General features: G+C 47.0%; 1 protein-coding gene across 1 annotated transcript; it reads left to right on the top strand.

Annotated features, from left to right (window-relative positions):
• Nucleotides 1–19,258: 19,258 nt before the first annotated feature.
• LOC144141311 (carbohydrate sulfotransferase 9-like) lies at nucleotides 19,259–37,346 on the top strand. Its single transcript, XM_077672884.1, has 3 exons — nucleotides 19,259–19,497; nucleotides 28,554–29,200; nucleotides 31,914–37,346. Exons 1-3 carry the CDS (start codon nucleotides 19,312–19,314, stop codon nucleotides 32,164–32,166), a joined length of 1,086 nt encoding a protein of 361 aa, XP_077529010.1. The 5' UTR covers nucleotides 19,259–19,311; the 3' UTR covers nucleotides 32,167–37,346.
• Nucleotides 37,347–66,602: the final 29,256 nt, after the last annotated feature.

Here is a 66,602-nt window from a genome sequence, read left to right as displayed (position 1 = left end):
GACTGCTTGCGGGCAGTGGGAACAGGCCAGAATGAACAGACCCTTGGCCTGGTGCGAACACGCTTTTTACGGTACAGGCATGAGTGAGGCAAGCTCCAAATATGGGGGAAAAGCGCATGACATTTGGGCGTCTGCGGGTACACGGAGGGCTTCCATGAACTGCGTAGGCCTCGGCTAGTGAATGCTACGATTCGGAGCCGTCCTGGGAGGCTTATCTTATCAGAAGCGCGGTACGATGATTAGTGAGTTATTGAGAATGCCCATCCAACAACGCCACCAGTTGTGTTTCACAGAACCGAAACCGAAACCGAAACTTGTTTGGTTGCTCACCTTGGGCATCGTCCAATCACGGTGCCCGCTCCTCCCAACGTCACAGCTTTAGTTGGTGCGGCCACCGCAAACCGCGCATGGTAGTTTTTCTTCTTTCGCGCTTTGTAAAATAATTACCGATTTGTCAACCGGATAAACGATGAAAAGTGTGCTAATTTGAGCCAGTCTACGCAGTAAAGCAAAAACGGGAGCTTGACAAATTCACTTCAGTGTCCCTTTAAACCCTACAATCAATCAATCAGGGGTAAGGCTGGGGGTTCTGACGGCTTGCAGGGGACCGAATAATCCTGCCCCGCGGGCTGCAGGTTGCCGACGGGCAGGTTGCCGAGAAGATAACGAGCACATTCAGCATGTAAATATTTGGGCTGCGCACATTGGGCCGATCACATTGCGCATTTTATGTTATGAGAATATTTCCACTTCTTGCATGCCCGCAGAAGTACGTCAGGCTTGGATGACTAGAAAAAGTGGCAACAAAAAGTATCCTCATCCTTCGCGGCTGCTAGTTCACCTCGTCGAATTTTGATCTCCGAAATGGCGACCGGCCATACAACATTTCGTCCGTTCCGGCGGAATGCAACGATGGCGCCGCATTTTTGTATTACCGTATTTGCACGAATCAACTCGCGCGTGTAAGTTTATTGCAACACGCGTGTAAGTTTATGCAACAATATTCGAAAAAAATAACAATTTAGCGCCGATTCTACCACGCGCATGCAAAAGACATGACATCACGTGCCTGTTTGAATACATTTTATGTGACGCACGCAGCTGTACCACAAAAATTCTTTGTGCTTCATACTGATCATCCAGCACCTGCTGGCATTAAAGCTGGAGCCGTCAACATTCAAAGTAAGGTAAATTTCAAGTGTCTTGACATTAATTTTCGAGGTGATGGGCCGTTGGTTCATTTGTTGCTTATTTATGAATTCCACCTGGAAGTCTTCAAGTTCTCAAAAACGTCCGTGCCCAGGGACGGGGAAGCCTTTACATTAAATATGGTCCTAAGTAGGAACGACACAGAACGCGCCAACCGATGATGAAGTTCCCTTCCTGGACAAGTCATATGTATGAGTGTTTGTGTGAGGTAACCTTTGGGGACCGTCTGTTTCTAGTTTTGAATTTTGATCTCACTATTTTGCTTGAATAAGGTGTTTTCCTAATAAACCTTCAGTTATTAAACAGCGCTTGTGCCTTTCCTACTCTTCATGTCCTGTTTTCAGTCGGTGGCTCTGACCAGCATGAGAGTGCAGCTTGTTTATTTTCTTTGCAATGAATTTCAAAAACATTGTTTCCAGTGTGTCATGTTGGCGGACGTAAGGCGTAGGCGAGCCGCTGGGCAGAGGCGCTAGTATGTTTGTGGCAGCGCGCTAGGAAAGCGCTTTTTATTTCCGATCGACGGCTAGAAAGGAGGGGAGGGAGGGGGGCGTGGTCCTACAGAAAGCCGAGGAGGAAGCTTTGGCTAGCATTTAGAGTATGCGCGAGCTCTTACATGCACCGTTTTGATTCTCTAGCCGCCAACAGGCGCTAGCGGGGCGGTCACCCTGACCTTATCACCTCCACAGAGGACAGGCGACTGGCGCGGTTACTAAGTGTCACAGCCAGCACGGGTAAACAAGTGTCGGGAAAGCTCCTCGTGAGGCTTCGAATATTAATTGTTAATAGCGACTGCTCATGCGACCGAGAGCTTCTTACTAGTCGGGGCCAGTTTCGCTGGTGCCACGATGCCTTCGCTGATTTTGCACAAGCTGTATAGAACATAGCGAACGCGGGTTTTCTTCACGTCGCGTTGGCGATCGCGGAGGAGGCGATGCGGCGGCGGCGGTAGCGACCTGCACTTTCTCGTTTCTGCCGCGCCACAGATTGCCGCGCCGTCCGGGCGCCTGGTTGTAGCTTACGAGGGCTCTCCTACTTAGGTTGGCTTCCGAACAAATGCCGCCAACACCTCCTAAAGTTATTCTCTTTCTCTTTGTGTATGGAGGGGGGTGGGGGCGCACAGTTTATCGTGTACGACTGTGCGCTGGGCTAACTTGCAGACCTTCGGCGCCCGTCGACAGAATCCCGGGCAAAGGCGTCAGTGTGTCTGGACAGGGGGGACAGTATTGCAGATGAGTTTGGGGGGGGGGGGAGGGGGGAGGGAGGGAGGAGGCGAGGATATACGGCGCGCCAGCCGGCCCGTATGCGTGAACAAGCGCTGTTTCGAATATGCGTCGGTGTCGCCGATGGCGAGAAAAGGAAAACAAAAAATTGGCCGCGTATCTGCTCCTTTCGTTGCAAATGTCGTCAAAAGACGATAGTCTTTGCAGACATTCGCCAAGTAAATGCCCCCCGTTTGCTTTCCCGCTCACCTTTCATGCTGTTTCTGTACCGTCGCGCTCATCCCAAGGTAAACACACTAAAGGTTTGCGCAAGGCAATTTGAATTTGCCGCGTTACACTGCTACAGGCCGGGTTCCTCGACGCCAGTGCTGCAGTACGGCGGAGACGCGCGTGAATGGAGGCGGCCGACTACAAGGTTTATAGAACCGCGTGGCCGTGCTCCACGTGCGTTCCAAGCAGAACGTGGAACCTATACTAATGGAACCTTTCGTTGCTGTTGCCGCGTGATTTTTCATATGCCGCCAGGAGGCGGCGGTTTTCTTCAGTAGATGTAGAATATCATTTGTTTATCGAAAAACCAAGCATCCACGAATTTTTTAATAAAGGAACACTGTAAATGTCCCTTGTGTACTAATTTCATGTCTTATATTTGCGTAATGTCTTGTTCTTGTTCAACAAAGTTGACAAGTATGAACATATAAACCAGGCTTAGACGTTTACATTTGGCTGTGAGTATATAAGACAATTGCCCAATATCAGTTTTGCTTAGGCCGGGTGGCTGAATCGAATTGCAGACACACAGACGGACAGACACACGTACAGACAGACCAAAATTTCTCGGTTTAAGTAGCCCAAGAAAGACTATCGTCTTTAAAAAAGCAAAGGGTGGGGAGAAAGCAGGCGCCGGATTGTAGGCGCGGCCGAGGTAAAAAATTGGCCGCGTCTCTGCTCCTTTCGTTGCAAATGCCGTCAAAAGACGATAGCCTTTATCTGCTTTTGCAAAGTAAATGCCTCCCTTCGCTTTCCCGCTCACCTCTCATGTTGTGCCTCTTGCGTTGCAGCCCTCCCAAGGTAAAGACGCCAAAGGTTTGCTTAAATCATTTTAAATTCCCCGCGTTCCACTGCACCAAACCGGGCGTCTCGATGCGAACGCTGCCGTACGGCGAACCGGACGAAGACGCGCGTTAATTGAGGCGCCCTACTTCAGCGTTTATAGAACCGCGTTTCCCTACTCCACGTGCGTTGCAAGCAGAACGTGGAACCTATCTAGTGGAACCTTGCGAAACTGTTACCGGTTGATTTTTTGAAATGGCGCCAGAAGCTATAGTGGCGCGGGCGACAGCAGGCGACGGCGGAGTGATTTCTTTTTCTGCAGTTGATGAAGTATTTCATTTCCGAAAAGTGAAGCATGTGTGATTTTTAAATGCAGAGCATTTCTTTAACTCACGATGTCACCCGGCGTTGTCGGCGTGCCTCGGCGTCCGCAACAGCCTTTCCAGGCGCGCCCTCTCACCCACTCCTGCTCTACCGCATCACGCTACTCTCCTCGCTCTCAACAACAGGTCCGCACCCCTCCCCCTACACTATATAAAAAAATAATACTTACCGGCGCCTGGTTTCGATCCCACGACCCTGCGGGCGGAACGCAAGGTACATGGTGCTCTACCCACTGCGCCACAAAGCAGACACAGAATAGAAGGCTACGAACGCGCCTTATATCCTTGACTCATTCAAACTACGTGAAGAAGCTGCTGATACAACGCATTCACTACCTGCGGGCGGAACGCGAGGTACATGGTGCTCTTCCCACTGCGCCACAAAACCGACACAGAATGAAAGGCTACGAACGCGCCTTATTTCCTTGACTCATTCAAACTACGTCAAGAAGCTGCTGCTACAACGCATTCACTACCACCAACTCCCCAAACACTAAACGTTAACGCCATACACCCACCCCCTATGCGACGCATTTACTCGAGTTCTCCTCGCGGGGAGATGGGCCCTTTTTTATAAAGGAACACTGCAAATATCACTTCTGTATTGATTTGTTGTCTCGTATTTGCGTAATCTCTTGTTCTTCTTCAACAATGTTGACAAGTATGAACATTACACCGGACATAGACGGGTAGATTTAGCTGTGACTATATAAGACTATTGCGCAGACATTGTTTTGCTTTGGCCGGCTGGCTGAATCGAGTCACAGACAGACAGACAGACGGACAGACAGACAGACAGACAGACAGACAGACAGACAGACAGACAGACCAAAATTTCTGGGTTTAAGTAGCCCAAGAAAGACTATCGTCTTTAAAAAAAAAAGAAAACTTCGTAGAGAGAAGAGGGGGTGGGATTCCCCACGACAGATACCAACGGCATAGAAGCGCGGTTACGCGAAGTATGGACCCAAACTTCGGATATAATTGCAGTACGCGCGTTGCTCAGAAATGTACCGTGTTTTTAATCAGTTGAGCCATGTTAAAAATACTGCTTTACTGTTGAATTGGAGGCTGTGAAGGAATTATAGTACAGCGTGACGTCGCTATAACAAAAGCGTGTACGAAGCGTGCAGCTGTGGCAAAACTGCAAAACAAGAAAATGTTAGATGAACTTTCACAGTGCTTGCGATATATTAAACATTTCAAATTCTAATATTTGTACAGTAGAAAGATCTAAACAAAATAAATAACAACTGTGCGGCCGTTGCAAATATTTTAGTTTCTTAATGTTTCTTTTTTATGCTGTCCATTTCTTTGCCGATTTCAACAACTTACTTTTTACCTCTTAAGCAACCATTTCTTTACCCTCTGGTATTCTTTAGAAAAACGTGTAGTGAAAAGTTGTACTTTTTTCTCTTTACCATAACTGAACTTACTTGTGTAGTATCTTTTTTCTTTTTAGTCCATACTGTACGTGTTTGAAATTGAACGGTTTAGTTCATATTTTGCTTTATACTGTCATTTTACTACCAACTATTATTGCATTAACAATGTAATTTGCAAATAGGTTTGGATTTCTTTGCATTTTTAAAAACAAATCCTTTCGTTTTTAAGCGAAGCTTTCTTTGCCTGGCTGATGGAGACCATTTGAGAAAACGCACTGCAGGAAAGCCAACTTTTTGACGATGATGATGGTGGCGGGTGAAGTGAAAAGAGCTTGAACCCCAGCGATCAAAATTTAAACCTCCAACGATCAAAATGCATGCCTCAAAAGCTTCGCGTTTCAACCTTCTTTGTCGTTAGACAAATGGCATTTGAGTTTCACAACAGCGAATGGTGTTTAAGCTGGTGGTTGAGCCGGTGAAAAAACCTCGCCAAGCGAGGACGTCATCGTGCGCGCCGACACCACTAGACCTTGTAGAACGCTCTGCCAGAGCCTGCCAGTCATGGAGAACTTTCACCGGCAAGTTCAAAAATCCGTGTGAGATACAAAAGTCTGCTCTGTAATGAAGGGAGAGATGGTGGAATAGAAGAAGAGCGCCACTCCCGAAGATGAGCAAGCGCGGCGCGAAAGCCGCTACGCCGCTACTGGAGAACGGAGACGACGACTTTGGTACAATCCCAAATATCGCGCCGTTGAAGCAACAGCGAAACGTCCGATCCTGAGTTACGAGCTCACGTGCATTGTACACACATAATGACCGAGTGTTCATTGCTCTTTTGGGGCTAGCCACGACACCACGCAGAGAGCTTGACCGGGTCTCGAAGCATAACCAAGCAAAAACTTTGCCGAGCCACCAACCATAATGACGCATAAACTTAACGGAACCGAAAATAAGCCGGGTGGCGTTTTTTCAAACACTTCGCTGCACAGAGCACCCACGTGACATGTGGGATGTCACTGCACGCGCTATTCTTTAGAGCGCCTGCTAAAAGAAGCGCACCGTTGGGGCTCTGTGGCCTCGATGTAGAGCACTGAGTACTGGCGCTCACGGCTTGGGTTCGAGCCCCAGCACTTCTATCTCTCAGTTTTTTTTTCATTGCCTAAATTTTAATATACATATTTTTAAAACTCAAATCTGCGTGTTGTTCTGGTTAATAATAGTGATTTGGTGTGTTTTAGGTCGCTTTAGGTTTGAGGCGCGGCCAATGACGACGTTTAATTACCGTTCTGCACCGCACGAACAGACGTGTCACGTGGGTGCTCTGTGCAGAGAAGCGTTTGGAAATACGCAGCCGGGTGGGGCTGCCAGTTTCGCTGTTTCTCTACTCTTCGCGCAACTACAGTGCGAAGCTGCTCCATTTTTTGTTAATATTCTGCATTAGGCTGTCAGCCTAACTTGAGCGGGTTTTCACATGTGACCACCGTTATATAAAAATGCCCTTACACGAGGGAATTAATTTAATTGTAAAACAATAAAGAAGTAAATAAAAGTCGCAGGTTTTGTGAGCAATAACTATGTGTTCCTGATTACTTTGTGTGTGCATATACGGTAATCCCTCGTTATAAAGAAGTCAGCGGGATGGCGAAAAATTTCGGTATTAGCGGTATTTTGATATAAGCGACCACTCGAGAAAACTAAACTCGTTGAGCTTTATTTGAGCCACAACTGTGAGGAATCAATGCACAATGTATTCAGTGAAGCACAACTTTATTCAGGTGCAAGAAAAGCAGCGAGCTTTGGCAGTTTCATGTTCGTGCTGGGCGGGAGCAACCCCTTCTCTAATTTGACCAAGCAGCGACTGGCGTACGCACGCCTCGCAGACTGCAGAGCGAATGATGAGGAGAAGTCAGTGGCCACTTCTACAGGGGGGTGGGGACGTCAAAGAACGCTACGAGAGTTTCGCGCTGGAAAGCGCCGCAAATTTCACAGCTGGAATCTGAAGTTGTGTTTGTTGAGCTCAAAAAAACTATTACCCGTTCATTGTGAGTACACAGCACAATCAGGAAAACTGACCCGTTTTGCACTAGGGGCGCTGCATGATTACTGGGCAATTTTTTCCCGAGGTGTGCAGCCGTGAAGTTTGCAAAACTAGTTTTTGGATGCCCCGCTCTCGACAACACTTCTAATACTACGCTTCGAGTGGCAATGTTCGCGCAGCGTCGCGTCCACGCCATGGATCAATGTCTAGGAAGAAAATTCAACCACCCTAGCACGCATTTCGACAATTGGTCTTAAATCGGATGGCGCAAACCGAGTATGACCGGCACGAGAAAATCGCCGGGGAAACACCAGCTTTTAAACTCACAATATTGACCGCCTGACTCACCGCTGTGTCGTCGCTGCTCAGCGACACCTCCGCTGCCACGTCACTCTAAGCGGGTCCAGCTCTTCGTGCGCTTCGAGTAATGCGACCTAAAATGCATGCGTTTGGGTTGGGAACAGAAGAAATTTTGAATAAAGCAATACTTCGAGTAAAGCGATCTCGTTATAACGAGGGATTACAGTATATGTGCGCGCGCGTATGTTTTGTACGCGTGGTTTTACCTCTTTCCTGTGGAATTCCTCTGAACAGTCAGAGTAGTTGTTAAAGATAAAGATGTTAATTACATTCCTAGAGGGCAAAGACAGCCTTAATTTATGTGGCCGGTGTAGCAGCTCACATGGTTTGTGTAGATATTTCGTCGATAAAAGCTGCCTCTTCTGTCCCGTCCTATCTCGCGTGGTGAGCGTTAGGCCTTTATTTTATTTTTCTTATTTTGATTGTGTCGACGTCCTAGTAGGGTTCCCCGATTTTCACAACTATCAATGCATTGATTTTGTTATGAGCGGCATTCGCCTTTTTGGCTGTCTACGGAACGAGTTTTCTGGGCATAGAATGTGTACTTATTTCGGCTAAAATTTAACGTTATCATTAATCGTGTCTCACGTTTTCTTAAGTCTCTATACGGTTAACCTGTCTCTTGTCTCTGTTTGTCTCTGATTGTCTCTGTTTGTCTCCCATTTGTTTGTCTGTTTGTCTCTGTTTGTCTCCCGGTCTCTCAGTTAAACTTAATGGTTAAGTACTAACCTCAGCTTTCGCTACGCTATCTTTATTCTTGCTTTGAGTATTTCACTTCGCCATTTGAATCGCACGCAAAACAGCATTGCGTTTCCACCATCGTTGTCGTTAAAAGGAGAGGTAAATGATTTTTTTAAAGCGAAAGCTCTGTTTCTTCACTTCACTTCACTTCACTTTATTTCCTTAAAGACCCCACAGGGGGGATGTTACATAATGGGACTGATAGCGCCCTGTAAAAAAAACTAACGAATAGGTCGGCCGAAAATCTCTGATAAATTCTCTCGACACGCGGTGCGTGCGTGATACCCGGCTTCCATGGTGTCAAAAAGGTTACTGGAAAAGCCAGAGAAAAGCAGGGTCTTAGATAAGGCAAAAAACGCATCAATGGTGAAGAAGGAGTAGAATTTAGCATACTTTTATCTCATAAAGCACGTACCGATATGCATTTAGATTGTTCGCAGATGCTTTTATTTAACGCGCGAGGAATCGTCGCATGGGTTTTTTATCCTTGAAGGTTCGACCATAGATTGAACAATCTTTCAGCTAAGGCTGGACGTACGTTTGACTTTCGACTGTCTCTCACATTTCTCTGCAAGGGATGGGGAATTTTTTTCGACCACTTGTACCATGATTCCGGACCTTCCTTTCTTATCCATGAGTACTAAATCTTCCTTAGTTTGACCATAGCTTGTTTGAATCACGGAAGTTTTTTTTTCAAGATGTCCCAGCAATTCCCTACGTTGATGCCGAGTAAGTCACCGCCAAAAATATGCATCGCAGCTACATGCTTTTTAGGCGCCGATTCAAACTACAGCCTACTGCTGGAAACAGTTTGGTGAATCTATCGAGGCTAACACTATTTCTACACCGGATTGATTGCTAGGGCTGGAATCAGCACTGAGATTTTGTCAGTTTACCTTCTCAGGGATGCAGGTACTTGAAATCGCTTGAACTGTTTGAAATCGCCTCAATGTCGGCCACCAGGAGAATGAACCGACGCTTTTCCGAAACTCATAGCTTTTGGAAGTGTAAGGCGGGTATACTCATAGGTTCAGCAACGGCTTGCTGTGTGCTGTAGAACGAAACGGGTGGAGATCAACAGTTGCAGAATGTTGCAGCGAGACAGCTTTGTTCTGTAGGTCGCCCTTGTTTAACCGTTTCCTTTGGCTAGTCTATATCGTAAGTTAAGCATCGCAATCCTTTTTTGCTAAAGCCTTATCTTGGTATGTCCTCCTGAAAAATCGAACTTATGGATTGAACAAACAGCAACACCGCTGTTTAAGTAATGACGAACATCCTCAATTGAAGCAGTTTTTCTATTTTCCTTAAACAACCCAAACTCGTTATCACAGAGCCAGCAGCGTGCATACGAGCGCTTATCTGGCGTGCGAAGACAACAGTCGACTATGATGAGCGAAGCTGTTCAAGGTCCTCGGTTTCCTCGGACCAATTGGGGCAACGCGATCGCAGCGACGGGAAGAGTGCGGCATGTCTCAGCGAGGAGATAAGCAGCCTCCAAGCACACGCGCCGCAAGATGAGAGGACGCTTGAACTAGGCGCCTATATAGGCGAGACGTGTCCAAATTTCTGTATCTGGTGTCCGTGTTTGTACTTGTGAACACTGTTGAGCAAAAACGAAACATTATGAACCCATAAGTGATATTTGCATTGTTCTTTTAAATGAACAGACCTGGCTGGTGGGTTTCCGCGATAGCAAATAAAAATACCGCATGTATGAGTAAAAAGCGCTCGCAATAACTCTTCGCAGTGTTTTATGTTGAAAAGTATCAAAATGTTCCAGTATATGGCGCAAGCTGTGAATCACGACAAAAATAATTTGGCATGAACTGGAATCAACCTGCTTGTTTGAGAAGTTCCATGAAGTTTAGCCGTGCTATTAGGGACAGCCAGGCTGCTTCACTGCTAACATCTCGATTCGCGACGATTAGTCAGTAAGGAATGGCTAACTTTTGCTACTCTCCAGGGTTACCAACCAGCCGGGCCACACATCGCTAACGTTCCATTCACGTTCAACGCTTTCACTCTTTCCTTCACATCTGGAACCGCCGCCAAAGCTTGCGTTATCGGCAGCATGTAGCAGCACTGCGTGATTTGTCGTCGCAGGAGATATGACTTCCCTTTCTGCTTTGATTTTATGGCTATTTGAAATGCCTATTTAATGCGTTCATAGCATCAACTGGAGGAAAACCCGCAAATAGCGGCTACGCAGCTGTAATGACGTACATGCAGGGGTCGGACAATGCCAAGGCCGTGAAAGACCGAAACGTTTGAGCAAGTTTGTAAGTTATCTGATGGGCATAGAGCGGTAATTTTTGACTGGGGTACCCTTCAACCCCCTAATCTACGAACTGCATCGGTTGGTTGACTCTGTTCTACAATCATTTAACACTTAAAAAGTTGAAAAAGTGCTGCAGGGCTCTTTAAACCTTGGGGCAGCAACAGGAGAAAGGTTGAAGTCTATATCCAGATTTTAAAAAATTATGATTTATTGGTTTAATGTTGTACAATTCCTTGACAGTACTTTCTTCGGATTGACTAGCATACTTTTAGCATAATCGGATAGTTTATAGACTCCAAATATCCGCTGACATTTTGTTAACTTCTTTTGCATGAGTATCGGAAAATGTACTTGGTGGGCTTTTGGTAACAAATATTTCCGAAAGAGTCGTAAGCCTAGTGAGAAATACTAAACACCGGAGGATTTTCGCACACGTGCTTAATATCACTAACCTCTTTTCTTTAAGCTCATTGGCAAAACATCATGCCTACCTATTGGTTTCAAAATGATATAGTTGGTTTGCTTGTGTTACACTGCAAACCTTAAACCTTTTTGTTGGACCCTTGAACGCAAATAACACAAGCAATTGACATTACTTGTGATTACTGATGGGAATAAGCGTGGTAATATACTAAGCATTTATAAAATATAAACTTACATCAGTACTGCCAGCCATGGTAAAAAGAATACTCGGAGTAACGCTTTGTGATAAGAAACAAGCATGTGCCTTTACAAAGCTAAGTAAGTTTGAATTCATACATATAGCGAAGAACTGGCGTCCAGTGGCCCGTCCAGAGAACAGAATGGCTACCTACTGGCGGGAAAAGTGGGCAAGAACGATAGCTCTGCGGAGGATTGAGACAAGAATATTTGACGATAAACATGGAGCCTGATTGCGCAGCGTACCAGCGGTGGAGAGCTTATAGACGTATCTCCGTCTAGCTGTACATCAATTAGTTTTGCAAACGTTATGGTGACGACGATGATAATATGTATTAATGATAATGATGACAATTATAATCAATTTTCTGGCCACGTATATATTCCTACTTGCATCAAGACGGCAAGGCGGCAATGGCTCATCCCCCCCAAGCTTTGTTAATACTACAAAAGATATTATGGAATTTCACTCGCGGTAGCTACACCTGAGCTGTTATACGCGCCGTAGTGGAGGGCTCTGGAATAATTCCGACTCCCTGGAGAACTTTAACGCACCCGATTCTCGACACAGGGCAGTTTTCGTTTCTCACCGACATCTGAAAAGCCGCCACCAAGGCCGGGATCCAACCCGTCTATTTAGGATAAGCAGCGCAACGCTTTTGTCACTGAGTCACCGCCGGATGTCAGTGTGTATTGGCGGGCACATAGCAAGGTGCATAAAGGTACGTGGATTCTGGGAAGACAGGTGCCTGCATTGTGAACAAGTAGCGAAGCAATTTTTTGTGGATGTACGATTGCCAAGTTTTTTTATTTTCCAAGGTACGTAATAGTTCTTTTGCGGCGACTGCGGTTGAAAATTTTAGTTAATTTTTCTTTTCACAGCTGTTTTCATGGGCGGCCTGATATCAGCCACCTGCTGTGACATTTTTTTCGCTGTGTGCCCTGGATTTTCGCGGAACTGACTGCAACAACTTGTTAGGCGAACAAGCTTTTGGCTTCGAGCAGGTTGAGCTGTCCCACGCGTGCGCGCAAACCGACCTGCGCCATCAAGCACAGAGACGCCGTTGTAAAATGCCGACGTAGCGTTGTGTACAAAATTCCTCTGTCGTGTGGCAGACACTATATCGGCCAGACCGGCAGATGCTTAAACGTTCGCCTCCAAGAACACAAGAACAAGGTCAGGAGCGTTGCCACCGACGGCCAGCTGGATGCCCACTGTAACAAATGTGTCTCGGGATACCCGTGTCATCCTCTGTACGACCAAATAACCGCCTTGTATTTTCACCGCTCGGGCCTGACAAGAGAAATTGTGGGAGCGGCAGAGATAGCAAGGTCGGGGGATCAATCCGTCAGCAGGTCGTCTGTAGCTTTATCGAAACTTGAATTGGATTTCTTGTCACAGGCGGCACGTCACTGTTTTTTTTTTGTTTTTCCCTCCGTTTTTGATGTTTCCATTTCTGTTCCCCACTCTTCATGCTGGCCAGACGTGTTTATAAGCGCTGGTCCTGCAATAAACTTTTTGTTGAAAGTTAGCGCTTGTCCCGTCGAATTCTCCTCCTGTGTTTTTATTTAGCTCTTGTTTTCAGTCTGACGATGAACCAACACGCCCAAACCTTTTCCCTTCTGAACCTTGGTGTTAGTATTCAAGCCTTTTTGCGCCTGTATTCATTGCTTTTAGTGAAAAAGGGGCTTGCGATTCGATGCAGGCGCCGTTTGTCTGTGCTAGTTTGCTGATTGATTTGATTGATTGTAGGGTTGAACGCGCCGACGCAACGCAGGCGATGAGGCGCGCCGTAGTATAGCTCCGTATTAATTTTGACCACCTGGGTATCTTTAACGTGCGCCGAAATCTCGTTCACACGGGCGTTTTTGCTTTTCGCCTTCATCAGAAAAGCGGCCGCCGCGGCCGGGAATCGAACCCGCGACCTCGTGCTCAGCAGCGCAACGCCTTAGCCACTGAGCCACCGCGGCGGGTATTGTGCTAGTGTGCATAAACGCAGGTGCCCTGGTGCACTGGACGGGGCACCTTGAGTAATCTTGGTGACGGTATTGGCGACTCCGTGGACCCCAAGCCCCCATACTCATTCTGTACCCTACCGTGCCTAGGATTTTTATGGTGAAGGTTAGAAACTACAAACGGTGGCCGTCGGAGCCCAGGTCAAGCTCCGGAATATGGGCTCCCTATCTGCTTACCAGGCAGGGAGCTCCGGTACCTCTTCAGCTATCAGGGTAAGGCTAACGAAAAAAGTACCCCCGTCTCCATGCTTTTCTACTATGCCGTATGGTAAATCGTAACCCCCCCACTCGCCAAACATGATCGGCCCCTGAAAAGGGGCAGCACCGAAGGTGTATTTCCGCCACTCCCAGCCCTCAGTTTTTCGAAGCCCGATAACTACCCCCGTTAGTTGGTGTTAAAATCAGTCCGTGTTCCTTACATCAAAATGGAGGGCATCATTTGAGACAAATATAAGGCCAAAAACAAAGAACTTAAGAAATCCTGTTGTAAGTACACAACCAACAGCACGCCAAGATCCTCCTTCAACAAACACGCATAGCAAATCTTGAAATCAGGGTGACACCCCACCGGAGCGTGAACAGTACTCAAGGTGTCATTCCTGAACTAGACCTATGAATGAGACAGATGCTGACCTGCTGGAGGGCCTGAAAAATCAGGGCGTGACAGCTGTGAGGCGCATAACTATAAAGAGGAATGACAAAGTAGTCTCTACCAAGCACATTATCCTTAATTTTGACCCGTCCAGACTTGCATAGTACGTAAATGCAGGTTTTGTACATTGTAATGTCCGGCCCTACATTCCAAACCTGCGCCGCTACTTGAAGTGCCGGCGGTTCAGGCACGTAACCAACTGCTGCCGTGGCCATCTGACCTGCGCAAAGTGCGCCCAGCATGATCACCCATCTCAAAATTGTCCATCATCAACCCTCACCTACGAGAACTGCCAGGGACCCCACGCCGCGTATTCTCAAAAATGTGACAAGTTTAAGCAGGAGAAGGAGGTCATAAATGTGAAGGTCACTGAAAACATCACCTTCCCAGAGGTGCAAAAGAGGTTCGCCTTTTTCCCCCTGGGGAGGTACGCCGACGCAGCTCGCTGGGGGGCGGAGCGGCGTCTGATTTCCACGGGGACCCAGTTCAGCGAGTCTGACCTGGCCCCGCCTCACCCCCCCCTCCCCCGCCTAGGTTGAATGAGGGAGCCCAAGCCATCACCACGCCGCTTGCTGAGGCAGCAGCGGTTGTGGTGGCAACCACGTCGGTTAGGGATGCGCAGCATCCACTACTTCCTCTCCACCGGCCCAATGCACACGCAAGGGCACGGAGGATATGGAGACGGAGGCAGCTGCAGCGACCCCCTATCCCGTCTCACTGAACACCCGAAAGGGTACCAAGTCAAAGGGGTCCCCGATGGGCATCCCCTTGCCTTCAGATGACGACATGGACGTCGAGACCTTCCGGCTTTCATCGCAGCGAAAGGAACGGGCTACGACGTCCAGATCAGTAGAGAAGGTAAAAAAACTCCTTCCAAGTGTCAAATCACCAAAGACATTACATAAATACTCGCACTCCAGTAGCTGTGAACACGTAATAATGGGAAGTGAAAATATTGTTCAATGGAACTGCAGAGGCCTTCTAAATAATCTCGACTACGTGTACGAGATTCTGCATGCTACTCTGCCAAGAGTAGTGTGTGTACAAGAAACACATTTATATCCCGACCATACAAATTTATTAAATACCTATATGGTATTCAGAAAAGATAGGGCCGGCTGCACACACTCTTCCGGCGGTGTGGCCATAATCACCCGGAAATCCTGAGCATGCCACACTTGCACCTTGAACACTGTCCTTCAGGCTGTAGCAATTCGCACAATAATATTTGAAAGGTTGATAACGGTATGCTCCATTTTCATTCGTCCTGATTTGGCTCTTTCGAGCTCTGACTTTCAGGCGGTAGTTTACCAGCTGCCTGAACCATATATTCTCACAGGCATCCTTAAAGCGCACAATTCTTTTTGGGGCTCTTCTCACACGGATGCCCGAGGTCACCTGATAGAGAAATTTCTTACATCTTCAGAAGCATGGCTCTTCAACAAAAATAAGCCCACACACGTTAATATAGGACACAACACACACCCAGATCTTCACTTGGCTATTGGCTCCGCAGGTCTCTTTCCTCTTCTCGAGTGTGGTGTGGGCACTGACCCATATGGCAGTGACCACTTCCCCACCTCACTAACATATATAGGTAAATTCCCACGCAGTCCATATTCCCAGAACAGATACAATGAAGCAAGAGCTAACTGGAACACATTTACAGAGTATCAAAACTACGCCACACATCCATTGGACACTTACACGTTGAAGAAGTTACCATCTCCGCACGGCGCACATCCTCGACGCCGCCCAAAAGTCCATTTAACACGCCCCTGGTGCCCCGCGCAACCAGAGGAGGCCGTGGTGGAATCAGGACTGTAGGCGAGCGCGAGAGGCCCAGAACAAGGCGTGACGTATCTCTGTCGGTACCCCACGTCGAATAACCTCCTTTTGTTCAAACGGGCCAAGGCGTTAGGAAAACGTGTGCGCCGTGAGGCAAAACGAGAGAGTTGGCACACCTTCTTAACATCCTTAAACTCGTACACTGACTCTCACAAAGTCTGGACACGAATACGGAAAGTAAAAGGACAACAGACACAGAACCTTCCCTTCGTTAGTACAACAGGGGATACACTGAAAGACCAGGCTAACACGCTCGCACAACACTTCGAACACGTGTCCACTTCAGAACACTACACGAACACTTTCATGCAACACAAAACGTCTGCGAAAAGGAATTCCCTGCGTGATAGCAACAAGTCGCACGCTCCCTACAATTCTCCTTTTTGAATTCATGAGCTGAGGGCACCCCTGACCACATGTGAGACTTCAGCTCGAGGTGCAGACAAAATCATATACACCATGATACAACACCTACACTCAGACACCCTTGAAACACTTTTACGTCTATACAATAAAATATGGCTTTCGGGGCACATTCCGCACTTATGGAGGGAGGCCATAGTAGTGGCTTTCCTGAAAGAAGGGAAGAACCCTTCGTCTCTCGCCAGTTACCGGCCCATTGCTTTGAAAGCTGCCTGTGCAAGCTCCTCGAGAAGATGATAAACACGAGGCTCGTGTACTTGCTTGAGTACAATGGTCTTCTCGAGAGCTGCCAGGCAGGCTTTAGTGCAGGACGATCCACTAACAGTCAAGTTGTCGCGCTAGAGTCTTGCATAAAGGATGCTTTTACTCATAAACAGTTTTGCGTAACGGTGTTTTTTGACCTTGAGACGGCCTATGACACCGCCTGGCGCTACGGGATCCTCAATGACCAGAAGTCATTTGGTGTCTCAGGCAACATGATGAGCACTCTTGCTAGTTATTTGTCCGAAAGAACATTTCGTGTGAGAGTAGGTAGCGCACTATCAAGGCTTCATGTGCAAAAAAACTGCGTTCCACAAGGTGGAGTTCGAAGCTGCACTCTGTTCATAGTTAAGATGAACTTCTTTGGGAAGGCATTGCCACCTACCATTTCCTGTTCAATGTATGCAGACGACGTCCAGGTATCTTTTAAATTATGCAATATGTCCATCTGTGAGTATCAAGTCCAGCTCGGTGTTCAAAAACGTGCCAGCTGAGCAGACAAAAATTGTTTTAAAATAAACGCAGGAAAAAGCACTTGCGTTGTGTTATTCAGGAAGCGTGGGATCCATCCGTACCCAGACATTACCCCTAATGACATTTAGATTCCTGTGAGGAAGGAACAGAAGTTGTTAGGTGTGGTGTTGGATAAAAACGTATGTTCATCCCGCACATCAAACAACTGAAAAATAACTGTCTGAAAGACTATCAACATTCCTAAAATCTTGTCACATCAGTCCTATGGAACGGACAAGCAAATCCTTTTACGTATTTTTACGAGCCTAGTGTGGTCTAGATTGGGCTATGGGAGTGTTGTGAATGGGTCAGCCATAAAAACATCACTTAAAATGCTCCACCAAGTGCTTCACTTGGGGTTTCGCCTCTCTTGTGGCGCACTCCGTACGAGTACAGTCTTTAGGCAGACTGTGACAAATGGTGCTTATCACACCAGCGATCCTATGTAGACTTTTTACATACCTCTAAAATTTCATCAATGGACAACCATCCTTTTAAACCGGTTTTTAATGATACATCGACATCACAACCATTTTTAAATCGCCTTTCCATTTGTGTTCTCTTCTTGCAGAGAGTGAGGGACGAGGTGACTATGGAAGAGGTCTCTTTTTTAGACACATTCAAATCATCTCCCACTGATGTTGTAGCACCATGGAATCTTTGTCCCATGGCGTGCGACTTCTCTTCCTTACAATACAATAAGAACAGGACACCAGGAAGTGGGATTTTGTAGCATATTATGTATCTGCAGAATAAATACAGCACTGCAGAGTTTTTCAGTGATGCATATAAAACGTTCACTGTCGTGTCTTGTGCTGCGCATGGACCCAATTTTAAAGCAGGTAGAACCATGCATGTAAACACAAGTATTATTACGGCAGAAGCATATGGCATTTCCTGGTTGTAAGTCACATAGTTGACCATCATATTCTTCAATCTATCATCTATACAGATTCGCTGAGCATTGTCCGTACATTGTCATCCGGAAAACCGAGAAACCATGTCGTTATTCTTGTCGAGAAATTAATTATGCTGGCGTATTCTTCAAACCTCGGGGTTACGGTGTGTTGGGTGCCAGGCTACTTTGGAATCGGCGGAAATTAGCTGGCGGATGAAATGGCCACCAGCGCTGCACTCCGAAACGCAATAAACATAACAACACTACCTTACACAGACTTCAAGCCACATATTAGACAGCAACTCCGAAAGACTTGGCAAGCACACTGGAGCGAACGGACAGACCACAAACTACACGTAATAAAACCACACTTGGGACAATACACTACTGACTCACATAACAGGCACATTGAAGTTACATTAGCTAGGTTACGGATAGGTCATACACATGTGACGCACTCGCACCTGCTCACGGGATCTCCAAGACCCCTGTGTAGCAGGTGTGGGGAGGGCCTACCCGTGATACACATCCTCATTCAATGCAAGGCACTCGACATTACACGACGCAAACACTTCAGAGAACTCTACAGACAACATACTCCATTATATCCGTCACACTTTTTGGGGGACGATGCCATGTTTTCTGTTCTGTGCCCGTTTAAGTTTCTTTCAGAAGTTCACTTCTTACAGCTCATTTCATACCACCGATATTTTTAGCCCTGGTCCTATACACCAGCCACCTCAGTTGTCTTTTAACGACTCTTGGATTCTTCCTGGCCCTTTACACCAGCCGTGCTTATAGACTTGAATCGATTTTGTTCGTGTTTCCTCCAGCCAATTTTAATTGTCATCTATTCATCAAAAAACTTTCGTGGCGCTCTTTGCCCTAGCTGGTATTGCGCCATTACCTTCAAACATCATCCTCATCACCATCATCATCATCATAAGTTTTAGTTTTTCACCGACATCTAAAAAGCCGCCACCAAGGCCGGGATCGAACCAGCCTATTTGGACTAAGAAGCGCAACGATTTTGCCAGTCACCGCGTGATGTTAGTGTGTATTGGCGGGCACATCGCAGGGTGCATAACGCTACGTGGATTCTGGGAAGACAGGTGCCTGCAATGTGTAGAACGGGCAAAGCAATTTTTTATGGCTGTACGATTGCCAAGTTTTTTTTATTTTACAAGGTACATAATACATTTTTGCGGTGACTGCGGTTGGGAATTTCAGTTAGTTTTTCTGTTCACAGCTGTTTTCATGAGCGGCCTGATATCAGCCACCTGCTGTGACATTTTTTTCGCTGTGTGCTCACTGACTGACACGACTTGTATAGTTCCACGTCGTGAGCCCAGCGACAAACCGCTCGCCGGCCTATGAGCAGTGTTGCACTGAGCAAACGATCAGTCCATGCCTGCTGCAACAACAAGGGCTCCAGCTATGTAGTTCAAATACCAATGGCATCACGTCGTGTAGGCTACTACATTGTAGTTGCTGCAGTAGCCTTGGTTGTTGTTTTGCTCACCCTTGAAGGCACCGCTTACGTTCGACACCTGATAAAGGTAAGCGAAAAAGCAGCAGCTTCGTGTTAGTATTCAAGCCTTTTTGCGCCTGTATTCATTGCTTTTAGAGAAAAAAGGGCTTGCGATTCGTTGCAGGCGCCGTTTGTCTGTGCCAGGTTGCATAAACGTGATGCTTCCCTGGATGGGGCCCCTTGAGTAATCTTGGTGATGCTATTGGCGGCACCGTGGACCCCGAGCCCCCATACTCATACTGTACCCTACCGTGGCTAGGATTCTTAAGGTGAAGGGTAGAAACCACAAACGGTGCCCGTCGAGCAGTGGTCAAGCTCCAGCGGAGCGCACGAGCTTCCTGGCTGTTTACCAGTTAGGCAGCTCCGGGACCTGTCTGACTATCAGGGTAAGGTTAGAGGACAAAGCACCCCCGTCCGCTGCTTTTATAGTATTGGCCGCGAGTCCCACCACTGGAGAGGCCGGCGCTGCGATCGTTTTGACGTCACTTGTGGGATCACCGTTCCTATCTTGCTGCGTAGCTGGCTTGCAGCGCGTGACACTTCGCTTAGGAAGCGCGTTCTAAAAGTATTTTCGTATTAATTTCCTTCGTTTGAAGTTAATTCTCAGTGCGTGAAGCGCAGTTCGGCCTCATGGGGACTTTATAACCGTATCAACTGTGGTATATTATCCGCAAACACCATGAGCGTGGTGGTGTATTACGTATGCGACCGAAGCATAAGCAGCGGCATGTTTCCCCGTTCAACAATGTGGACTACGACGATCGCCGAGTGACGTTTCTAGATTTCCCTTGTTTGCAAGAAATGTATAAAGCAGGAAATCGTGAAGCGTTAACTGCTCGCAGAAGCACACGCACTCGCCGTGCCTGCCCGCACGGCCGACGGTGCGGCTCGAACCGAGCTCGCGGCAGCAACAACTTGTCGCCGCTTTTTAAAATCACACAAGTTGTTGAAAATAAGTTCCGGATTGGTGAAAGTGGATGTTAGTGTGATGAAAAATTCTGATAGGTAGTGTCATTAGCTGTGGTTTTCAAAGCGATGCTCAAATATCTGTCGCGATTTACGCCGACCGGCCGCGTAGGTCGGTCCCGGCAGCGCCGGCCCATTCGCGCACGGTGCGGCGAGCGGTCGAAGGATGGCCAGGATGGCTATGCTTGCGCGCAAGAATCGGCCGAGGCCGTGCAGGTATCTTGATCGTTGATCACTTCAACGGAAATCACCGCGGTTCCAGAGTTCCCAGCGCGGTGAAACGTTCTGTTAGGGACTGTCACTCGCAATTCTAACGGCCATGAAATATCTGCTGCGACGCCAAGCCTAAAGTTCCCAACATCCGATTACGTGCATCCGAAGCGAGCTGTTGGCCCTGCCGTCGCGCACGCGCGTGTTGCATTTGGGTTCCTCTAGCTCCTTGGGGCCCCCAATGCTCGGTTCTCCTATTATCTCCCATTACCCGAAATCATGACGTGTTTCGCCTCGTACGCAGCCTCGCCTTCTGTGAGCAGTCGTGAGTTTCGAAATTGGTGCTTGAGAAAGGCCGGCTCACTGTAAACATACAGAACACACAGCAATTATAAATGACCACGCCGAGCACCTAATGAAAACTAAATATAGCCTTGTACAAACCCGCTCGAAGGCGTTAAAAACTCGCGTTCATACCGTTCATACATTGCGGACAAGTGGTCGCCAAAAGTAAACATCATCCGTGCAGAGTACAGGCTACGGCAGTGATCGTTAATCAAATCCGGGAATGATATAAAAACATCGTAGAGTAAATAGGCACTGATTAAGCCAAACTGCAGACCATAACAATACTTTTAAGCACATGCGGCGAAGCAGTCTGATCACCGTTCTCACGTAGTCATTCATTTACCAGGCAATACGAGCAGTTCGCGCGGTGAGATCATAAGTGAGCGACGCGTTTCTGTCGCTGTTACAAGGTGTTTCCTTGGACGCACATGTCCCGTCACAAGTATTTCATGATGAATTTTTCATGATACTTTCATGATGAAAATTTCATGATACTTTTCTCGGCATCAGCTGCATCGTCCTTGGAGTTAGCTGGCTGCGTATGTAAGAGCTGTGGGTCGCGATGGTAGCAACTACCTAAACGCGGCGGTATCGCCGGGAACAAGCGAGTCGCTGATTGCTGGCCTGGATTATTTGGTTTACAGACAACTTTTTTGGTAATTTGCATCAAATCCACAAGGAGGGGGCGAGACGTTGGCCCCAACAAGAAAACACGCTTCCGCATACGCACGGGAAATGTGTTGTAGCAGACGACAACACGATTCGGCGTCCTACAAGTGACGTCACTCGTAGGTGGCGCCACGGTATGTCCTCGAGGCCAATAGCTTATGGTATTTTGTGAACCCTTCACCAAACATGATTGGCCCCCGTAACGGGTCCGCACGAAAATTTCTTTACCACCACTTCCTAACTTGAGTCCCCCTAAACCGAACTACCACCCTCGCTACATAGTGATGGAATCGGCCGCCAAATAAAAACCTCTTTCTTCCCAATCGGTATTTCTTGTTTCCAAATTTCCTGAAAATATCATTGCAGAATCGTATAAAGAAAAAAAACATCGAACCGGGGAAATGCTTTTCGAGGTGAGTAGCCAGGATCAGGCCGATAAACTTCTTGCTCAAACCCGCATCGCCGATGTGGCCGTCCGAGTCACGCCCCACCGTACCCTAAACAGCTCTCAGGGCGTGGTCTCCGACTTTCACCTACTTAATGAAACTAAAGCCGACTTGCTGGAGGGCCTTCGTGGTCAGGGCGTAACAGCACTCAGGCGAATTACCACACGCAGACATGATAAAAAATACCCAAAAGCACAAAGCGCCCACCCCCCTGCCTCGCGTGGTGCAGACGATGCACCCCGACCCTCGGGTAGTGAGCGGCCTGGCGCTCCAACCGTTGCCGGCACGCATCAGCAGGGACGCCCGCTGCCTGCTTCTCCGCATGCAGCTCGACTTCAGCAATGTGGCGGAGCGTCTGAACCGACACGGGCGCAAGGACTACCCTACATGTGCGGACTGTTCCGAACTGGAGACGCTGGAGCACCTACTCTGCTTCTGCCCCACCACGCGGGTCCCAGAGCAGGGCTCCACCGAGCGATACAGCGTCGAGGCATTCCCAGCACCGGCATGGAGGACCTTCCGTTCCCGAAGGGGACAGCGGCAACCCAACGGGAAATCATCGCTTACCTGCTCCATTACCTGGAGACGACCAGCCTCACGCAGCGGATGTAGCCCGGAGTGCAGTGATTCACTGACGTGCCCGGACTGACAGCTTGCTCGGACTAACAGCTCTCTTTATACCTTTCCCTCTCTCTCTACAGTTCCCTGATATTTAGGAAGGACAGGCATGGTGGGGGTACATCTTGAGGGGGTGGGGCCATCATTGCCCGAAAGTACTTGGCGTTTCACATTGTATCCAATTACAGACCCTCCTTGAGGCTGTCGCCATTCGAACCATAATTTTCATTAGGCAAATAATACTATGCTCCGTTTACATTCCTCCTGATTTTCAGCTCTTGAGCTCGGATTTAGATGGCCTTGTAGATCAGCTACCCGCACCTTTCATTATTTTAGAACGACCTCAACGCGCATAACTCTCTTTGGGGCTTTGCTCGCACGGATGCCCGAGGTCACCTTATCGAAAAATATCTAACATCTTCGGGGACACGCCTATTCAATTGAAACAAGCCTACATACCAAAATATAAGACACAACACTTACTCACACCTCTACCTGGCTATTGGCTCTGCAGTACTTTTTCCATCTCTTGAGTGGGATGTTCGCACTAACCCATATGTTAATGACCACTTCCCAACCACATTGACATACATAGGTAAAGTCCCGAACACTTCACCTTCCCATAGCAGATTCAATGAGGCAAGAGAGAACTGGAGTACATTTACAGAAACATTCAAACTACACCACACATCCATAACACACGTACACATTGAAAGAGCTACCGAACTACTCACGGCACACATCGTCCACGCCGCCGAAAATGCCATTCCCTATGGCTCCGGGGCTCTCCGAAACCCGAGCAGGCCATGGTGCAATGAGAAGTGCAGGCGAGCGCGACAGGCCCAGAACAAGGCGTAGGGTCTCATTCGCAGCTACCCCACGTCAGCTAACTTAATTTCTTTCAAAAGGGCAAAGGCTTTGAGAAAGCGCGTGCGCCGTGAGGCGAAACGAGATTTTTGATGCTCTTTCATATGCACAGACGCACACAAGGTATAGGAATGGATACGTAATAAATTTATGCACAGACGCACACAAGGTATAGGAATGGATACGTAAACTTAAGGGACAACATACACATAGCCTGCCTTGATCAGCTCAACAGGGAACACGCTCGAAGATCAGGTTAACACACTTGCACAACACTTTCGACACGTGTCCAGCTCTGCACACTACACAAACACTTTCCTGAAACATAAAGCCTCCTGTGAAAAGAAGTCCCTATGCGACAACAACAAATCACAGGCTTCTTACAACTCCTTGTTTTCACTACACGAGCTGAGGGCTGCTCTGTGCACGTGTAAACCCGCAGCTCCTGGCCCAGACAACATCACGTGTACCATGATACAACACCTTCACGCAGACACTATTTTAATACTCCTCCACCTATACAACAAGATATGGCTTTCGAAGAAGTTTCCAAGGTCATGGCGCAAGGCTATAGTAGTCACTTTCTTAAAGGAGGGAAAGGACCCGTCGTCCCCCGCAACTTACCGTCCCATCGCCCTGACGAGCTGCCTGTGCAAGCTTCTCGGCAAGATGATAACCAGGAGACTTACGTACTTTTATGAGAACAATGGCCTTCTCAAGAGCTGTCAGGCAGGCTTTAGGGAGGGGCGATCTACGACTGATCAAATTGTGGCCATTGGAAGGTGCAATAGGAATGCCTTCGTTCATAAGCAGTCTTGTGTCACAGTGTTTTTTGACCTCGAGAAGGTGTATGACACCCAGTGATACCAATTTAGCGGATTTTCCGCTAAATCTGGCGGGTTTCACTTTGTTCTGACGGGGAAAAAATTAGTCTAGCGGCTAGTGGATTTTTTGGCGGGCCATTTTCATACATAGCGGATTTCTGGCGGATACCTCACGCAGTGCACCGATTTAAAATCGCCCTGCAAGAAAGACCTTATGACTTTGGTTTCAAGCTTGGTTAAAAAAGTCGTAATTCCGACAGAGCAGATTGACGTTCTGACGTGCAGACTTGAGGACCACTTGAACCCCAAGCCATATCTGGGCTAGGTGTTTGAGACGTACTTTAACAACGTGAAAGCTCAGAAGACCGACGGGTTCTCTCTCGCAGATGAAGCTGTGATGCGAGAAAGCTGCATAAGGTTTATTACCACGCTAGTAGATCAAATCAGACAGCGACTTCCCTACAAGATCACAGTTCTCCAGGAAACATCACTCTTATCGATCGAAAACGCTTTGTGCGTCGTGAAGGAGCCATTGATTCCTCTGCTGGAAGCAATGGCAATGCTCCCTGAGACAATAGAAAAAATTTAAAACCAGTGGAGCAAAATCACCCTCCTGAATGGAGGCAAATATCATCCACGCAGTCGTTCTGGTGTGAAGTTCACTCCTGTAAGGACGCCTGCGGCGAAAACCTGTTCGCCGAGCTGGCCAGATTTGCCATGTCGATGCTCGTTCTGCCGTATTCAAATGCCGAAGTAGAGAGGACGTTTAGTCAGCTTAAAATACTAAAATCCAAGCTGCGGAACAAGATGAAGCCTGAAACTAGAAACGCCATCTTCGTCGTAAGAGCGGGGCTGAAGCGACACCAGAAACGTTGTTTTGATTACGAACTTCCCGCGGCAGTTCTTAGTGCCATCGGGACATCTGCAACGTATGTGCAACCAAGTCTCCTTTCTGGTCCCTGAACAAGTACCTGAACAAGTTCCTGTAGAGATGATATCAGACGACGACAGCGGCGACGAAGACCTCGATGTGTTTTTTGTTGACCTGTGAGTTCTTTTTTTCATCAGTGTGAACATTTATAACTTTTAGCCTCATATGTGATGAGGTTGACAAATGACGACCACCGCCTCACTGAAGCTTCAAGTGTTCTAGTTAGACTCCTTGGAAGACTCTTTTATTTGTTATTTCAGCTCTCGCAGTTTTGGGGAGATTCTAAGAATGATAAAGGTTTTTATCATACGAAATTGCACTGCTTTTCTAATAAAATAGACCCTAGCGGAAAATGTAGCGGATATGTTTTAGAATCTAGCGGAATCTGGCGGATTTCTTATGGCTTTTTAGTGGATATCTGACGCCCAGCGGTGGCAACACTGATGACACCGCTTGGTGTTATGGAATCCTCAGCGACCTGAAGTCATTCGGTATGCATGGCAACATGTTAAACACTCTTGCCAGTTACATGTCCGAAAGGACATTCCGCGTCAGAGTTGGGTAAGCACTGTCACATCTTCATGTGCGGGACAATGGTGTTCCTGAAGGTGGTGTCTTGAGCAGCACATTGTTTGTAGTGAAGATAAAATAGTTTCGGAAGGCATTGCAACCATCAATCTTCCAGTTTACGTGGATGATGTGGAGGTCTCGTTTAAATCTCGTAATATGTTCATATGTGAATGGAAAGTTCAGCTTGGGGTCACCAAACTTGTTGTCTGGGCAGATGAAAATGGTTTTAAAGTTAATCCTCTGAAGAGTACCTGTGTTGTATTCTCCAAGTGGCGCGGAATCTGCCCCAGCCCTGAGCTAAAATTGCGTGGTGAGTTCATTCCGGAAAAAGAGGAGCTTCATTCCGGTAAAAGGAGTTGTTAGTGGTTATGTTTGATAAAAATCTCACATTCATTCCACACCTGAAACAACTTAACCAGAAATACATAAAAACTATGAACATTCTGAAGGTGCTGTCTCACTAGTACTACGGTGCAGACAAAGACCTCCTGCGTGTCTATTCTGCCTTGGTGGTGTCTCGGCTGGACTATGGCAGTGTTGTGTACGGGTCGGCCAAGAAAACAGCACTGAAGATGCTTGATCCAGTGCTGCACGCAAGGTTCGCCTTGCCTTGGGGTCTTTTCGTACTAGCCCAGCCCAGAGCCTATACGTGGAATGTAACAAATGGAGCCTAGAACATCAACGAATAGACATAGATTTGCTATACCTTTTTAAGATCTCATCAATAAATAGTCACCCGTTTAGGCCTGCTCTTAAAGATACATCCCTGTCCAAACTGTTTGTACATCGCCCATCTGTTTCTCTGCCTTCTTGACACAGAGTGAGAGAGGAGGCATAGGCTCTCACCATCGGCTTTTTGGACTTATACACATCATCAATTACTCACATTTTTCCACCATGGCAATTTCAGACTGTAACATGTGATCGACCATTTATGAAAATAGATAAAAAGAGGGCGCCGAGAACACCGATTTTGCAGCACTACTTGCCGCTGCAGGATAAATATAAATGTGCTGAATTTTATAGTGATGCCTCGAAAACAATAACTATAATGTCGTGTGCCGCTCACGGTTTCAACTTTAATTCTTGCAGACCATGAGCGTACATCTTCTCACCACTGTCTTCTCAGCTGAAGCATACGGCATTTTATTGACCATACACCACATTCTTAACAAAAGAATTCTTAAGTCAGACATCTTTACAGACTCTTTGTGCGGTGTGCCTGCATTATCATCACACAGCCCCACAAAAACCCACATTGTCACACTAGTCTTAATTGCGATAATGTCTGCATATGCAAGAAAATTTCAACTAGTCCTGTGCTGGGTTCCACGCCATGCGGGAACCGCGGGGAACGAGACCACGGATCGAATGGCCACGGCTACTCCACTTAGAAGTACAGTGGACATAGCACCCTATACCAACCTCAAGCCACATATAAGACAACACCTTCGCAAAACATGGCAAGCCGACTGGAGTAAACAGACAGACAAGTTACACTTAGTAAAACCACACTTAGTAAAACCACAATACATCACTGATTCACACAACAGATTCATCGAAGTTGCCCTAGCTAGATTGCGCATAGGCCACACGCACGCGACACACGCCCATCTGCTCACTGTATCTTCAATACCCTTGTGTAACAGGTGTGGGGAGGGCCTATCCGTAATTGACATTCTAATTACATGCAAAGTACTCCACACAACAAGACACAAACATTTCCCACAACTACACAGGCAACACATCCCATACAATCAGCACTGTTTTAAGTGTGAATACACTTTATAAGCGACCCCAAACCATCCACCGCCGGCGGCGGCGTCGGCGTCCGCAGTGCTCCTCTATAAAGAAACAGCATCCGGCGCCAGGTTTCGATCCGCGGACTTTGCGGCCGCAGCGCGACGCTCTAACGATCAAGCCACGGACGCGACGGTGATATCAGTGTTGACGCGCCTTATATCTTTAACGCATTCAATCTACGTCGTCAGCGGCGTGCGTTGGCGACTCAGCGGCGTTATAGCGGCTTGATAACTGCGTGGTGTACACGTGATACTACAAACCCGATGGAAGAGATGGAAGAGAAGGCGGCGAGGCGGTGGGCTGCGGGGGCCGAGCGCAAGCGCCGCAAGCGGGCCGACAACCGTGCATTCGCACTTTCACATTCTCCCCCTCGGGGAAATGCGGGGGAATTTTTTTAGCGGATTATCGCATATTTCCCCTACAGCGCACTTTTAAATTTCTAAGCGAAATCAAATTTTTACACCTCATTTTCAACCACGCGTAGTTTTTACACCTACTTTTATGCTAGCACTATCACAACCTGGCCTTTTACACCAGCCATCATCATTGTCTTTTACTAAGTTTAATTTTGTTTTTGTTGGGCGATTTTAGAGTTGATACCTTCATTCGTCATACATAACCATCATTTTGGCGCTCTTTGCCTTTGCCGGCCTTGCCCCATAAACATCCAATCATCATCGAACTCGATGCATGAATAAAATGTTTGAGAATCGAGCTAAGAAAGTGCAACCAGCAGTGAAAATGCCGCAGACCTTGTAGAGATAGAACTGTGCGGATATTTTATGAAGCGCATCTCCCTTTGTGTTGATTTACTCTCAATTTTATGTCGCAGGTTTCCAGATGTTTCTTAAACAGCCACAATGACCAGAGGGATGCTGTTAAAAATATTTCAACAAACGAGGTCGACAACCTAAAAAGCAGGTTGGCTCTGATTGAATCCATGTGCGACAAATACGGCCCCGTTTTATGCGAAGACCCAAGTGACCAGAATAAGAGCACAAATCCGTTTTACTGTGGGGATGGGACATCTTCTTTCTACCTTGTCAATAGCCAACGGTTTGGTTATTGCCCCATACCAAAAGCAGCTACCTCTAGCCTGAAGACGATTCTCCTGGAAGCAGAAGGCATCAAAGATCCTGGAGACAACGCTGACCGAATATTTGCTACATTTTACAGACAGTTCCCCCGCGTACACCCGAGCATGGATTTGGCGAGGAAGCTGGGCTCTGAGTACACTAAGCTTATTGTAGTCAGGCACCCGTTTGACAGGCTAGTCTCGGCGTATGTCGACAAAATTCGCACAACCCATCCATTTCTAACCGCGGCAAAGAAGATCTACGAAGACGGCTTAATTGGCAAAGGGCCCAACGGAACTTTCACCTTCAGAGAGTTTGTCAATATTATTCTCAAGCAACCGGTGGAGAAGTGGGACGAGCACTGGGCTCCATTCACAGCTCTATGCCGGCCTTGCAGCATGAGGTAAGCCCAGACGCATTATTTCTAGACAAGTGTGGTTGCTATTTTACTCTGGTTCGGAACAACACATTCTCTGGTTTGTGTAAGACTGAGGAAGGATAAACAAAAACTTTTTGCTATCTTTATTTGGTTGGAAATTAACTGGTACTTTCCTCCATATATCAGTTGATACGACAGGATTGGTGCAGTGTTTAACTAGAGTAGTAGATGTAGCAGAAGAAGCAGTACAAAAAACTGTTAGAGGTCTTAAAATTTGCGTAGAGGTCTTAAAATTTGCGCTATATGTTTTATCAGCATTGCCACAAAAAACGGCGACAGTATTACCACGGAACAATTAGGCTGTGCCTTCTGAACACGATCAATCACCACGCATGAATAAAATTTGCTTCTGCTTTTGTGTTGCAGTGCTGTTGTCCGTTGTTGATGTGAATTTTTACATAGCAATTGAAAAGAGCATTTTTAAAAATTGGTATACAATATTTCTTACCATGCAGAATCGTCTTGTGCGCTACGCAGGTGTGGAGAGAAAAAACCACTGTGCTTTGATTTTGAGTTTACTTGCTCAAACGAATGGTCTTTGGCGGTTCTCAAACTGTGTTTTCGACACTGGAGCAATTTTAGGCGCAGCAAGCTCTGAGGAAGTAGCACGCAAACGTAAATTAAGCAGCTAGATTTGAGACCACACTCTCAATAGTACAGCTAATGTCTCTCCAAAACTTTTTTGGTTAACTTGAATTCTCCAAAATAAATATTATAACGCTTAATTTTATGCAGAGCCATCTACCTTGTTGGTGGGATCCTGAATATTTTTCTGTCCCTCTTACTTTGCAACGCCTGTTGTGATCGCAATTGGCCACTTTTTCGCACCTGTAGTAACAGGCAAACCACTGAACAAGTACCCTTTATCTGGAGGGGGGTTGCATTTTAAGCAGCGTAAGATAGAGCCTAGAGCGAGTGGATGGCGGAACAGGTAAAAAGGAGGCTTTATTAGGAATTACGGTCATTGAATGCTAAGCATTACTGAATGAGCAAAGCAGCAAAAAAAAAAGAGTAATCCCATCCGTAAGCCAGCCAACGTAGCAACTTAGAAAGGACACGTCAGTGCACGGGGGGAGTGAAGCAGAGATAGTTCCTGTGTTCGACGTTCGAGAAATCGCTAACTGCGCACTCCTGAAGCTATTGCAAAGCATGGACATGAGGTCGATCACCAAGTACTTGTAGGAAAGCGGTGCTATTGTAATAAATTCCAAAGGATTCACCGATTCAGTTTCCAAAACCATAGGTAATTATACAATCTTGCATCACGCGTATATGTCGTATGAATTTGTTTCCGCTTGTCCATTGAACATCAGGTGTGTGTTTGTGATAATTGGCGGGATGTCTCACAATAATTTCGTACTTAACAACACGCGGTTGCTACAAGTATATGGTAATGTAACTTCACTTTGTAAAACTACCAACACAGTGTAGAACTATTGTTATTCTCTCAATATTCGGACAATACATATACCCAGACATTAGGCAACTAGCAAGACGACACTTGGGAAATGGCGAAAGTGCACCAGTAATACTCGACAGCTGTAGGAAAATTAGAGCGTCACGTGCCAAACGCCTGGGCAAATTTGGTTTCAATACATGGCATGTTTTCTAATATTCCAAGTGTCGCTAATGTATTTTATTATTTTTGCCTGTTGCTTTATTTGAAGTTCTCTACCAAGGACAAGTATAAACACGGCAGGAATAAGACGCAAAGAATGGCTCTATACTAGGCAACGCAATTATTTTGTTTGGGTAAAAACCTTTGCGTTTTTTTGTTGTTTTTAGTTTACACTTCTGCTCTATTATTGACTGTATACGTTGTATAAGGAAATCATTCTTTCCTGTATTCACTAAGAGCAGTAGTTTTTTTTCGAAACAGATGCGAAGGTCCATTTCAAGAAATTCAAGACCATTGTTCTAAGGAATGATCGGTGCACAACGTATTACTGACTCTAAATATCTACGTAAATAGCAATTCGCTTCTACTGCTTTCTCACCCAACAGGTCATGTTGTACGTGCCAGAAGCGAGAAAAATTTCGAACTTGTGTCTCCAAAATTATTGACAGACCCCCCGCCTCCCTCCCCCCCCCCCCCCCCCCCGCAGCCTACTCCCCCAGAAATGTTCTCGTTTTTCATCCTCGGCTGGTTTTTATTGAATCTGCTGGCGTAATGTGCCGAGGCATATAGTTCACAAAGGTATGTAGCTCACACAGGGAAAAAAACAGACTTAAGCCATGTGTAACATACCGAAATATTTTTTAACTACGCATAGAAAAAAGCAGCAGACGTAAGGCAGGGCTTGCGTTCCTCTTGACAAGAAAGAATTTACTAAAGAGCCTATCTGCGTTTTCTCGCAACCCGTAGACCATATCGACCTCAATATTATGATGGCCGTTTCCTAAACCCGTTTGCAAAAGTCTATTTTGCATCGCACAACAGCCCAAAGCACTGCCCTTTTTACAGGTAGGGTCAAAGTTTTTAACTGCTGAAAAAAGATATATGCATGAATATTGGTTCTAAATCGAACAATAAACCTGCAGCAATGAAATCCTAAAATTTCACTTCTGTTTTGGTGCCGGAAGTTTGCTTTCGTCCCACACTGATATATATCATACAAAAGTTGTGTGCAGCAAAAGAAATAATTAGAAATTCTTGTATTGTCTATTGTCATGGCAGGTACGACATTATCGCAAAGGTGGAAACACTTGACGAGGACTTGAAGGCTCTGCTTCCTAGGATCGGCCTTTCAGGATGGTCACTCCCTGAAAGGAACGTCAAGACTCGAAGCAATGACAGTCGGCAACAAGCCGTCGCTCAGCATTTGTTGGAGTTGTCGCGCCAGCAGCTGCTCCAGCTGCACGCGATTTATATGTACGACTTTGAACTGTTCGGTTACAAGCTCCAAGGATACACCGATCCTGTGCTGTGAAAGTATTTCCTAATGCTGACGACCGCTGATGTCTTGCTATCGCCTAATGATTTAGTCTTAACGGTAACACTGGTTACGACACTGGTTGCACAAAGCTTTTGACAAGGTTCAGCCTTGTGTTCGGTGAGATGCCGTAGCACCGAGGTGTCGCGAGGGCACATACGTAAAGTATAGCGTGACAAATAAATCGAACCATTCCGCTGGCATTGTCCCTGAAAACGGCCGCAACACGTTACCCAGTCGGTAAGCTTATTAACACAGTGTACGAGTTCTTCAAAAAACGTTAAAGAATGGCCCCACTTTACGTTCAGTTCACTTCATTATGGCAGATTACAAACTACAGTGCATGGTTAAAATATTGTAGAAAGTGTGGCACTGTGGTCCCAAAGTCGCCAAGTAAGCTCCTAAAGTGTGGCGCTACGGTGGCACCTTTTGCAATTCATCAATAAAATTAATACATACTAGCAATAACAACAGAAGGCACTTGCAAAAGTAGTGCTACGAATATTGCAATATTCCACAAAAACTCACAAACAATAAATCCGTTCATAAAAGAAGCACACATGTCTTAGATATACAAATAATTGGGGATATAAATGGCAAATGAAAAGGGTAATGAGACAGAAAGCTGAACGAGCTCAGAAGAAACAGCACAAAGTTTTAGCTGCACAGGTTTAGGTTTAGCTGCACAGCACTACGGGGCTTGGGGTTGTCTCAGACGACACTGGCCGATTGACGCAAGCAACGGTGTCTTACGTGACCCCATTTGTCGAGCGAGCACTGTTTCAGGGAACGAATATTTTCTCCCAGAACAAAAACAAGCCAGGTTTAAATGCGGGCAAAAACAACAAAACGCTTGCCACGGTATGGTGGCGCCATCTAGGTTACGGAACGTAAAGAAACGCGGGAAGAAACCAACACTGCTGTACAGGGTGGAGACAACCTTTGAACGGTTCCGTGCCGCCGCAAATGGGCCAACGGGCTCAACGCGTTATTCTTTTCGTTTCCCACGAGACCTAGCAACGCGAAACAGACAATATGATTCAAACTTCTTCAGTAAACCGCGTTGCGGCGATAATTTTAGCGCGGTTTTGACACAATGACTTGCTTCGGCGGCGAGCGAGCAACCGAAAATGGCGGCGCCAGCGTATACGTGTCTCCACCCTGTACGGCGGATGCGTGAATGAAGGTACTCTAGGCTGCAGAGCGGTCGGTTCCTGTGATGTCATTTGGGACCACGAAAACGCACGATTGAGCGGGAAAATCAAAATTTTAACCTAAATTGTTTAATTTCTCAGTGAGTAAAGCACCGTTTGTATCCGGACAAGCGCTGGTGGCACTATAAAACACGACATCTTTCGAATAAAACCAACTTGCATTTTCTCTTTAAGTTGATCCGAATGGCGGAGACCCAGGTGTTGCTATAGTGAAGTTGAAACAGCTGAATGATGTGAATGGAGTGGCTTAGTTTTAAATGCCCTTCAAAAAAAGTAAATGAATATCATAAGTTAAGCACATGGAATAAATGCAATAGTAGGCGTAGGCAGGCGTATGCAAGGTGTAGGCGTTCACAATAGTAGGAGTGGGCAAGGCCTAGGCAAGGCGGAGGGGGGGGGGTCATAAATGCTTGCTTGTTTTAATTAATGCTTCGACACTGTAAGCCCTAATGATTTTTAGAAAATGTATGCCGTTAATAAATTATTAAGGAGCTGTATAGTTCTACCCTCAAAAATGAGCATCGACCAGTCGGCGGGATAGCACCTGAGGTAATGTAGACAGAAGGAATGGAACTTAAAGGGGCCATGCAGACAAAATACAAGTTTATCCTATCTGAAAGATTTCGTGTTTGATAATGCCCGCAGTGCTTGTCCGGCAGCGAATGACGCCGTTTTTACTGAGAAATCGGTCAATCCAGATTCAAATTTTTATTCTTCCAACACATTGTGTGTTCTAGTGACGTCTGCCATGAGGTTACACGGGTGGGTATTCAAATGAACTTCCACTGTGTCAATAGGCGCTACAGCCTTGCTTATCGTCAGTACTCCCAGATGGCGCTACCTTACGGGGCCGCGAACGGCTGTAAAATGAATATGCACTGCATTTAACCGCAAATAGCTCGTTCGGAAAGGTTATAAGCCCTGCCCATTTTGCATTTGATTTTGCCGGCCTCAGGCAAGCGGACAGGTATACTTATATAGCATGATATGTTCTGTTGCGGGAAATAAGCTAGTGGGTGGCATGGCCATTCGAGTTTTTTCTAATAGTGGAGTCGGTATGATTCTAACGATGCAATCTTTCGAATTAACTAAACTTGTGTTTTGTCTGCATAGCCCTAGTGAACACGTTTGAAGTCTTGTTTGATCTCATTTGAAGTCTCGCTTGCATTATCTCGTTTGAAGTCTTCAAATGAGATCAAAATACCACAAATTTAGTTTTGGTTGGATTGATTATTAACCCGGTGCTCTTATACCAGGAACAAATGCTACTGATATCATAACTGGTAACGATATGTCGTTCCGTATTCCGTGATATGATTCAATAATGAGAGCAGGAGGAGGAGCCAAACTTTATTCGCTCTCAAGTCAAGCAGGTTCGTGGGCAGGGTTCGCAGTCCTGCACTCCGTTGGTGCGGCTTGCCATATTCGCCCTCCCAGCGAGCCAAAGCTGCTTACTCAGGTCTGAGCTGGCAAGGTCACTGTCCCACTGCTCGTGACGTGGACTAGAGATTGGATGAAGTTCTGGGTTTGACTGACATGCTCAATCCACTTGGTAGAGCGTAGCTGGGCAGCCGCAGTGTTTTAACAGGGGGTAGTAAAATGTCGGGTAGATGGTGTGCAGCAGCGTGGAGCATGGAAATGTGTTAGTTCGAAGGCTGACTTGTTCTTTTGTAAGGGGGTCTGCCGGCGGGAGGAGGGCGCGTCGGGTGAGCGTGTAAAGTTGGTTGATGTCATTTTATGTGATGAGTCAGTGACTGGCCCTCTCGTCACCCTCTTGCTGTGCCAGGCGCGCAAGTTATCGGTCGTGAGCATGCACCGCTTGATTGCGGCGAAGGGATCAGTGGAAAGGCGTCTGATAATCTTGATACTTTTAATGTGAGGGTTCTGTATTGTAATTTGTATGGCTATCTTCGACATTCTTCCAGCCGCGTACCTTTGACACGCCACTTGCGAGTCCGTAATGATGGTCGTGGCGTGGGTTTGCGTTAAAGCTAGTGAAGTTCTGCTTCGAGGATGGCGGATCTACGAAGGGTGAAACTTGTAATGAGAGAAGCGGGGTTTACGACGACCGCTGGTTTGGTGTTTGCGTGCGCATAGTTTGCCGCGTCCGGGAAGACTGCCGTACTAGAGTGGCGGTATTGTGTTTCAAGGGTTAGCGCCCTGGCCGTTTTCTACCTTCCTGGTGCTGGCGCGACCTTGTGCTCAGCAGCGCAATCAAACCCGCGACCTTGTGCTCAGCAGCGCAACACATGCCGGATTGTTTCGGTGTCTGCACTTGTGTTGCGTGCTGGTGTGGCCCAAAGCTAGAACATCAGGATGGCAAGGTTCCGCTGTCTCACCCTTTGAAACACGCTCCTCTCCGTTTTCTTTCCGCTGACGCACGGCGGCGCTACAGTGGCGGCATCTGCCGGTCGAGCCCTGCTTTCGGGACGACGCCACCACGAATTCCAGGTATCGGCTGGCAGAATCTCTGGTGTCACTCTTTCTAGAACCACGTGTGAATTCAAGTGACGTCGCATGGGCAATTATTGCGGTGATCGCTCACAGCTTTGCTTTCCAAGCACCTTCCCAGCGTGGACTGGAGCAATTTTTTCAAAAAAATGTTGGTTAGAAGAGGCATGCTTCCTGGGCCCCTTGAGGGTCTCTTGTAATGACTTCTTACTCTATTACTGCAAGGTTCTGCAGTTCCTCGTATGTTGCAATTCTAAACATTGGAACATGGCATGCTCATACGGAAGGTTTTGCTGAGGCTGGGTTTCTACCATGTTGCCCATATGACCAGAAGGAATGCCTTGCATATGCAGATGTTGGAAAATATGAACTGCAAGTAGCTGCCACCTGTGTTTGACAACTTCGTGTGTGGTAGGAGCTTGAACTGTATCTTTAGGTTTCGGAAACACCTGTTGCCACAATCTCACCACGTGACAGCAGTATGAAACACAGGGATGCAAAACTTCCTTCCGAGCTCCTAGTAGGGCTGTGTGCACAGTGTATTTTACTTATAAATTGAATGTACAGCCCATATTCTGCAATTTGTAGGACGAAGTCTGACATTTACAAATTCTCATTAGAAATCACCCACAAGACAAAAAAACCTACGGAAAAACTTTCCAAGCAACACACTTGAATTTTTTTTTGGAGCAAACCAAATACGCTGTAACAAAATCATAATTACTGGTTCGCACATCACTGTAGGTCCCAAGCTGCTAATCTCGACAGCATCATCCTCCATGACGTTGTTGGCAAGGTCTTAAAACTGCAAATAAGTGGTACATAAATATCTAAGCGACATCGCAAATGTACCCAGTTCTCCCCGAAAGCACACCCATAAAAACACAGCAAGGATGTAGCAGCGACAGCCTTGCAAACCATGTAGCCTCCGAACAGACACAGGGCAATCCAGTCAAGGTAGTCCAACAAAGACACAGCCCAATTACCGGTTCCTGGCTGCAACAGGTGTGACCTGAGGTACCGCCGCCTGGAGTATCGCTGCCCGGGAGAACACCGCCTCCCACGATGTTGTCGTCCAAGCCGTTGTCCTGAGAACAGGCACTGCATAAGCCTTAAAGGGACAATGAAGTGCTTAGTAAATATTGCGGGATTAATAGCGCAAATTGTCGTCCAGAGTCCATAGGCCATGTTTCGTCCACTTTGAGTGCGTTTACGCGCATGTGTTTATTAGAAATTTCAATACAAAAAAGCTGTCCTCCTCTCTGCATCCTCGCCCATTTTCGGTGGCGTTTTCATGCCACGGCCGGAGGAAATGACTCGGCTTGTCTGCGCTGTATCAAAGCTCGCTGACCTACCGACAGAGTGTGCCGGCTGCCTACGGGTCGTCACAATTCTTTCGCTGAGTTGAAACTAAGCCACGACACGTTTGTGAATGGAAGAATGTGCCTTTCTTTACTTTGTTAGTTTATACACTGTATCAAGTTGCACGTCTAGGTCACTCCACATAATCACTGCACAAGCGCACATGCGACTCTTCGCTGACTGGCACACTAGTAGGACAATCTAAGGCCACTTCAAGGTAGGAGAAAAGTCAGCGAACTCAATATAGGTACTAAGGAAATTAAATCAACTGAAACCTTTACCACACAGCGTAAAACTAGGGAGCAGGAATCACTTTTTTTGCGCTGGGTGAGCACGCACAGCGGTCAGGTGCACGACCACACATTTGCGAAAGCTTTTCCGTCTAATAAATGCAATTGCTAGACGTGAGATATTCTGGCAATTTGGAGGATGATTACTGCACGAGCGCTACACAACAAATAGTCGCCTAAGCTGCTTAAAATGCTAAACCTAAATAATAGTGTGAGCTGCTTATACATTATATACATTAAATTTCCTATGTGGCTACGCTGGCCCGTGGCCCAGTGGTCTGGAGCGCTAGATATGTCATTTTGCAAGTCGCAAGTTTGAATCCCCGAGGGTAAATTCCTTTATTTTGTAAGTTGACTTTTTTTTGTGTTCAGCCGATGTTTCATCATCATCATCATCATCATCATCATCATCATTTATTTTACCCTTAAAGGCCTCTCTCGGGGCATTACATAAGGGGGGGAACAATCAAAGTACAAATGGCAATGAAAATGCACTTCATGGTTACAGTTTTTGAATTACCAATAGATACAGGTAGGAACAAATAACAAAAAGAACACAGAGCATGTAAAACGAATTATTAACAGTCAATTCGCAGTCGAAAATATACAGGTGGCAGGAAATAAACAACGAAAAAAAGAACAGCGATTAAGAGTCAAGGGTGGCTAGTAATAAATCTCTAAATTTAAAAGCAACTTGTTCGCTGACAATAGCATCCGTAAATCCATTCCACTCTTCAATAGCCATAGGAAGAAATGATTTGTCAGAAGCGTTAGTAGAACCAAACAGACGTTGAATACTCATAGAATTAAATAGGAACGAGATGTTCGGACAGGCGGAAGTAAAAGTGAGCCATGTAGGTGAGGAAAGCTGTAGTATAGTTTGTGAAAAAGACAGAGACGTGAAATTTTGCGACGAGCTGAAAAAACAGGGAGAACGAGGGATGATTTTATTTGACTGATGCTTGCTCGTTTGTCGTAATTTGTGGAGATGAATCTGGCGGCACGATTTTGGACGGATTCAAGAATGTTCATTAGGTATATCTGATGAGGGCCCCAAATCGCAGATGCGTATTCCATTTTAGTACGAACAAAAGTTTCAAAGGCCAATTTACGAAGGCTAGCAGGTGATAATGACAATGACCTCCTAAGATAGCCAAGAGTTTTTGAGGCATCGGTAGCTAGTTTGGTAATATGCTCGGTCCAGGTTAGTCTGCTTGTAATTACAACGCCCACGTATCGATAAGAATCCACTTGCGATAACACTACTGAGTTTAATGAATACAGATGGATGACGTTAGTGTGTTTTCGTGAGGCAGGCATGAACTTGCATTTGGAAATATTCGGCTTCATCATTCACTGAGCGCACCAGTTATCAATAATGCGTAAGTCTTGCTGTAGTATTAGTTGATCTTCGGGAGTTGATATACGACGGTAGATGACGTAATCGTCAGCAAAAAGACGAAGCGTTGATTAAATGCCGGAAGGAAGATCATTTACGTAGATTAAAAAGAGAAGTGGACGAGAACCGAGCCCTGAGGGACGCCAGAGATTACTGGAGTAGTATCGCAATGGGCACCACCGATAACAGTGAATTGCAGCCGGCGGGGTTAGGAAGCACTTAATCCAGGATAAGGTCCGGGGATTGAGGGAAAGGGAAGAAAGTTTGTTGATAAGTCGTTGGTGAGGGACGAGATCGAAGGTCTTTGAAAAGTCAACGAAAATTACATCAGTCTGAAATGATGAATCGAGGTTTAGATGAAGATCAGTCGTAAATTCGAAAAGTTGTGTTTCGCATGAGAACCCTGAACAAAAACCATGCTGCTTATGAAAAAAGAAAGAGTGATCATCGAGGTGATGAGCAACATGTCAATATATTATATGTTCCAGAAGTTTGCAAGCGATGCACTTTAGTGAAATGGGGCGATAGTTAGATGGGTCAGATCACTTGCCAGACTTAAAAACAGCTACAACCTTCCCAAGTTTCCAATCGTCTGGAATTGAACCTTCGGAAATGGACTGTTTAAAACTTATCTGAAAAAATTTGCTAGATATGCTATTAGTAGCCTTTAAGACTTTACCAGGAATATTGTCAGGTCCGGGGGAGCTGGATATTGTTAATTTCTTTATCAGATTGCTGATGCCTTCGGTGTTAATGTCAATGGGCAGCATTTGTGAAAAATTAGATCTTGGAATGACAAAATACTATGAAGTGGTTCAGAAGTGAAAACTGAAGTGAAGTAAGTATTCATAACGTCCGCCCGCAGCGGGAGAGGAATGTGAGAACCATCGGAGTTGGTTAAGGATATATTGTGCGAGTTATTTTTTGGATTGAGAAGTTTTCAAAATTTCTTTGGATTAGTTCGGGCAATGTTAAGCAAGTCATCATGAAAAAATTTCTTTTTGGAGCGCTTCAGCAAGTGAGTGTATTCACGAAGGCATGCGAAATATCTGTTTCATTTGGATATTGAGGGAAAGTTTTTAGCAGCGCGAAAAAGACGTTTTTTCTTTTGCGAAAGTTTCCTTAGAAGATTGGAACACCAAGGTCGCTGAGCATCGCCTGGAACACGAATAAGGGGGACGTTGTTATCGATAACGGTTAATAATTTCCGCTTGAACAGTAACCAATTTTGGTCAACTGTTCGGGTAGAGGCAGACAGGGTGAAGGAGACCAAAATATATTAAGTTTAGAGTTAGTCGTCGAGAAGTCGGCATTGTTAAAGTCGCGTATTAGTTTTTTCGAAGGTCTTCGCGAAGGTAAGGCAATGGACAGTGAAAACAATACAACATTATGGTAACTCAGACCGGGTATGCATGTCACTGACTGAATTAGATCTGGGTTAGAGACAAGAACAAGATCAAGAGTGTTTGTGCCACCACTTGGCATTGTGACTGATTGCGATAAACTAAAAAGGAGACACCGTTCAAGGAAATCTTTAGATTGTCGTGAAGTAGCACACAAGTTGTCCCAGTCGATATCAGGGTAATTAAATTCCCCCCAAAGCAAGAAGTTAGCGTGAGGAAAGCGGGATGTCAGATCAAAAAGAACACTTTGAAGGTCATCTGTGAAAGAGTGGTCGCAGTCGGGTGCGCGGTAACAGGCTACAAGAATGTTTTTGCACGAGGGAAGGATTATTTCAATGCAAAGAATTCAAACTTCGTACTGATTGTCACAGTTTGGGAGGGTAGGCTGTCTTTCACGAAAAGTAAAATACCACCCCCTCTGCGTCTGTTCCTATCCAGTCTGTAAGAAGTGAAATGAAGGTTGTTGCGACATAATTCATTATCGTGAATGTCATTGGTTAGCCATGACCCAGTTAAGATTGCGATATCAGTGCTGGTCTCCTCAAGGAGAGTTCGCACCGCTTCCTTTTTGGGCATATAGCTACAGATATTCGTAAGCAGGATTGACGTAGTTTGATAAACTGGAGGAGCGATTCCAGTTGGAATAGACTCGAAAGGAGGGGAGGACATAACCTTGGAAGCACACAGTGAATGCTATGCCTTCACCTCTATAACTCTGTCCGCTTCGGCATCATAAACGAAAGGCTTTTTGTCAACGATAAGCTTGTCGAAACGGATTTTGAAGGACACTAATTTTTTTTCCTGCGCATACACGAAAAGCTTTTTTATTGCCAATCTTACACGCGCTGAATAATCCTCGCGTACCGAGAATAACGAGTCCTTCAGTGTCGGGCCAGTGGAAAGTATTCTAGCCTCATCCTAAAATCTCGACAGGGTGGCTATAATCGGGCGGTTTTTACTGGCTTGAAAGCAGCCTAGTCTGTGTGCTCTTTCAATATCTGCGGAGCTAATTGGGACTTCAAGTTTTTCGGTGAAAAACGAGATTATACGTGCTTCTGATTCGGCACATGTTTCGTTAATGACGTCGGGTATTTAAAAAAATAGCAGGTTGCACCGGCGGAGGCGATTCTCTGAGTCATCGCATTTTTAGGCTAGCGTTTTACTGTTGGATGAAAGGTTAGATAGAGTATTACCATTCTCGGTAGTGGGATCAGCGGCACGGGCTGCATTAATTTGCTCAAGAGCGTCAACACGGGAGGAGAGGCCATCGACCAAGCCTTCCATGTTTGATTGTGTTGCTCCGATAAGGGCCAATTCAGAGAGAACTGCGTCTTGCGACTTTTCAACACGTGCGATGGCTTCAGAAATACTTTCAAATGTAGGGGAAGGGCCAGGGTTTGATTCAATGTCTCCCGCGAGCATGAGCAGAAGGCAAACAAAATGGGAATTCAAGGCGAAAGAACACAATGATTGACACAATGACCTACGCCCGCAATCAAGGATGTCAGGGGGGCACGACACCGCAAGTAGAAATGGATCGCTTGATCGAAAGGAATTTGCGTGTTGCAAGTAACTAACCTGCATTAAGAAGGGCAATTTCATGATCGCGTTCGATGCGGTGGCATGCCCCAACTTGCCTCCGGGCGAAGGCGGCTTATATAGGGCTGCGGCGCTAGTAGTTGTCCGATGTCGCCAGACGATGAAGTGGTCGGCGACTGAAGGTGGCGGATCCGGTTCGGCTTGACTTTCTTCGTTCTCGTCGGCGAACAGAAGTGGCGGCTTGTTGGCGAGGTAAGCAGGAGGTAATCCGGGAGGACTTTCGGGCAGCCGGAAAATGCAGGATGTAGTCGAGATGAACCCGAGTAGAACAGCCTGCATTAAGAAGGGCATTTTCATGAGCGCGTTCGATGCGGTGGCATGCCCCCTTTCCGTTACTGAGTTCACCCTTTCTGGGCCGTAACGTTCACTGCTACACGAGCCAGTTCGCAGAACACGCGCAGACCGACAGTGACGTGCTAGCGAGTTCTCGTTGGCGTGCTGTTGCCATATAAGCCCCAGCTGCTTGCAGTCAGTGGGAACAGGCCAGAATCAGCAGACCCTTGGCCTTGTGCGTACATGCATTTTACGATACAGGCATGAGCGCGGCAAGCTGCAAATATGGGAGAAAGGCGCATGGCATTTGTGTGGGTCCCGTAGTGCGGAGGGGGTTCATCCACTGCCCAGGCGTCGGCTAGTGACTACTACGATTCCAAGCCATCCTGGGAGGCTTATCTTAGGAATTTTAAAGCTGATAACATAGTAGAAGCGCGGCATGGCGATTATTGAGATATCGAGAATGCCCATCCAACAATAACGTCGGATGTCAAGCATGTTGTTTTATAGAACCGAAACCGAAACTTGTTTGAATGCTAATCTTGGACATCGAACCAATCACAGCGCATCTCCTCCCGACGTAACAGCCTTCAGTAGGCGCGGCTGCCGCGTACCGCGAATGGTAGTTTTTCTCCTTTCGGGCTTTATAAAATATTTATCGAAATATCAACCGCATAAACGATGAAAAGTGTGTTAATTGGAGCCAGTCTACGCAGTGCAATCAAAAACAGGAGCTCGACAGATTCATTTCAGTGTCCCTTTACAGCAACGTCTCGACAATGCCTACCATGTCCTCCAGTTGCAGACCAACCCCACCAAAACCCAGCAAAGCTGAGGCAGCAACAGTCTCGCTGGCCGCATAGCCTGCAGGCCTTCCGGAGCCTTCCAGAGGCCGCAAAGCCTGCAGGCAAAGCAACAGTCAAGGCAATCCAGCAAAGGCACAGCCCTTACCGGTTCCTGGTTGGAACAGGTGTGACCTGGGGTATTGCCGCTTGGGGTATCGCTACCCGGGAGAACACAGCCTTTCATGACGGTACCGCCCAATCCGTGATCCTGCTAACACGCACTGCACTATAGCCTCAAAGTAACGTCTCAACAATACATACCATGTCCTCCTTAGCACCCCTGGCCGGAGACAACAAGGTTGCGGCAGCAACATCCTCACTGGCCGTGTAGCCTTCAAGAGGCTGGAAAGTCTGCAAGCAAAACATCTATCAGGGCAGTCCAGAGTCAAAGCCACACAAACGTATTAGGAACAGGCATGTATTTCATGTGACTTCGCACCGACAGCCTACCACAAGAGTAAATTCGTTGCAAGGCTAAATTCGAAGGTTGAGGGGTGCACAATGCAAAGTTGATTCCTACTACCTGCTGCCCCGAACTAATGCAATTAAAGTGCGAGTCTGAAGAAAGGTCATGATGCGTCAGCTGCTCTAAAAAAATTCATTCATAGAGTCTTTAACCACCAGGTATGACCTCGACGCCACACTCATCAGTACTGGCCCTTTTTTGTCATTACATACGTCCACGGCTACCGGTTCCTCGAGCCTTTTTTTCTGCTGCAAAAAACTGTGGGAACAGAAGAATTTCGAAGTTTCCTCCAGCCATGAGCACGATTAGTTTCGAAGTCTGATTCCAAGAAGTGCTCCTGGAAGAGGCAAAATTGTCGGCAGAACTTCGCGGCAGACATACTTGAAAACATCTTTGACCTGTGTAACGTAAGTTGTCTATGATGCACAATCATAACCTGTACATGCATGTGTTGTAATGCAAAGCATCAGTTTACTAAGGCAGTCACAAATCGTGCGTCTTTTGAACAGAATACATGTCCAACAGACGGTACAAAAACTCGGCAAAGTGCGGCACACAAAATATGGTTCATTACACCCCATTTCTTACAAAAGCTTGTAGGTAGTTCTGCCTACCGAGGGGGGTTCAGGCAACGGCCTCGTCAAAACATCACGCACAGAACATTGCAAGAGGAACAATTGCGCTTTACTCAAGCAGTGGAAAATGAAATATAAATGGAACAGGGGATACAATCAGCCAAGCACATAACAAAAGCACTTCAGGGTCCCAGGGCTTACGGTACGGCGGGACGAACGGCGGGCCTTGCTGACGTGCGTCTTCCTCGAGGTGGCTGACGGCGGTGGCTTCTCTCTTGTGACCGGCGGCGCCCCCGGCCGGCAACTCCCTCCGCTACCAAGCGCCGCTGCCCTTATCTAGCGTGCCCAAAAATGTGCCACGCCCCCCCTCCATCGCACAGTCTTTCTGCCGTGTGTTCCCAGATGGCAGGAGAGGTGGCGCGCGGCAGTTTGAACGGCCTAACGTGGGCGCTCACAGGGGAGAATCCCCACAAGCTTAATTTTCCCTCAACTAATTTAGTTAAGTGAAAATTTCGTAAATTTTATGTTGGCCCACATACGAATCACGATTCCTGGAATGTGAGGCACACAGGACCCCTGAAAGACCGCAGCTCTATGATTTCAGCTCACTAAATGTGACCCTTGAAAATGGCTTGGGATTCCTAGCTTGGGTACACGTGTTTAACGCACGTGTACAGTACTGCAAACATAATATGGCCACGGAAATTACACAAGTAGTAATTCATTGAGCAACAAAAAAGTGTGTTCCCATTAAAAGTGTATATTTGAGGCTAACAGTGACAACTGGCAAACCCTCTCAGTCACCCTCTCTGAAAGAAGACAAAAACATCACAAACGGAAATGGGTGACGACAATTTTCACAGGACACATGCACGCACAGGACACATGCAGTGGACACAAGGCATTGTGGGCACCAAGTCATTACAGTGCATAAAGTAACCGTGCTGCCTTTATGTGCTACTTGTTCCAAAGGTTATATTACGGCCGTGTATTTGACGATGGACTCTGTATCGGCTACATCAACGGCACCTGTCAAACACAATGGCGGTGCTCGCAATAGTAGCACATAAGTTCCACAATTAACCACTAATGCTTTCGCATTCACTGCATTGTTAGGAAAGCTTTCGTGTTCTGGAAACGCTTTCTTTTTTCCAAAAGTAGCATTACGATTTTTTGTACGTGAGGTCGGGTATAGCATCCTAAATATTGTATATTTGTATATCAATTTCTTCCTGAGGCCTTGCACTTATGTGGCCAGAATGAAATAAATGCGCTTGTAATTCAAACAGGCAATATTATTCTGCCTAAACATTTCACAGACACCAAAAAGTCCACTTCTGATGAAAGTTTATATTCTGAGTTGTTGATAACATTTTCACTATGTGAAATGCTTTCCATAACTTATGAAGTTATTGCAGCACGCTAATGATAGGTTACCTTTGAGGTGACTGCAATTGCTCTCGCCCGCAGATAAACAAGTTGCCTTTCACTGAAAGTTTTCTACGGTTTGGTGTACACTTATCTATTGCCTTGTAACTTACCGCCCTGCAAAGCACTGCGCAGAGTACATTTGAATGCAGTGCAGCATCAACGTAAATGCCTTCAGTGGTGTTTTTTCCCACCTTCAACAGAATGTCTTTAATTCTTAATTATTTATAGATTTACGCCATAAAAAGCTACAAAGGTATGCGGTAGGTGTGTAATGTGTAAGAGGCAAGACTGTTTCGTGCAGCTAACCACGTAGTGTGTATGGCCAACAGTGTATCCTAGGTCAGGCAGATAGACGCGGGTTACCACAAAACAGGCAAAAACAAAAGTGGAGCTTTGGTTAAGACAGACAGGGTTGCAAACCCAGGTGCTATATAAGGGCAATAGAAGAGCCAGGGCAAACAATATGGAAGCGCGTAGCAGTGACATGTCTGAGCAAGAATGGACTGGAATGGTGCTCTGCATTCTTTCGCAACCTATTGTAGACACCGGGTCTCTTCAGATTGCAAACATTTCTTCCCTCCCAAACACAGTGGCGATTATTCTAGCGCACAACTTCGTCACCCTCTATTTATCTCCCTTTAACTATGTACAGAGTACAAGTTACATTTTTTGCAAGGAGAGCATCTGCAATAGGCATTGTAGCTCCCATAACGTAACCGGTTCTTTGTAAAGGAACACTGCACCGTAATGGACACCGCTCCTAAAAACACTCAAATTGCCCTTGAAAGTGATGAAAACGCAAGATGAACGAAAAAAATTACACCATCTTCCCGTGGGGAACCCTGATGAGGATGCGAAGCATCGTGGCGGTTCCGTGTGGTTCCATTGTGTTGCCGTTATGTTGAGTGGTCTGGTTTTTACTAGCGCCAGAGGGAATTCGGCTTCCGGGTCCACACCGGTGGCAAAAGCACGCAAGTACTGTTGTGTTACGGTGAGTAGGTGGTGGGTTTCGAGGCGCCGAAACTCGTCCATCATGTTCTTGTCGATGTTGTCTCTGTGGTAGAATCGGTAGTCCCCGTCAGCGTTGGTGACTTAAAGGTTGTTGACATTGGTGCACCGGCTGAGAGCAATGTAAACGCCCTCCTTTTCGCAGCTTTGTCTTCTCCTTTTTCTTCTTCGGCGGTTCCCCTACGGGAAGATGACGACGGTGGTTGAACGCGAACCTATCTCGAGATGGATTCTTTGGTTGGCCAATCCCTAGGGGCATCCTGCCACAATCAGCATCAGAGGCGCGGCGGACGGGGCTGGTTGAGCTGGAAGGCGCATGGCGCTTCCCGCCGCAGCTTTCCCACGGGAAATTCAACATCTTCCTCTAAAGTTTTAAGTGCGATGCACTTCTTAAGCGACCCTGAACCTGCGTCCACCGGCGATGTCCGCATAGCATACCCACGTGGGGGATTGGCCAGGAATCTCCTCGTCTTCCTTGGCAACGGGGGGAGATGGGGATTGGCCAGGAATCTCCTCGTCTTCCTTGGCAATGGGGGGAGATGGGCGCGCTCTGCCTGGCCGCTGACATGGCACATACCCACGTGGGGGATTGGCCAAGAATCGGGCGTGAGAAGGGCTAATGCACCCGCTTAAAGGAGTACTGACACGAAATTTCAAAGCTGAGATCCGCTCTAGCAATCAATTGGCGATGTCCGCATAGCATACCCACGTGGGGGATCGGCCAGGAATCTCCTCGTCTTCCTTGGCAACGGGGGGAGATGGGCGCGCGCTGCCTGGCCGCTGACATGGCACATACCCACGTGGGGGATTGGCCAGGAATCGGGCGTGAGAAGGGCTAATGCACCTGCTTAAAGGAGTACTGACACGAAATTTCAAAGCTGAGATCCGCTCTAGCAATCAAGTACAACCACAACACAAATAGGTGTCTGTGAATAAATGCATCTTTCTTTCTTTGTAGTTGTGTGCGTGTGTGAGATCTCTCTTTCGCGAACATTACCGAACCGCGCAAATTCAACTCGTGCATTCGCACTTTCACATTCTTCCCCTCGGGGAAATGCGGGGAATTTTTTTCAGTTCGTCGTTTCCGTTGGCGTTCAGCTTCGCGTGCCTTCGTTGTATCAGTAGCTTCTTGACGTAGTTTGAATGAGTCAAGGACATAAGGCGCGTTCGTAGCACTTGCTCCTGTACCGCTTAAAAAAAAAGATTTTCAGCGTAGTGGGAAGAGCACCGCGTGCCTCCCGTTGCGGCCAGAGAGTCGTGGGATCGAAACCGGACGCCGCTAACTATTTCTTTTTTTACAGTGTAGTATCGCGCAGCTGTGGGTGTAAGGATGAGAGTTGCGCATGCGCAGTGTGAGTGCGGACACCGCCGACGCCGACGCGGGACAGGCAACCGCTATTGGGGAGGAGATGTTAGAGTGGCGCTCCTAGCGGCGCCAACGAGAAACTGAATAGAGGGGAAACAAAGAAGACGACACAGGCTTGTTCACATGGCCGAAATCATACCGTATATTTCAGGAGAACGATATTTAGCCATTTATTCAATTCTAGGGAGCACTTTTGAGTATATGTTGATCTGAAAGAATTACTCAAACTCTACACATTTCCCGAAAAGATTTTGCTCACTGTTTTACAGCGTTTTGTCGGAACTAAAACATCACTTACCTAACATTCAGCCATCCCTCTACGAGAGCTGCCGCACTCAGTCATTCTTACCATGGCTATGAGAACCCGTACAACTGTTGCACGAGAAAAGTTACAAAAAGAAGAAACAGAAGAGCGCAGTCTCCAACGTTGTTTAGTTCTCGGCGTTCAAATGAAATTCCAGTTTGGTAAGAAACTGCATTCGCGTCGGTGTACTGGTCCCCCGAGAGGTGCAAAAATTTGTCTCCCCCACTGAACATAGTCCTACACAGTAGACGCTGAAGGCGGCAGAGTTATAATACCTTCACAGGCTTTCACACACTATACACGTGCAAATACGCGCGACACTGACCTGGTTATATTCGCATGAAAAGCTCCGCTAAGTTCGCGAACGGCTGCCCGCGCTTTCTTCGCATGCTGTCGTTGAGGAGAGGGAAACAAAAAGAGCAGTGACCTCCCGCATTTTTGTGTGTTTGTATTGATTCCAACCACCCAATAAGCGCAGAGTGCTGGGGAAAAAATAAGGGGGGGGGGTGGAGGCGGCAGCCAGATTCCCCCTCCGTATCGTCTGCCTCAACGTCAACTTGTCTTTCTTTGTAGGCATTTATTTGCAGACAGCCACGGGGCGCGTGATTGTTTAGACCGATGAGTGTTCGTGTCGCGGCGACGGAACCTGTTTCAAACGTACTGGTTTTCTCGACGTGCTAAGGCTGGGCGGGAAATAGGCGGTTATCGCTCGTTGAGTTAGCTTGTCTGTGTTGGTGTGCAGTGTGTCCCATGGAGTTGTGAGACTGTGTAAATCTCGTGGTTTGCCTTGAATTACCTGTGCTTGTTCCAGCACTGTCTGCGTGTCAGCTCACCCGTCTTATCTGTGCGATACCGACTCACACAACGCAACACGCGTTACAACACGTGTACAACACGTGTGTGGTACGTGTAGCGCTGCCTATTTTGTGCGGATTACGGGTCGTCCGCGTAAGGAGCGTGTTTTGCGTTGCTACCTGTGAGTACCGTGGTCCTGACTGGTGCGCAACAGGTGCAACATTGAAAAGAAATAGTTCTGTGTTATTGTGCTGTGCTCGTTCTTTTTTTTTGTTCGTTCGAGGAGCCGTATCTTGGCATTTCTTCATCAGCGCTTTCATCTTGGAAACATCAGCTTGTTTTAACGGTGGCCTGCGGCGTGAGCGTTGCAGGTGACCGGCGCTGATGTTACTTGTACGCGTGTTTAATAAAATGAACGCGTTTTCAGACCACTCTCGCGGGCCTTGTTTTGAAGGGAAGGTTGCTAGCAAAAAAAATATTATTGGAGCAGCTTTTGGCGTGTTCAATTTTCATTTCGGCGTAGCGTGGAGTGTGGGGTATCAATCGTCTTCGCAAGCGGGGACTTATAAATTGCCGCACTGACTCGCGACTCAACTCGTACGTATGGAACTTACTACGCACAAACAGAGTTCATCAAAAGTGACCTAGAGCCAAACTTCTTTTGTGCCCGGTAAGGCGTTATCGAAAAACTTGCAACTTTCGGCGGCTTGTCATGTTCACCACGGGTAAATTGTCCAACGGAACAGCTCTTCTTTTAAAAAAGCCACTGTCTTCTCACTGCCGCGAGTGATTGCAAAGCCTTTTGGGTCGGCTTTTCGTGTCTGTGGTGATTTCTGCGCTGTTATTTTCATTTCCGTCTGAGAAGTGCCTGAAACACTCTGTGCTCAAGTGTACTACAGACCGAGTCCAACGTTCCTTCAAAATTTCAGCTTTGATATCGAGAGCTTGCGTTGGGTTTCCGCCTGCGGAAAGCATTGCAGGCTAATGCCTGATGTGTATTTCGTAGATTTCCACTGCCCCACTGCGCATAATTTCCCCGTACATTAAAGGAATCTTGTTTGACCGACCAGTGCCCTATAGAAACCCATGTATTTTTGTCGTTTGTTTCCCCTCTATAGAAATTTGACCGTGGGGCCCCCTAACTTAAGCGGCGCCACCTATAGGACGATCTCCTGGCCAATAAGATGCTCCGCATCTAAAAAAACCTTACACAAAGCTTCTAATTTTCCCACCAGCTGTTTAATTTAACCCAAATGGAGGAAGCTAGCAGGCAAGCACAAAATTGCAAGTGTGTTCTCAGTGGGGAAGGAAGAAAAGTCTATATTTGGGTGGTATTGGTCAAAAGTCTCTTAAATTCTGCACGCGCATGGCCCCGCTCTCAATTCAGAACGTCCAGCTGGCCAGCCCAGAATTCGAGAGCAGTGCAGTTGGTATCAAACATGGTGCACTGGACGTTGCGGCTTGTCCCTGTGTCGGGGTATAGGTTGCGGTCGCTTGTTCCTGGTCGGGGGATGGCCACACATGCTGTCAAATGAGCCGGTCCAGTTACCCAAACAACCCTTGAGGCCGATAGTAGGATGCTGGTGTTGCCTGCTGTGTCTTCGAAAGGGTCAGTGGCAGCTGACTCAGAGTGAGATGGCAGTGCCCCACTTGGCCACAGCCACTGGCATCCTTGCAACTGTCCCTGATGGTTCCTGGTCTCTGTCCCAGGTTTCAGTGCACAAAATGTTACAGCAGCATGACAAAGGCAGCAAGGCGCACGGTCATGGATGGCCAAAATGGGGGTATGGCTTTAAGCGCAGTGGTACACTCCACACGATGATGAGGCTGATTTGCAGATGTTCTTTCTCTCTGAACTCTGTGAGCCCCTGACAACCGGTAGTGAATAGGACGCCAAATTTTTTTTGGCGTCCAAGGCAACAACCGCCCGATTGCTTCATGGATCCTGTTGCAGCATAAGAAAGGCAGCAAGGCGCACGCTCACAGATGGGCAAAATGGGGGTATGGCTTTGGACTAAGGGCTCACTCTCAAAGAGAAGAGCTCGATCAGTGTTTGCACCACCAGAACCATCCAGTGGGGGACTCAGCAGTAAGGCGCAGACTTGTGCAGCCCACTGCTTAACCTTCAGGACAGGAGCCTGGACTGGTCCAAGAGGTGGCAGAGGCCTACCCCGCTTAGGACGTCCCTTTCTCTTGCCACTCATTTCAAACAAACATTATCCGACTGCTGAATGCCAGGAGTCTCTACCACTATGCCGTAAACAATATCTGTAAACAAGCTGCAAAGCTGTAAACAATGTCAAGGCACAGGCTTCCACGCCATGAAAACGGCTAGCCCATGTTTGACTGATAAGATATAATTCTACTCCATCCAGGTTTCATTAACTAATCACAAAGCAATAGTGCCACAATTACCGAATGATGAGAACCTGACGACAAACTACAGGGCTATAGTTTGCATGTGAGTGCTACTTTTACCAGGAATTGTTTCCCCCATTCGCTACATGGTTTTTCATTAATACGGGAATTTCTCGGGTGCTGTTTCAGTAACAAAAGCTTGATGTGGGCGAGTTGGTACATACTGCTAAAAAAATTAATCGGCGCTAAAACAGGGACGAGAGGAACACGTGAGTTGGAACGTGAGGAACGTGAGGAACACGTGAGTGTTGTGAGTTACGTGTTCCTCTCGTCCCTGTTTTAGCGCCGATTAATTTTTTTAGCTGTTTCCGGAACCCTTACACAGTTCGTGGTTTCGTAATAAATATACAGCGCTCTGCTGCACTTTATGTATTCATGCCAGGTCTATTCATAGCTCAGCATTACTTATATGAAAGCCTTCTCTACCCGTGAAAGTTGAGTTTTCAATTCCGTTCAAGAAACAAGCAGATGGCAAATGTGTTCGGCAAATGTGTGGGCATGCGCGAGCGTGCTGCTCACACATGCACACACAAAACTCATTTTCCGAGCAGGAGTCGAACCGAAATTTTTGCCGCCTTCCGCGAGCGAGGTCGACTGTCCGGACATGTGGGTCACAGCGACTATAGTTGATGACAGGGTAAGAATGCAGCTCCGCCCACAAGCGTTGTTTGGCCGCTAGCTGACTCTCCGCGGTTAGAAAAAATAGCTCGTTATATTGCAGCTGTTCATACCCATGATTACTAATATGAGCGGCTGACAGTATAACCATCTGATTATGACGTCGTTTATATATGTTTCATTCCGAAGAATGAATGATTTTCACAGGAAAAAGAAAAAGTCATCCTCATTGAAAACTGGCTCAGGAGAAAAAAAATTACTCACTAAAACAAAGATTATTCTTGATAGAAACTATTTCCGGTGTATTTTATGCTTAAATCAAAGCTATATGTGATTGTTTTTCTGTCTTGCTGTTAGACAACAGAAATAAACATATAAACAACGCGCACACGATTTTTTTAGTCTGAATAGTTCGAATTTCGACCGCTGCACGCCGCTTAGCCGTCGTCTGCTTGGGGAAACATAATCAACATAATCGTCGTCGTTATATTTTGTCGGGCTCGTCGCAGTTCGACTATTTCTTCACTTCGCGTGTGCAATCATTGTCAAGAAATGTAGTCGGTACAATGTCTTCCACAGCCATCATCACCGCTAAATTAAGCGTCGTAAACGCAGGGTGGAAGAAAGGGGCGGTTCGTCGCCGCAATGGCTGGATGCAGTGCACGGACTGTGTAAACCCAGGGTGAAAAGGAAACCAGCGGCGAAAATTCATCGGTGTCTTTCAGAGATCGGCCGCGATATCAACGGGCCACGCATTGTTCTATGTGACTGTTTCGAACGTAGTGACGCAGTGCAAACACCTATCGCGGCGACGCACGCAACCGTGGAGGTCGCGATGCCGCATAAGGTGTCCTGCCTTGCGAAATCAGCTGTAGGTGCGAAGAAACAAGCGTTATTTTATTCCGCTTCAACGAGACAACACCGTACGGCGCGAGCAGAGAACTGCGGGATGTGAAACGTTACAAGACTAAGCATTTCTACTTCACGAGACACGCGAGTGGCAAGACGCTCTACGTCAGTTGGTTAGATTGACAGTATACAGTGGCATGCTTTCAATCCAGGCGACCATTTCCGAAGTGTTTCCCGCCGATGTAATAAAAGAGCTGCCGGCGTTTCTTTAGTGTCATATCACCACCGCGCAGTTTACAGTGGAATGATAACGCAGAGAACCCCAACTGGCAGTGAAAATTGATAGAAAAACACCTTTAAGCACTAGCAGCCGCCTAAAAAAATTACTGTTGCGAGCTTTTATGAAAAAAAAACGAATAGTGACCTACAAATGCATCCGTCCGAAGTTCGTTTCCGAGTTGTGCTACATTCAACTTTCATTGGCTTTACACTGATGTGCAGCAGCCTACCGTGAAGATATTTTTATTGTTGATTAGTCTTTTGAAATAGCATACATAAAGAAAATATTCGGTTCAACATGTAGTTGCTTTGCAGCCATGTCATGTCAAGCTTTTGTTGAAGCATTTTAATTTCTGATAATCTTCCCGAAGCCAATAATCTTCCCCTATGTACACCAAACAGTGACGTCGAACATTGACTGCCCCATACGAAACCTGAACGAACAGCTATACAAGTGCACTCAATTCTTACTGCACCTATTTAGACAACCACACTCAACAGGCCCAATGATATGAGTATGGACGTGAGATCTAAGTGAATTATTTAAATGTGCCGACATCTCCATGCAATCATTTTCGTTTTATCCACTTCTGCAACCAATCAGAGCACCAAACTGGAACAGGGAGAAGAAATATTTAATTCTCACTGCCCCTTGTCAAGGTGTCATGGGCTACTGCACAAGCATTTTCTATTCTTACCACTCTTTCCAGCCAGCAGCAGCAAAGTGGCAGCCTGAAAGCCTGACATTGGATCCATTTTTATTTGCTGCACCAGTGGTTTCAATGCCTAATGCAGCGTTAAAGCCAAAAGCAACAGTGTGTACGTGAAAAGCAGTGACTTCACAGCGTGAAGGTGTGGCATGAATTCATTCTAACGTACTACATAAGCATCTTCAACTCTCAACACAACTTCATGGCCACAAACTACAACGTGTGTGCGAGAGAAGCAGCGATTTCATAGCCTGAAAGTGTGGCATGAATTTATTCTAACGTACTATGTAAGTGTATTCAACCCTCACCACAACTTCATGGCTAGAAGCTACAATGTGTGCATAAAAAGCAGCGACATCACAGCTTGAAGGCCTGGCATAAACACATTCCAACGAATTTTATTAGAGCTTTCACTTCTTACCATAGCTTTCTAGTCAGAAGGAACAGTTCAACCTTGCAATGAGTTACATAGCATCTTGAAGAAGTGACCTAAAATCGTTGCGACCTGCTGAGTAAGTTTTTCCAATTTTTACTGCGTCTGAACCAGCTGGAAGCAACAGAACGCACAGAAAGCAGCGGCATGACACTCTGGAGGCCTGAAGTTCAATCATTTTTATATGCCGCATCACCGCTTTCTATTATTCTTGCAGCTGTATAACCAGAATCAACAGTGCATGCTTGAAAAGTATGAACATAGCATTCTGAAGGGGTGACATACCTCATTTCTACATGATACACAAGTGTTAGCAATTATTACTGCAGCTCTTCAACCTGAACCACCTTCAGTCACTGTTTGAAGGCTCTGCACAGTTGCTGGAACAATAAAAACATCTAAAAGTGGGAAGCCGTGTTCAATCTAAATTAAAGTATGCTCCATGATAAGACGCTCAAACATGTCCTCCACTCTATATAATAACAGTCTATCATCACTATCATGACAGAGACACTGGAAATCTGAATGTCTGCCAATACACTGTAACCCTTTTGTTGAAACGTAAACTGCACAAGCACCAAAATGCAATCATTAAACTACAGCCATCACTATTAAACACAGCTGCAATAGACAAATTTTTATAACTCATAAAGCCCATCACACAAACTGCATGAAAATAAAGTGAAGATAAACTATTGGTTCATTCCTACTAAACGCATTCAGCTATTTCAAAACAACTTTAACAGCTCACGACACTTATGAGAAATTCCACACTGCACACGGAATACGCAGCCTCAGTACATGCATAGTCAGTTTCTGTGATGCCACTTAGTGTAGCGATGGGAACATACGCACTAATAAGCTTAGCAGGCATAATAAAAAGCTGCGCGCGTGTGTATTTTTGGCAATGTATTAAAAACTACGTGGTCATGTTGCGGGGCCACACATTTCCGGCTTCCTTCAACGACGTGGTTCAAAATCCACCAATCATGCACTTTCGATGTTTATTTAGCCCTCTTATACGTTTCGAAAAAGCTACTGATGATTACGACCAACCAATGAGTCAAGAAACGAAACGCAACCACATTTGATTACCTTAACAATACTCGCACTCGTTCATACTTTTGTATGTTCGATAATGTGCCCATTGGCACAAACAGAACGCCATAGGCACCCGTCTCTCGCAGCAAGGCAGGTTCATACCGATTTTCTTAAAGCTACCCAACCCAGTCTCGGATAATTGTGCACGAACGTTTACTTCTTCGCGAGCCTCTGCAATAATGGTTTAATCACACATGTTTACGACAGGGAAAAAAAAAAACGCTACACCGCTGCTCCGTTCGTACCCCGGCAGGCTAAAGCAATGCGCGAATCGGCAAGGAAAGATACCTTAAATTGTAAGATTTGGCAATCGTCTTAATAACGTGTTCGGCTGTACGAGCGGCCGTATGCGGCAAAAAAACACGCCGCACACGATTGCACGATCCGCGTCGGGCCGGACGGACACCACGTAGGCCTGCGCTCAACATCGGGCGCAGCCTACGCTCACAGCAACAAACGAAAACGCTTGCAACTTGTCACCGCTACTGCCGTAGACGAAAGCAAATCGCGTTATTTCGTCACAAAGGTTGCGTTACACCGACACAATTTCCACAATCACACCAGCAACAGATGCCGCTTCGACGCTTTGCCGTTCACAGATCGAGTTCGTTGACGACGTTCCGAGTACGTAAAACAGCCCACCAGTGCCGCCACGATTTCCTCACGCACGTACAAACCACGACGCGGCAAGACGCACACGGGACAGGTGACGATAAGCGGCTTCTTGATGCACTACAGCACATTCGTAACACAAATCGCCTACAGAGCTGTTGGTTCTGGGCAACCTCGTTGTCGCTCGACAGCGCAGCAGCGGTGGGGAAGCGAGCACGGCCATATTGGAAGTAGTTCTCCTTTCAAACGTACGTCGCAGGCGTCACACAAACGGCGAGACGCCATTGGTTGCGGATGAACACAAAATCCCTTTGATCTTGAAAAGCCGCTGCAGAGTTAAGCTGTCACTAACTATAACAGCGCAGCGGGCCGAATTCCACAAATACAAAGGCAGGGCACACTAGTACTTTGTTTATCGTGCAGACTTCGTCAGCGCTGCCAACTGCTGCACTGCACACACTTTCAATGGCAATCAGCATAAAGCTTACTTCCAGCTCGCCCGATTAGCTGCTCACCAGTGGCTGCATTGTTTAATGCAAAAAAAAAAACGCTCGCAATATTTACCCGTCCCTGAACCTGTCATTTTCGCCATGCGGAGTCAAAGCCCCGTTCTTTGGTGTTTAGCTATAAACTTTTGACGTGGGGTTTCTTTTCGTGTACATTCCTCACTGCCTTACTTAAGCTCAGAAACTATCCTGATGAAGTGACCTGCCTTACTGCGAAGCGCCGCCATTCCAAACACAAGCCCGCAAATACGGTGCTGTGGAAATATATCTGCTGCACGGACTTGGCTCTACTGTACATATTCCGTTACCAAAGCGGACGCATATTTGCCACCGCACGAAGTCGGCCTAGGCGGTGCTCGCCACGCAACAGGTTCGAATCATCCGCGGTTCGGTCAGCTTACGGCGTAGTACATCCTCGGCAGTGACATCCGCCGTACCGCCGCCGTGCATCGTATGTTGTAGCGTCGCCGTATAGTGATAAGGCTATGCGATAACGACTATGGCTTCCCTCAGCGTGTTTGGCATTGAAAAATATACGTTTGGTAACGCATGCGTCCGCCTCACATTCCCCGTATCATCGTCGTCGCTGACCATGCTAGGCTTAGTTATCTTCGCCGCCAAGCGCACTTACCTCGCAGAGCTTGGCGTGTTCACCAGGCTCCCACCCCTTCCGGTCGATTTTTCGGAGCCACAGCTGACGCCTTTGCTGTTCTTTAGGCAGTCGAAACAATCGGAGGCCATCGCGGCTATTGTTCGTGCAGTTTTCCGCGCAGCAGCCACCCATGCTTCTTTTCCAGCCTGGCGCTGTGTTTACAAACAAACATTTTGTCGTCTCCTCTTCTTCCTCACCCCGGTTGCTATGCGCGTCGTTAAGCGGTACGTCACCATGACTCAGAGTGACCTCAAACGTATTTGCCGTCTACGCATGGTGCCAGGCTCCCCATTGAAATGCATTATTGGCCAAACTCCGGAACGCTGCGCGGGCGGCGCGGATGGGACGCATATGCACCCTCTCGCACAGCAACGCACCAAACGGGCGCCGCCGCAAGTCATCACCATCGGGGCTTTCTCCGCGCCCATCCTCAGCACTCTCGCATGTTGAAGTGTATTTGAGCTATAACTGCCGTTTGAGCGATCGGTGACCAAGACATCTGCATTGCCTGTTTCGATGCTTCCGCGCAGGTAGCGCCATCTCTCGCCCGCTCCGCGCACCGCGCGCCGCGGCCATCGGTCGGATCGCCGAACGTCCGCGGTCGGTCAGCGTAGGCTTAGCATCGCGGCAGATATCTGATCGCCGCTTTTGAAATAAGCCCTGACAACAAGCCCTAGCACAATTTTTCATCACACCAACACATACTTTCTCGCACGTGGAACTTCGTTTTAGCGATCAGATTGATTCGGAAGAGCAGCGACAAGCGGTTGCTACCGTGGTCTGCGCCGGTTCGAGCCTCTGAGCGTGCCGAGCTGGCAGGCGCGGCCGGCTTGTGCGCGGACTGTTTCTGAAGGCAGAAAACGCTTCACGATTACCTGCTTTATCCATTTTTAGCGAACGACGCGCGGAATCAACAAATTCAGCTCAGCGATCGTTGTAGTTGATCGGTTGAGTCGAGGAACGAGCTGCAGGTTTCGCTTCAGCCATGGTCACGCGTAGTCTCGCTGGCTGCGAGAGCGACGCAAGAACGCAAACTCCAGCTTTGGGGCGCCCGCTATTACAGCAAAATAGCGTGCGCGCTAAACGCAAACCCAAAAACCCCAAGGACGGCTTGGGTTCTGCGCATGCGCAGTACGACGCCCCAAGCCGCTTGGGCGCCCCAGAGTATTGGGCCCCCCTATTCTAAAACTCCCTAATGTCCTTTCTGGACCCCCTTCACGGCGAGTTAGGCGCCCTCAGTGGGCGCACAGTTGACAACAATGTAGCCTCAACATAGCTGCACCTAGCTTGTGGTATGAACTATAGGCACTATATCCGTGCTACCAACGCAGAGCGGCCGGTGATCCGGTGCGGCCGGAAGTTCAAGCCTCGCCTTGGGCCATCGTTTTTTTTTTCTTATTTGAGAAGGACGAGTAATGCCATTTCGTGGAAACATTTTCATGTGCCCCTGTCACGCGAGGAACGGCCGCAAACAGCATTTGGACACGGCGACAGCTGTGGACAGCTCGCTGGTAAGTCGTCTGTCATCAGTCGATGTGTTTGTCAAACGTTTGGATAAGGTTAACTGCAAAGTCCCCATGCAGCACACAGCACGTACGCGCACAGGCAAAGAAAAAAGCGCACACTGTGGTTTTATTTTACTTGTTTGTGGGTTTTTGGAGTACGCATTCGCATTCTTTTGTAGGTCGGTTTGTAACAGGGCATTCGAGATAAAATCGTTTGTCACGAGCAGCGTCGTTTCAAAGCAACCTGAGGGTTACTTCGTGCTGGCGAAATCAGCGCAGTCAGACAGAAGCGGGAAGGAACGTAGAGAGGCCAGGGAAGAGGGGGCTCATATTTAAAAGAAAGCGTCATGCCAGACGAGAAAAGGAACGCAACCCAGCTGCGTTTCACCGCACTTCTGGACAGAGCCGCACGCGGGTATGTAAAAGATGCTATGAGGCTATCGAACGAATTCATGCATATAGTGTGGTCCACGACGGCAACGTGGTTCAAGCCCGAAATGTTTTTATTCTCTTTCGGGTGATAATGAGGTGTCGGTATACAATCGGGGCCTGTCAGTAGCCTGCTAAGGCCACATAATTCAAAGCGAAAATTCATGCCCTTATGAAAGAGAACGGCGTTTGCCTTAGCATGACACAAGTCCGCCGGGCATAAAAAGGAAATAATTTTTTAAAAGATCAATGCACACTGATTTGTTGGTAATAACTTTGTCACAATCAAGACTAAGATCAAACACGAAAATCCCTTGAATCATCTGACAGTCGATTTCGGCACGGAGCCAGCAGCTACAAAAAAATGTACTGTGGTTTTGCGTGACGGATACTCCTAAAATCACGTTAACCTTAACTAAGGCATGTGTGTGTAGCCTGCCGCGTTGGTAAGTTCGTGAGAATAGCGTTTCAATTTCAACTGTTTTTTTTGTTGTCATGCAGTCATGAGTCATTTGGTGCCATGAACGAGGTTTACGTTAAATAACAGGACTGTAGTAACGGTTGCTGCACAAATTACCTTATGCAACAATCATGCTTGTCAGCAAGGTGTCACAGAATATCAAGGTGTCGGAATGCGGATCACTCAGTCACCCATTTTATCACTACTGTAATAAAAAAGAAAGCGTTTTCTGACCCAGTGAAAGGACTTTCCTGTATGACGAGCTATGTTATGAAAGATAGCTATACTTGATGAAGCATGCTGTTGCAAATGAGCTTTGGATGTAACACTATATGGGAAATGGCTAGAGGTATCTGCAAGTATATTTGAAACAGTGTGTGCCTGTCCGGCATTAATTCATTATTTGCTGACACGATTTTCTTCTGAAGATCCTGATACATGATACAGAGTTGAATGACTTAATAGATCTCCAGGCAGGGCAGGCTGTGCTGTACAAGGCAAAGCTGCAGTTGGAAAGCAAGTTGGCCGCTCCATCAGAAGTGAGTATTGCCACAGCTAATGAGCTACACTTTTTCTATGAAAGTGAGCCACCATGGTAGGGGAGAGGTCGTGTAAGGGTTTGCATCTTTAACTGTGTGCCGACTCATTTGAATAGATGCAAGCTGGCATCTTAAAGCAAGAAACAGCGGTTAACAAAATCATGGAATACCAAAGTGTTTTTGAGTCAAAACAGAAAAACTTGCACGTATTCTTAAAGAACCCCATGCAACCTCGAAAATGATAAAGAACGTTTGTCTCAAACAAGCCTGACAGGAATTGTCAGGCCAAAATAAACATCAATCACGGTATCATTTCACAGCATACTTGCAGCTCTGCACTTTTTTTACATCGAAACGTTGAACGAAATCATGGAAAGTTTTCTTGCAGGCACCTTCAGGAGCTATGCATTTGCCTTCCTTTTTATTTGCTTTGCTTACTAAAATTTTTAGGGTGTCTGGGAACATGGTCACTTAACACGTGCTAGGGTGTCTTGATGTCACTTGCGATAATTACATGGTGCAGTCAGGGTCTGAATCATGAATGACGTAGGAAAATGTAGCTAGTGCGTGTGGTGGGACATATACTTCGCTTGAGTATGTAAGTGTGTTGTTTTACCACAGCGATGAGTAAATGCAGCTTGCTAAATTGTTGTCAGAATAATTGAGATGTGGAGAGTGAGAAAAACAAGGGCCAAGATACTGAAAGTGTGGAAGAGTGTTCAATACATTGTACAAAGACATGCATGTGACTCGTGTGTGATCGCGTGTGCGCATGCACCTGCGTTGTCTGTGCACGTGCACGTACATACATGCATACATACAAAAGGGAATACCCTCATCGCTTTGTTGTCATACCGGCATGTTCATAACCAGCTTTCTTGGAGGAGGAGCAGGAGCAAGAATAAACGCGTATTTAAAGTTGTCAGCCCTGGGTTAAAGTCCTCATTCCAGGACCCATTCAGTCCGTTAGAGGGCTCCGGATTTTTTTTGAACCCCTGGGGATCCTTAATGTGCGCTGAATTCTCCGAACACACCGGCTTTCTCGGTTTTCACCTTCATCAGGCCCCGCACGGAGCACCTTGAGCAATCTTGGTGACGGTGTTGGCGACACCGCGGACCCCGAGCTCCAAACATAAGCTGGATCCAGCCGTGGCGATGTGTTGCATGGTCAAGGGTACAAACCACAGACGGTGGCCGTCGGAGCCCAGCTCAAGCTCCGGCGGATGAGCTCCCTGTCTGTTTACCAGGCAGGGAGCTCGGGACCTCTTCAGCTATCAGGGTAAGGCTGACGAAGAAAGTACCCCCGTTCCCTGCTTTTTTCTATAACATATGGCATTTTCGAAACCACCCCCCAAACGTGATCGGCCCCTGAAAAGGGGACGCACCGAAGTATCCTTTCGTTCTTTGTGTTGTATCTCGCTCCGAAAGCCAGATAACTACCCTCGTTTCTTGATCATTGAATCTGTGGACAAATCGTAGCCGGTTTCCTCTCAATCTGTGTTTCTTTTGTTTCGAAATACCTAGAAGGTATCATCGGCAAAACATACGATGCCAAAAAGCTCAGAACTGGTGAAAGTGCTAGTTGAAGTAAAAACTTAGCAGCAATTCACAATCCTCCTGAAACAAACACGCATGTTAGATCTGGAGATCAGGGTCACACCCCGCCGCAGCCTCAACAGTTGTCAGGGTGTGATCTTGGAGGCGGATCTCATATCCGAGACCAAGGCCTACCTTTTGCGTTTTTCATCCTTCAAAAAGAAGCTCCTTCAAATGCATCACCAGCCTATCTACGCCCACTGCAGGGCGAAGGCCTCTCCCATTATTCTCCAATTACCTCGGTCCTGTGCCAAGTGTGACCAATTTATCCCCGCAAACTTCTTGATCCCTTCTGCCCATCTAACTTTCTGCCGCCCCCTGCAACGCTTGCATGGATCAGGGCGTCACGGCTGTAAAGGGCATATTAATACGCCGCGATGACAAAAGAGGTAGCAACTAGATACATTATCTTGACCTTCGATCGATCGACCCTTCCAGAATCCATAAATGCCGTTTACATACATTGTTCTGTCTGCCCAAACCCACGGCGCTGCTTCAAGTGCCAACGGTTCGACCCTTCCAGAAGGGGACGCACAAAGTGGCACAAACTCTTGCCGTAGGCGGCTTACCTGTGCTAAGTGCGGCTAGCATGACCATGCTTCAGACAACTATGAATCCGAAACCTTGACCTGTGCCAACTGCCAGAGACCCCGTGCAGCGCACTCACGAAAATGTGAAAAGTTCAAAGAGGAGAAGCAGATAATCAATGTTAAGATCACCGAGAACATCACCTACCCAGAGGCGCGGAAGTGGTTCGCCTCTTTCCCCCTGGGAAGGTACACCGACGCTGCTCGCCGGGGGGCGGAGCATCGTCTGGTTTAGGCGGGGCCCAGTACCACGAGTCCGACTTGGCCCCACCTCCACCCCCCCGGGGTTGCCTCGGGCAGCCCAACCCGCCTCCGCACCGCTCTCTGAGCCAGCAGCGTTTGTGGAGACAACCACGGCTCGTGGGAGTGATGTTGCATTCTCCACTTCTGCTCCACCGTCCCAAACCACATGCGAGGGCACGGAGATGGAAATGGGGGAGCCAGCGGCAGCTCCCATCCCCACCGCACCGCCTGCGCCACCCCAGGCGTTTTTGAAACCCTCGGATGCTGCGGGCAAGGAAAAGCGCGCCCCAAAGGGTCCGCGGTGCAAGGAGCCTGATCCCTCAGGCGCTGGGAGGACATCCGAGGATGAAATGGACGTCGGACCATTCTTGTCTGCAGTGCACCGCAAGGAACGCGTCCCGACGCCAAAGCCTCCCGACAAACCAAAAAGCCGAGAAGAACAGCCCCGAAACACGACGCATAAACACAACAGCACAGTAGCTCCGAACACTTCTTAAGGGGAAGAGAAAACATAGTCCAATTGAACTGCAAAGGCCTCTTTAAAAATCTTGACCATGCATGTGCAGCTTTCCCGCTCATGGGAGTCCTTTCAACAGTGATTACTCTGCAATTTTTTAGCAAAATGAAAAGTTCTTTTGTACAGCTAATATTTGGGGTGAATACTTGCTTTGTGTACAGTTTCAAGTCGCGCACGTTGCGCGACTGGGTTGCTGAGCCATGGGAACTATCCGATAGAAATGCATGGGGAGTTAGATTTGACAGCAAATTACACAAAAAAATATCCAGAAACCTGAAATGTTCTTTTAGTGTTTTAATGTTCACGTTGACTTCTAGCTTAATGCCAAATATCATTTTCCTAAAGTTGTTTCTCTAGGTTCCCGAGAGGTTGTAATTTTGAGCGAGAAAGCTTGGTATGTATACGAAATACTGCATGCTAATCAGCAAGTGTAAAGTGAGTTCAGGAAACACATTTTAATTCCAAGCAGACAAATTTCTTGAATAGTTACATGGTCTCCAGAAAGGACAGGGATGGCTGCACACACTCTTCTGGCGGTGTGGCCATAATTGCCCAGAAATCCTTAGCCTCCCACCCTGTCATTCTGAACACTGTCATTGAGGCTGTAGCAATTCGAACAATATTTGATAGGTTGATAATGGTACGTCCATATATATTCCTCCTGATCTTGCACCTTCGTGCTCCGACTTAGAGGTACTACTTGACCAGCTGCCCGAACCATACATCTTAACAGGCCACCTTAATGCTCACAGTTCTCATTGGGGCTCTTCTCGTACGGATGCCAGGGGTCGCCTGATAAAGAGGTTTCTTACATTCTCTGGAGCATGCCTTTTCAACAATAAACAGCCTACATACCATAACATAGGACACAACACATACTCATATCTTGAGTTGGCTGTTGGCTCCGCAGTTCTCTTTCCTCTTCTCGAGTGGGGTGTGGGCACTGACCCATATAGGAGTGACCGCTTCTTCAACTCACTAACATATATAGGTAAAGGCCCAAGCAGTTCATATTCCCATATTAGGTTCAATGAAGCATGAGCTAACTGGAACACATTTACAGAGACATCAAAAGTACACTACACAACCATAAGACACCTATACGTAGATGAAGCCACTCAACTCACCACGGCGCACGTCCTCGACGCCGCCGAAAAGTCCATTCCCCACGCCTCTGGTGCCCCGCGCAACCAGCGGAGGTCGTGGTGGAATGAAGACTGTAGGCGAGCGCGAGAGGCCCAGAACAAGGAGTGGGGTATCCTCCGTCGTTACCCCACGTCGGGAAACCTCCTTTTGTTCAAACGGGCCAAGGCATTCGGTAAACGTGTGTGCCGTGAGGCAAAAAGAGGTAGTTTGCGCTCTTTCATAACATCTATAAACTCACACCGAGACACGCAAGGTATGGACACGTATACGCAGGCTCAAAGGAGAACAGACACACAGCCTGCCCTGCTATGTACAACAGGGGACACACTGGAAGACCAGGCTAACACACTCGCACAACCCTTCCAACACGTGTCTAGTTCAGCATACTACACAAACTGTTTCATAAAACACAAAGTCCCAGCCAAAAAGAAGCCTTTACATGACAGCGACAGATCCACCACATCCTGTAACTCCGAGTTTTCGCTTCATGAGCTGAGGGGTGCTCTGAGTGCCTGTAAACCCACAGCTATAGGACCAGACAACATGCCATATACAATGACACAGCACTTACTTGCAGACACTCTTGTTACACTCCTTCACCTTCGCAACAAGATATTTCTTTCGGGGCACATTCCAAATCCTTGGAGGGAGGCCATAGTTGTAGCATTCTTGAAAGAAGGGAAGGACCCTTCCTCTCCTGCTAGCTAGCGACCCATCGCCCTGACCAGCTGTCTGTGCAAGCTTCTCGAGAAGATGATCAACAGAAGACTCATGTAGTTCTTGGAGTACAACGGTCTTCTCGAGAGCTGCCAGGCAGGCTTCAGGGTAGGGCGATCTACGAACGACCAACTTGTCGCTCTTCAATCTTATATAAAGGATGCCTTCGTGCATAAAAAATTTTGTCTTACGGTGTTTTTCAACATCGAGAAAGCTTATGACACCGCTTGGCGGTACGGGATACTTAGTGACCTCAAGTCAATTGGTGTTGCGGGCAACATGTTGAATATCCTTTGTAGTTTTATGTCGGAGAGAACCTTTAGCGTCAGAGTTGAGTGTGCATTGTCAAAGGTTCACGTGCAAGAAAATGGCGTGCCGCAAGGTGGAGTGTTGAGCTGCACTCTCGGCTCAATGAAGCCGAGAGCTCGGCTCGGTTCACCTAAACTCTGTTCATAGTACAGGTGAACTCTCTTGGAAAGGCATTGTCATCTACAATCTCCTATTGCATGTATGTAGATGACGTGCAGATATCCTTTAAATCGTGTAACCTGTCCATCTGCGAACGTCAAGTCCAGCTCGGCGTCAAGAAACTCGCCGGTCCGGCTGAGAAGAATGGTTTTAATTTTAATCCTGCAAAGAGCTTTTGTGTTCTGTTCTCCAGGACGCGTGGGGTCCACCCATACCCAGACATCACTCTTGCGAGTGTGTCGATTCCTGTGAACAAGAGGCACAAGTTTTTAGGAATTTATTTGACGAAAAGCTTACATTCACCGCATATCAGGCAGCTCAAATGCAAATGCCTAAAAAGAATGATTATTCTTAAGGTCCTCTCACATCAATCTCCTGGGGCTGACAAACAACTCCTCCTGCGCCTTTACACAGCCTTGGTGGGGTCTCGGCTCGACTACAGAAGTTTAGTGTATGGGTCGGCTACAAAAACAGCACTGAAAATGCTCGACCCAGTGCTGCATCTTGGCCTTCGCCTCTTATGCGGCGCATTCCGCACTAGCCCTGTCGAGCGTCTTTATGTCGAGTGCTACAAATGGTGCCTAGGGCATCAGACGGACTGTGTTGACCTGTTGGATGCATCGAAGATTGTGTCTCGCACCAACCATCCTTTTAATCCCATCATGAACGATACATCAAATTTACAACTGTTTAAAGAGGCCATCTATTTCCTTACCGTTCTCTCTGAGAGTTGGGGAGGAGCCTTCTGCACTCAATGTCCCCCTTTCAGACACGCACACGGCACCCATTCGTAATTCCATTACACCATGGCATGTTCGTCCTGTATCATGCGACCCATTATTCACACTAGTAGAAAAAATAGGGTACCCAGGACTGCGATTCTGCAGCACCTTCTATTCCTGCAAGACGAACACAGGTGCGCAAAATTCTGTAGCGACGCGTCGAAAACTGGTTCTACTGTCTCTTGTGCAGCGCACGGACCAAGTTTTAGAGTTATCAAAATAATGAATTTTCACAGCATTATTTACACGTCAGAAACGTATGGCATTTTAAGCGTTTCAAACCACATCATCAAACATAAAATTCCCAAGTCCATCGTGTACACAGACTCTCTGAGCGTTGTGCAGGCACTGTCATTAGGAAGGTCATCTAAGAATCAAAAAATCAATTATCAATACTCTTTTCAAGGTAATAATGACTTCATATGCTTCAAATCTCTAAATAACTATATGCTGGGTACCAGGGCACTGTGGAATCCCTGGCAATG

This window comes from Haemaphysalis longicornis, unplaced genomic scaffold (genome assembly GCF_048455015.1).
Source record: "Haemaphysalis longicornis isolate Haplotype H1 unplaced genomic scaffold, Haemaphysalis longicornis Haplotype H1 scaffold_6, whole genome shotgun sequence".
NCBI lineage: Eukaryota > Metazoa > Arthropoda > Arachnida > Ixodida > Ixodidae > Haemaphysalis > Haemaphysalis longicornis.
The sequence above is the reverse complement of the archived record's forward strand: the minus strand, read 5'-3'. Positions and strand labels throughout refer to the sequence as shown.

Bases quoted from the DNA above. Each gene is read 5' to 3' on its own strand.
- LOC144141311 (XM_077672884.1), top strand. From the start codon at position 19,312: ATGAGCAGTGTTGCACTGAGCAAACGATCAGTCCATGCCTGCTGCAAC. The intron at 19,498-28,553 runs GTAAGCGAAAAA...TTTATGTCGCAG, and splicing joins ACGTTCGACACCTGATAAAG to GTTTCCAGATGTTTCTTAAA. The intron at 29,201-31,913 runs GTAAGCCCAGAC...TTGTCATGGCAG, and splicing joins TGCCGGCCTTGCAGCATGAG to GTACGACATTATCGCAAAGG.